We start from the raw sequence: 67781 nt of genomic DNA, 5'->3' as shown, positions 1-67781 counted from the left end.
GAGAGCACAAACTATGTTCTCACCACGTGCCGCTGACCTGCTTGTCCTTTTCTCAGACATTTTCCTTCTTGCTTCCTCTGTGTCCACCCACTCAGCCAGCGTGGGTGTTCACAGCTTTCCTCTCACTCTCCCTGAGTGACAGCATCCTCCCGTGGCTTTTGCTACCACCCACTGGGATGAATTCCAAATTTATATCCCCAACATAAGCCTTTTTCTCAACCTCTAGATCCAAAACAACACACTCATCTCCTGGTCTCTCCACCTGATCGGCTCACGGGCCACCAGACTCTTCATTGTCGCTTCCCTTTCTGCCCTTTGCTAATTTCTTGTTCATCTTTCCTAATTCAGTTGAGGGGCAACTTTTGGAGGCATGTGCTTTCTGGTTTATTTCTGTCTGTGTTGGGTGCTCCTCTCTTGGATTCCCAAAGTCTCTGGAGAGTCCCTGTGTCTCCTCATTATCGTGATAATTTCCAACCATCGAACCCTTATCTGGATGGGAGTTATCTGATGGTAGAGACAGGACCTTATCTCTGAATTCCCAGCAGCTAGAGTGTTTGGCAGACAAAAATGGAAATGACTTATTTTTTTTTTTTGGGTGATTATCTCCTCCTGATAACAGAACCCCCTTTTTTTCAGGAAACCTCCTCCTTTACTCCATGTGGTCCTGAGGAGCTGTGAGTGGGGGGTGCTTCTTCTAGAGAGGTGAACATGTGACCCAGCCCAGGTTAATTACAGTCTCAGCAACAGTGATTAGACCAATGGGTGTTACTGACTGAGCAGGACCAATGAGACCCTCCCTTGGGATTGATATACAGACACAGGAAGGAGGTCTTCTCCATGTTGGGAGTGCTGCCTGAGATAACACAGACATGGGGCTCTGGGTGGCCACCTTCCCTCCATGAGAAGGGGTCTCTGCTGAGCAGAGCCAAGCAGAGATGGAGACGAACCACAGGCGGGCAGGATGGGGCTCTGATCGCTTCCTTCTCTTCTTTAGGCTCTCGCAGTGCCATCCCCAGTCATGTGAACCAACAAATCTCCCTTTTGTTTAAGGTGGTTTGAGTGGGTCTCTACCACTTGAGCCAAAAGAGTTCTGACTAATAAAGAACTTCATAAAAGTTTAATGAAAACTTTAATAAACCAGTGGACCAGTGCCTCTCTCGCCCACGGGCTCTCTCTGAGCATGGCGAGTTGCCTCCTCATCTATGCTCCTTGGCAAGGTCGATACCACCCCTTGCCTGCACTTCTGATGCCAATTCTAAACTCCTCAGCCTGGCGAGTGATCTGACCCCAGCTGCCCGGCCAGTCTCCTGTCTTCCTCTGAGACAGGCTCTGTGCCAGCCAAATGCTCACAGTCCTACACTTGCTCTGCCGCTTTCAACTGCTGCATCTTTGCCTGAGCCTCTGAGCCTCAGCCTGGAATGCTGCCCTCCCCGTGAATCCCAATGCACCCTCCAAGACCAGTCTCAAGTGGCACCTCCTTCAAAGCCTTCCTGCCCCTCCCCCAAGCAGAGTCCAGCCCTCTTTTCTGCAGCAGTCGCCTCCACTGTCCACCTGTCACACTGAACTGCAGCTGTCGTTTACTCACCCATCCTTCCTGTACTAGCCAGAGTTCCTAAAGGGGAGTGAGCTGCTCTTTATCCACCTCCATGCCCCCATCTCCCATCACCCACAGCACATTGTCAAGTAACACGTGGTAAGTGAGTGGAGCTCTTAGGAAGAAGGTTCATTTCCTTCTCTGTTCAGTGATAGAGAGGGAGTTCCTCTGACCGCATACACCTCCAGGTTTCAGAAGAGCGCTGGGTCTTGTGATCTCTCCCTGGGACCCTCTCCATGCCAAAAGGGTAGGGAGTGGGAAGGCAGTGTGAATGCCATCTGACTGGCCTGTGTCTACACTGGCTTCTGGTTCAGGACCATGTTGCCCTGGAGAACTCTGACTCTCCCTGAGTTTTGCAGAACTTTGAGTAGCCTGCCTCCTCCCAGAACCAACAAGGTCAGAGAAGGAAGGTTCTTGGGAATCTCCTGGCACTCCATTCACAGAGCAGGACACGATCTGTGAGGGGTGTCAGGTGAGCTTTGGGGGAGTCAGAGAAGGAGCCTGGGGACATTCTTTACTTTGCAGCACACACATCCACTGGCTATGCCTGTGTCACTGGGTGAGGCTTCCCAAACGATGAGAGACAGCATGGTGGACTTTGGAATTCAGCGTTGCTGTGTGACTTTAGGCAAGTTACTTAACTTCTCTGTGCCGCAATTTCTTCATCTGTAAAAGAAGAAGTAGTACTTACTTCATGAGTAAGCTGTGAGGAGGGATGTATGAGTTGATATTTGTAAAGCATATAGTAAGCGCTATGTAAACACTTGTTTAGACTATATTAGGGTTTCATGTCTTGAAATCCAAACATAGGACCCTAGAACCCTTTTTGTCCTTAATAGAGAGACCGCCCCCCCATCCCCCAAATGGTCTGTGAGTGCATAGGCTAGAGGGTGGAAATGGTCATGAAACTACTCAACATTTGGAGAATGGAAAAGGTCTAGTGAATTTCCTCAAGTATCCACAAGAGGGCACCCAATTTCCTGAAAGAGCCCACTCCATATGGAGAGCCTGACTGGGACTTAACGGCCTGTGAAGGTTCAGCCCAGTGGTGATAAAGGACTCATACAGAATTATCTCCAAACTCAGGCTGTGTGCATCTCAATACTCAGCACCTCTTACTCCTCAGAGACCCAGTTATCCTCCACCTTTAGCGCTGTCCCTGAACCTGCTACCCTGAGGTCTGTATATTTGGGAAAGGGAGTGTCAGGTGCCTGGATTCATGGCTTGTCTCATCCCCACCCCACCCCCCCGGGAAGTCAGATCCCTCCACTAAGTTCACCCACCAGGCCCTCAAAATTGTTCATAGCCTTATGCCATCACAGACCCCTCACCCACCCCACCACCTCCCCCAGCTAACTGAGCCTGGCAGGAGTCTGGGCTGGGTCACGTGAGTCCAGCTCTGCTCCTCGCAGTCCCTGGTCTTCCAGGGATAGCATAAGTGGAGGGATTGTGAGGTGGTGAGACCAGAGACTTTCCTTGGCCTGGCGCTGGCTGAGATGGTGAGGGTTGGGATGGAGAGCTTAGGCCCAGGGTCTGATTCAGCAGAGAAGTCGGGACCCAATGGGACGCCATTGCTCCTGCATCCCTGTGGTAAAGGGTAGAAAAGGTGGGATGTAGGGAAGGGAAGTCCCACAGACTCACCCTCTCCACCTCTCTTCCTCTGCACAGTTCAGGTCCAGGGTCACCTTTCCTGCAGCCAACTCTGAGGGGATGCAGCCTTCGGGTGCCCAGTCAGGGTAAAATCACTTCCAGCCCCTCCCTGCTTCACAACAAAGGAAGCCAGGGGCAGAGGAAATGACACTGGCTTTACAGGAAAACTGGGTTCTATGCCTGACACCGTCATCGACTGCTGTCGCCTTTCTCGGTCTCCGTTTCCTCATCTGTAACGTGGGGATAAGTATGCCATGCAGCTCAGGCGATGGTGTGGCAGACTGGCTCCTGAAGAAGACGTATTTAGATCTTCGAAGGCTGGAAGAAACAGGGATCCTGACAACTGCAGGTGGGAACAAAAACCACTTCCTAAAATTCCCTAACAGCTGAAACAGAGCAAGTGGTGACCTGAGGTCTCTCTCAAAAATGGGGTCCTCACCATCAGTCCGAGAGGGAACACAGCATCCCTGTGTCTGTTAGCCTGATCCCCTCTCCAATTAAGGAGCCTCAGGCTGTGAGGAGCCCCTGACGCACCTGCGTCAGACACTCCAGGCTTAAAGGGGCCAGAAAGTCCTGGAAGGGCAGCGCATCCTAGTCTGATAAAGATGAAGGTTAAGGGAGCAGAAATGGGCACCTGCCCCAGGCATCACCTTCACTTTCACCTTCTTCTTCACCTGTGGCATAGACCCGGGGTGGCCGGGGTGGGAGGAGGCCCCGACGCCTGTGGACACCCAGCTTCTCAGGAGCAATGGTGGCAGGGCTGCGCTGCTCAGCTTGGCCGCTCGGGTGTAGCTGGGGCCATGGCCGCGGGGCGGAGCCCGAGGACGGGAGACGGAGAACGCATGGCCCTGGCAGGGCAGGAGGGAGCGGAGCTCCGAGTCCGCGGTCGCCTCGGCGCTTCCCTGGGGGCTGCGGGGCTCTGGGCGCGCAGGAGACCGCGAGTCCGCGAGGGCGGCCGGAGTCTCCGCGCCCTCCCTCCGCGCACAGGATCGCGGGTCCCCCGGCCCAACGTGCTCAGCGGGCGCTGCGGAACCCGGGACCGCGCCTCCGCCGGCGGCGCTCCCCCTGCAGAGAGGGCAGGCCCCTCGGAGTTACCAAGCGGATGCGGAGGTTGCAGGATGACGAAAAGGCACCTGGGTCCTGTGAATTAAAGGTGTACATTGTATACTGTGGGGGACCAGCAGCTCACACAATTCTCTCACCCTCTTTTGAAAATATAATAAACCATTTCGAGGAAAAGGCACATTTATTGTAATATGACAACTAATCAAATAACATTAGGAAAGAAAGTAGAACCCGGGAAGATGAGTGCCTGTTCCTGCTCCCTCTGTCCCCAGGCCTGCTTTGTGGTCACATGGTAAAAGCCTGGTGATTCCCCATGAGGGTTTGGAGGACAGGCCCTCAGACCCCTAAAGCTGAGGTGCTGGAGGGGAGACCCCAGAGCAGGCTGGTGCAGACGGAAGCCATCATCCCAGTGCCATTACCATCTGAGATTCCAGGAGGACAGGGGCCCTGAGGGCCTGGGGAAAGACTGGACTCTTTGGTGGAGCCTGGAGCAAAGACTTGCAGGCCAAGCAAGCTGAAGGGTCCTGCCCAGACATGGCCACCACTGACCCAGCCGCTCTGTCAGGCTGAACTGCTCTCCTCACACCCTCCCCTAGGAGTCTGAGAGCCCAAAGGCTTCCTCTAACCTCCTCAGGCAGTAAGACACTCTTCTGTCTACATCAACCCTCAGAGCTGAGGAAATTTCCAGGAACTGACCAGCAAACAGAGAAACCACAGGGTTTGGTGAGTGTGGGCAAAGTAAGATCACAGGTCACTTAAGATGACTCAATAGTTCAAGTGAGAGAGCGTGTTAGGAGGGCCCCCTGGGAAGGCTGCACCAGTGAAGGGGACCCCTAGGCTACCCAAGCCTGAACCATCCTCCAGGGTCTGTGGCAAGGACTGGGGATGAGAGCAGACACCCGTGGGTCAGCCAGGGTCACCCAAACCTCTGTGTTTTGGGGCCCTGAATGGTGGGCCCCTTTCAGACTGGCAAATCTGGGCTTCTGCCATGCTTTGGGTATGGCTGAGTGTGTAAGGAATGCCCATCCTCCCCCTCCCCCGTGGCATTCAGGAGAGCAGCCTCCCTCAGACCTTTGGAAAGGTTGAGCGCCTGCCTTGCAAGGTCTCAGCACTTTCAGCCCCTGGGGCCTCCTACTCTGTGTAAGCTCTAACCTGCCCTTCAAGGCAGAACTCCTTTAGGAAGCCTCCACCGAGGATTATTATCCACCACATTCCAGGTGCCCCAGCCTGGCCTGGCTCAGGAGAGAGCTTCAGTAAGACCTGGGTTCAATCCTTGGTTGGGAAGATCCCCTGGAGGAGGAAATGGCAACCCACTCCAGTGTTCTTGCCTGTAGAATCCCATGGATAGAGGAACCTGGCGGGTTACAGGCCATGGGGACACGACTAAGCAACTACGCACAGCACAGCATGATGGTGCTTGTAGAGATGTGAGTTTTTCACTCTGCACACTAACAGTAATAAGTCCCACGACACGGGCTCCCTCCTGCTCTTGTGATCTGAGGGAGGAGTGGACATCCTCCCCAGGACAGGCCCCCACTCAGTCATGGGCAGCTAAATAAGCAGATGACTGCACATCTCAGCTCACTGTTCCTAATTAAGTACTTAGCAGTTCCATCTTATGTACCTGAAGTTAGACTTTAGTCAAGGATTTGAGGGGTGTTCATCATTATCATAACAATTATGTTCCTTTTCCCTAATTTGTTTGATTGTTCTTGCTTTTACAATGAATGAATGTATTTTTTTCTTACAATAATTTATTTTCTTAAAATTTTTTTTAACGATGTTTTGGTTATGTGATCTGCTGTGCCCCTACTATACAAATATATACCTTACATATGTTTACCTTTCAATGCATATGGAAAAATCTTGAACGTTTACTACAAAAATGTGAACTGAGACTCCCTTGGTGGTCCAGTGGCTGACTCCCTGCTCCTAATGTAGGGGGACTGGGTTCCATCCCTGGTCAGGAAAGTGGATCCCCCACATGCTGCAACTAAGACCTCCTGTAGCCAAATAAATAAATACTTTTTTTAAAATGTGAACAATGTCATGTCTGGGGAGTTAGAGTGAGAGCAGATCTTCAATGTCTTCTTTTGTATCCTTTAGGATTGCTTACATATTTTATAAGTACTTCTTTAAGAGTTAAAATAAATTTGAGAAAAAGTATTCATAATATTTCACTCAATCATCCTAAAATAATAAGCCTCTGTTGGCACAGATTCCTGTGTAAGGATGTTGGCTGCAGCATGATTTAGAGAATATTTAGAAACTAACAACCTCATCTTCCATCAATAAAGAACTGGCTAAATAAGTTGTCATCTAGTTTTTCAATAAAATATGATACAACTTCAAAAATCCCACTTTTATAAATTACTTTGTATGGGGAAATGCCCTTGATATATGCCCTTACATTTTAAAAGCAGGATACAAATTTAAATACAATTTATAATTTTCTTAATTTTGTTGTAAATTTTCTCAAATAGATTTGCATCACTTTTATCTGCAAATGATTTAATTAAATGAATGCAAAGAGCGTTTAAGCCTAGAAAAGGTTCATAGACCTTCTAACCCCTCCTTCTAACCATGTGCGCGTTGGTTTGTTCCCCGTCCCCATCACACCTTTTCTCCATGCCTCTAACCCAATCAGCTCTTGACCCTCAGTCCTTTTCACGGGACCTGAGGTGCCTTTTCGTCATCCTGCAGCCTCCGCATCCCCTTGGTCACTAACTCTGAGGGTAGAAGGTCCCAGGACTGCGTCCCCCGGCCTGCCCTCTCTGCAGCGGGGAGCGCCGCAGGCGGGGGCGCGGTCCCCGGTCCCGCAGCGCCTGGCGAGCGTGTTGGGCCAGGGCATCCGCGATCGTTTGGTCTATGCCGAGGGAGAGCGCCGAGACTCCGGCCGCCCCCTGGGACCCAGTGTCTCCCTCGCGTCCGGAGTCCTGCAGCCCCAGGGGAAAAGCAGAAGCGGCCGAGGACTCGACGCGCGAACGCTCCCTCCCGCCCGGCCCGGGCCGGCGCTCGGGCGTCTGCGGTCTTCGGGCTCCGCCCCGCGGACACTGGGCACTGCAGCGCAGCTCTGCCCCGGGTCTCCACACACACGCGAAGCTGCGTGTCCACACGCGCCCGCGGTCACCTCCCACGCCGGACACCCCGTGTCGGTGCCGCAGGTGAAGATGAAGGTGAAAGTGAAGGTGATGCCCGGGGCAGGTGCCCATTTCCGCCCCCTTAACCCTCGTCCTGGCCAGCCTGGGACTCGCTGCCCTCCCCAGATTTTCTGGCACTCTTTAGTTGGGAGTGTCTCTCCTCTGTTTGAGGTGGGCGGGTCAGGAGCTCCTCACAGCCTGAGGCTCCGTAATATTTTGAGGAGATCAGATATATAAAAGATTAGAAATACAGAGGATATTGTATTTTGTCTGTGGAGTGCACTCGACAGGAGCCAGGATTTGGGGCCCCCGCCTGACCACCAAAAGGAATGGGACCTTGAGCCCAACGTGTGGCAGGCAGCACAGCCTAAGACAGCCCAGGCTGATGACTAGTCTGGTGACTCCCAAAGCCCCACTTACCACCGGCTTGACGCCTGAAGTTAATAGTTTATTCAGTACCACCATCCTCTTTGACTCCTCTGTCAGTTCCCAGAGGAGAATGGGAGAAAGAGGGGCCAGATATCCAGGGCTGAGCAATGGGTTATCCCAGGGCTACCTGGTATCCTGACTTTGCCCAAACATGGTTACCTGAATTATGGCAAATCCTTGCAATGACTTTGCATTGGCATGGTAGATTAAGCACACCTCTGCACCCCAGTTCACCCCACATCCCACAAAAGGACAGAAAAGATGGGAGAGGGAAATAGTATGAGCAAACTGGAAATGCTGAAGAGTTTCTTCAACATGGAGATCAATCCAGATCAGTCTTCCATGAGGAAGAAAATCATGACATCCCTGGTGGCTCAGACGGTAAAGAATCTGCCTGCAATGTGAGAGACCCAGGTTGGATCCCTGGGTGGGGAAGATGGAGAAAGAAATGGCAACCCACTCCAATATTCTTGTCTGGAGAATTTCATGGACAGAGGAGTTTGGTGGGCTCCAGTCCATAGGGCACAAAGAAGACGACTGAGTGACTAATACCTTCACGCTTTACATAAGGAATGGCTCTGGAGCTGGAACCAGAGTGATTAAATGCTGCATCTGGAAGAGTGGGCAGCACCGCGTCCCTTTAGTCACTACTGCTGAGCAGCAGGCATGAGTGATGCCGAAACGGTAAAACAAGTGTGGGCCCAGTGACTGGAAAGCAGGATCGAGGCGTCCTCACACCCAGAAGACAAACTCCCAGCTCATCCCTCTGTTATATTAGCACACTGTGTCTAATATCCTGAGAGTTAACTGAGAAAAATGAGGCATGTGAAGAGGTACAATTAGTATCTCCAGAGAGATGGCTGGCAACCTGTCACTTGCTCAGTCTCTAAAGAGCCACACCTCCTGCTGAGCCTGTCCATGGTAGACCCCTCTCACATTGGCTCTGGGCTGGCCAGGAACCTGCTCTAATCAGCGCACTATGACAGAAGTGTGCCAGTTCTGGGTTTAACCTTAAGAAGGTCTGGCATGTTCCCTGTTAGTGTTCTTGGCAGCCCTGAGCCACCATTTAAGAAGTCCAGCTACCTTGCTGGAGAGATCAAGTCAAGAGACTGAACAAAAGTCACTTAAATTGCATACAGCAAGTGAGATCTGGTCATCCGGGCTTAGTGCAGCTGTACGGACCACTGGCCAGACCAATAGAAGAACCACCCATATAGCCCTGTCAAGAGGACAGAATCACGAGCAAATAGTTGTTTCAAGACACTGAAATCTGGAGTAGTTTGTCGTACTGCAGTGAATGACGGAAAATCAAAGGCAAGATATCTCACACACACACACAAACACAGACATTCAGCCAAATATCCTAGAAATTAAATATTTGATTGTCAGGGGGGAAAAAACTTCAAAAAATGGTTGAATAACAGTTGGAAACAGCTGATTAGTTAACTGAAATATTGAACTGGAGAATCTCCCACAATACAGTGCAAAGGAGGATGAAAGTGATGGAAAGAGTAAGTGAGAAGCTTAAGGTATTTGTAGAATTTCCACATCCATCTAATAGAAGTTCTATAAGAAGAAGGTCAAGGGTGGGAGGAACCATAAAGAAATACAATAGCATTTCTTATACATCTTCAATTTGAGAGAGTCCACCAAGTCTAGTGGAGGAAGAATTAAAAGATCAACCCACATACATGTTGTGTTGGCATTTAGAGTCCAGTGATGTTGAGAATATTCTAAAACCAAAAGAGCGGGGAAAGCTAAGCAGATACCCAGCATACTGCAATAGGTGACGGAGAACTGAGCAGGGGTTGACAGAGGTGGGAGGAGAGTTGGCCTCAGATGGGCAACCCAGGGACTTTTTGAAGTGATGAATCTTGCATGTCTCACTGCTGTAGTGATTAATGACTTATACATTTGTTAAAACTCAGACGTATATACCAAAAAGGGTGATTTTTACTATATGTAAATTTTTAATAAGTAATTTTTAAAGACTAAGTAGATAGATCATGAATCAGAATGACTTGCGTCATGAACACAGCACAAAGCTGGAAGATGAGAGAGAAATAGCCTAAAAGTTCTAAGGGAAAAGATTTTAAACTTGAAATACTAAATGCACCCAAAATAACTTTCAAATGAGGAGGCAAAGTAAAGAAGTTCTCGGGTATGCAAACCTTAATAAAGTTTAACACTCATGAAGTGCTCAGTTGCTCAGTCGTGCCCGACTCTTTTGCGACCCCATGGACTGTAGCCCGCCAGGCTCCTCTGTCTGTGGGATTTCCCAGGCAAGAATACTGGAGTGGGTTGCCATTTCCTCCTCCAGGGGATATTCCCGAACCAGGGATCGAACCTGAATCTCCTGCCGCTTCTGCACTGGCAGGCAGATTCTCTACCACTGAGTCACTTGGGAAGCTTACATACTCTCTAAAAGAATGGTTTGAGGATGCACCCAAGAAAAGGCAATGAATCCAAAAAAGAGGAAGATGTGGGGTAAATAAAGGGCAGGGGACAAAGAAATTAGTGTCCTTAAGCCTAATTAATTGTTGATGAACAAAAAGGGAAAGAAATAGCAAGCTGAGAAGCACACCTCAGGCTATCTCACTGTGGGGGTTGGCAGCAGTACTGGTTGGGCTCTTGGAACAGGATGCTTCTGGGGGTCTTGTTTAGCCCAGGTAAGTATTGTGTATCTGTTAAGAAGGATGATGTAGTCCTCCTCGTGTGCAAATGGAAAGATACCCGAAATATACTATTAGGTTCAAAAAGAAACAAAAGTTATAGAAGGATATTTATAGAATGATTGCTGTTTTAAAATACATACACACACACACAATACATACATATATGTAGTTTGCATGTGTAAAAACATCTGGATGATGCAACTGACATAGGACTCAACAATTGCACTCCTGGGCAATTATCCCCGTGGAAAAAAAAACATGTTTACACAAACACAGGGATGTACATGACCGTTCATAGCAGCTTTGTTTATAATACAAATAAATGAATATAAGCCAAATGCTGGAGGAGGGCATGGCAACCCACTCCAGTGTTCTTGCCAGGAAGATCCCATGGACAGAGGAGCCTGTTGGGCTGCAGTCCATAGGGTCGCTTGTGAACTGTGGTATTGGAGAAGACTCCTGAGAGTCCCTTGGACTGCAAGGAGATCAAACTTGTCAGTTCTAAAGGAAATCAGTCCTGAATATTCATTAGAAGGACTGATGCTGAAGCTGAAGCCCCAATACTTTGGCTACCTGATGCCAAGAACTGACTTGTTGGAAAAGACCCTGATGCTGGGAAAGACTGAAGGCAGGAGGAGAAGGGGACAACAGAGGACGAGATGGTTGGATGGCATCACCGACTCAAGGTACATGAATTTGAGCAAGCTCCAGGAGTTGATGATGGACAGGGAAGCCTGGCATGCTGCAGTTCATGGGGTCCCAAAGAGTCAGACATGACTGAGTGACTGAACTGACTGACTGACTAAAGCCAAATATTGGAATCAGCTCAGATGTACTTCAACAGATAAATGGTTAAACAATTGTGATACATACATACCATAGAAAACTACTCAGCAGTAAGAGGAATGAACTATTGCCACCAACAACTTGGATGAATCTCCAGTGAATTAAAAAAAAAAAAAAAAGAGCTCTTCTCAAGTGGTTGTATATTGTATTATTCCAATTATAAAATATTTTAAAATGACAAACATTTGGAAATGGCAGTCAGATTGTTGTTTGCCAGGGGGTTAGGGATGGTGGGGAGAAGGGATGGAGGGAGGGAGATGTGGTTATAAAAGGGTGGCAGGAGAGGATCACTGCAATATTGGGACTCTTCAGCATCTTGACTGTACTGTTGAATACACAATCCTGCACAGGTTGTAAAATGGTACAGAACTAAACACACACACACACACACACACACGATGAGAACAAGTAAAACTAAAGGATTCTGAAAAAATTGCATGGATGGTATCAATATTAACATCTTGGTTGTAATACTATAACAGTACAGTTTTGCAAAATGTTACCAGTGGGGGAGACTGGACCAAATATCAGATCTCTCCATTATTTCTTTTAACTGTAAAATGAACCTATGATTATCTCAACAAAAATTTAAAAAATAAACCTTGAACACGTTTACTACAAAATGATAAGACTGATGACCTTGAAAAGTGGGGATAGGAGGAAGAGTCACTTATACATTTTATTTTGTATGCCTGTAGTGTTTCAATATATTCTACATCAAGAAAGCATCGCTTCTGTAACAAAAAAAAAGCAAATCTTTGTCTAAATCGCTTTAAAGACAGATATATAAACCTAAATATGTTAATTTTATTTGTTGTATTGACAACATATTTGCAGTTTATCTTAGTGTATCGTGTTTGGTAAAAATCTGACTTTATTTTTGACCAAAATGGTTTATAAACTATTGTAGTATTGTTTGTCAAACTCTTCTTTCTTTCCCATTGACTTATGATGCTGCCTTTAGTACAGGCTAAATTCTTACACGTGCTCCTGTCTCCTCTGCTCTGTGTTATTTTTCATAATCCATTTGATGATTAGTAAAAAACACATTTGACCTAATTAATTTAGAAAGTATTTTAATATCTGATGAAAATTACTTAATTTTAACATCTATTTCTCAAAATTTTTTTCTTAAATGGTCTCATGTTTATTCTTTCAGACATCTAGAAAATCAACAGCATTTAGAATCACATTGTCGTGTTGCAAAGAAGAGGCCATTCTTGTTTTATTACAAAATAATTTATGTTCATAATAACAATTCAAACAATGCAAAAGGTATAAAGACCATGATATCATTTCTCTCTCTCCCCACCCTATTCCATCCCTCTGACATAACTACTGTTTAGAGTTTAATGTGTATTCCTACACACCATTCTTTATGCTCATGTGAAAATGAAAGTGTTAGTTCACTCAGTCTAACTCTCAGTCTACTCTCTGGGACCTCATAGATTGTAGCCCACCAGGCTCCTCTGTCCATGGAATTCTCCAGGCAAGAATACCGGAGTGGGTAGCCATTCCCTTCTCCAGGGGATCCTCCAGACCCAAGAATCAAACCCAGGTCTCCTACATTGCAGGCAGATTCTTTACCGTCTGAGCCATTTTATGCTTATATAAACAATTAAATATATATACACATTGATGATTTTTTTCTTTTCATTAAAAAAATGGATCATATTATTTACATTACTCTGAAATTTGCTTATCTTATTCAAGAGTAAATAATAGAAGTGTTTCCTGGTCAACAAACAAATCTTATTCATTGTTTAATTTTATAATCTAGCTTTTCTATCTTTTTATCATACAGTAGTTTAAGGAACTAAATTGTTCTGGAAGATTTGTTACGAAAAGCTTTAGCCTCTCACATTCCCTATTCTTTTTTCCTTGGAGGCAACTCCCTTAACTCTCTTAACTCAAAATAACATATTCATATAGCTACTAATTTGTTTTTCAATTTTGATACATTATCTATTTACCTCCCAGGATGGAAAATAAGGATTTACCTTCCTCACCTCCAACCCTACTCATACATCCTCACTTCTCCACATAATTATATCATAATGTGGCTGAAACCTGATTGACTAGATCAGTCGTCCATGTTCACATCACCGGGACCATGTAAAGCCCTATTTACAGCGGAAACTCACAGAAGTCCTGTGAGTACTTTTCCTTTTCTGAGCAACTTTTTTTGCCCTCCAAAGTCAGTCATTGTTTTTGTTTGCTTAATTTTCTAGAAATATATCACTACTTCAACCCCAAACCTTTTGCCAGTTGTCTGAATTGTTTCTCAGTATTTTCAGTTGTATCGGGTAATTTGATCTTATGGAAGAATCTTTCCTGAGCAGAATATTTCCTTCTGCTCGTCTGGGCTGGCCACTCTCCGAAGTCATTCTTCTGCTTCTCCCTTGGGTTGAGTTCCTGATGCCCATTTTCCCTTTCTTGACTTCCACTCTCATTTTGGTAGAATATATCCTTTAGTAACTTCCTGAGAAGGAGGACATGGCTTGTATTTTCAGAATTTGTACATCTTGAATTCTTGGTTTCAATTCATGTTAAATTGGTAGTTTTTGTGGGTACAAAATTCTAAGAATTAACTTACCCTCAGAGAAGTAATGGTTCATTTTCTTCTGGCTTCCGGTGTTATCTTTGGGGTTTAAAGCTTTTTTGGTTTACATTTCATATGGTAAAAAATTTTTTTCTTTCTCAGGAAACTTGTAGGATCTTTTCCTGGTATTTGGAAATTTTGAGATCATGTGGTTTCATGTGAATCTGTTTTAGATTTTTTAGTCAGTTTATATTTTTTGCTACATGGACTTTTCTCTAGTTTGGTGAGCGGGGGCTATTCTCTAGTTACAGTGGGTGGGCTCTCATTGTGGAGGCTTCTCTTGATGAGGAGAACAGGCTCTAGGGCACTCAGGCCCAGTAGTTCTGACACACAGGCTTAGTTGTTCCGAGACATGTGGGATCTTTCCAGATGAGAGATCGGACATGTGTCTCCTGCACTGGCAGGTGGATTCTTTACTGAGCCACCGGGAAGCCCTGATTTTTTAACCAACTTTATCTTCTTTGAAGAAATCTCTTCTGGGAATTCCCTGATGGTCCAGTGGTTAGGACTCCTCACTTTCACTGCCGTGGGCCTGGGTTCATGGCACCTCTGGGCCCGGGTTCATTTCGACCTCTTCTGGTCGAAATTCACACCTGGGAAAGCTTTGTCACCAGACTTTTCCAAGAGCAAGTGACCCTTTTGTCTGCTTATGTATGAGAATAGGACACAAAGAACTTATTGGAGCAGCTGAGTTAGTGGAGTAGCTGAGCTTCATCTACTGTGGGCTCGTGTAGTGATCTGGCTGGACCTTTTGAATCTTTCCTCATAAGCTCGTCAGATTCTCTAAGAAGGTCCCTTGGACCCCTTGCCTATAAAGTTTAAACCTTGAGGCCAGTGTCTGGGTGCTGAGTAGAAGAAGAGGTCCAGGGACAGGGTCTCAAAATTTATCATATCACTTATCCTCTTGTTTCCTGAATAGTAATTCCATTCTCAGCTACATCTTGGGACCTCACAGGGCAGAAACTATTTATTTTAATCTCTCCACACAATAAAACTCCATTTTTCTTTTGGGAATTGGAAGGGGAAGTTGTTCAGCTGTGTTGAGTATGAAGAAAATCAGAGGATGCAGATGTTTCTTAAACAGGGTTTTAAACAATCTTCCTTTTCCTTTTTTGAATCTCACCTTCTGCCCCACTTCCAAAAGTGTCTGGTACCTTCTATGCCAGAGCCTTTGGGAAATTATATAGAAATCAGATTCCTTACTGGGCTTTTCCCACTGCTAGCTGTATGGTCATTACCACTCACCATTTCTTCCCGTTGCCAAAATTTTGTTGATACTGTCTCCTATCTCAATTGCTATGTTTTTCTTTTAATGTCTATAAATAGCTGTTAAAAATAACCCATGAATGTGATAAGCAGACTGAAGTTTTGCTCCACTAAAGAAATGGAGAGTGGTAAAAATGGTAAAAACTAAAGTAACAATAGGGTTATTTTTCCTTATTTTTAATCACTCTAAAACAGAATTTACTTTAATAGCTCAATATAGATCACAGACCTCAATAGAAAACTGTAAAACTTCTAGAAAATGTAGGAAAAATTATTTTTTAACATTAAGTTAGGCAAAAATCTGCTAAATACTATACCAAAAGCAAAAAAAAAAAAAGAAAGAAAGAAAAAAACTGATAAAATTGGACTTCTCTGGTGACGCAGTAGATAAGAATTTGCCTGGCACTGCAGGGGACGCAGGTTTGATCTCTGGTCCGGGAACACTCCACATGCCATAGAGCAGCTAAGCCTGTGCACTGCACCACAGCTAAGCCAGTGCTCTAGGGCCCACCAGCTGCGACTCCCAGGCCTGCATGCTGCAACCACTGAGAGCACCCAGAGCCCATGCTTCACACAGGAGAAGTCACCGCAATGAGAAGCCCATGCACCGCAATAAAGAGCAGCCCCCACTTCCCTTAACTAGCGAAAGCCTGAGAAAAAAGCAAGGAAGACCCAGTACAGTCAAAAGTCAATATATAAATAAATAAAATAGATAAAATTAAGTACTTATGCTCTTCAAATAATACCATTAAGAGAATAAGAAGACAAGCTACAGACTTAGAGAAAATATCTGCAAGATAAATATCTGATGAAGGACTTGACCCTAAATATATAAAGAGCTCTTAGAATGCAATAATAAAAAAACAGCCCAGTGATAAAGGGGCAAAAGATTCAACGAGATGCTTCAATAAAGGAAATATATTAATGACAAGCACATGAAAGATGCTAAGATCACTACTCTTTAGAGAAATGCAAATTAAAACCACAATGAGATAACACTACACATCTATTAAAATAGCTCAAAAATGGGAAATCCCTGGAGGTCTGGTGGTTAGGACTCAGCACGTTCACTGCTGTGACCCAGGTTCAATCCCTGGTTGGCAAACTGAAATCCTTATGAGCCATGCAGCTAGGCCAAAAATAAATAAAATAGCTAAAAACAAACAAATTAAAAATAAAATTTAAAATTCCTAATAATCCAAGTGGTGTTGAGAATGTGGAGCAAGTAGTGATCTCGTCCATTCTGAGTGGGTATGCAAAATGGTACAGCCACTTGGGGAAACAGTTTGCAGTCTCTAATAAAGTTAAAGATATGACTCAGCAGTTCTACCCCTTCATATCTATCCAAGGGAAGAGAAAACTTAAGTTTACACAAAAATCTGTACAGGGACATTTATAGTGACTTTATTCATAATTGCCAAGAACTGGAAATAATCCAAATATCCTTCACCTGGTGAATGGATAAACTATGATACATCCATACAATGGAAAACTACTCAGCGATAGAAAGAAATGAACTATTGATACACCCAACCACATGAATCTCAGATGCATTATGGTAAGTGGAAGAAGCCAATTCAAAAGGCTATATATATTATACTATCATTCTGTTTATATGACGTGTTGGAACAGGCAAAACTATATGACAGGAAACAGATCTGAGGTTGCCCGGAATAGGGTAGGGGAAGCAGCTGACGACGCAAGGGCACAAGAGAAACTCAGTGTGCGGGTAACAATATGCATTTGTTGAAAATGCATAGAGGAAGTAAAAATGCATAGAAAAAATTTTTTAATGAAACTGTACTTCTAAAAGGGTGAATTTTACTGTATGACTATACTTCAATTATTAATAAATATTGCCCAAATGATTCAATTTGATTTATTTAGTGGTGATTTGGCAGAGAGAAACATCATGCGCACGTGTACAATCTGTTGTCTTTACTGAAAGCCATTTCATACACATATGAAAAGCAGCCTTTCAATTTCTATTTTCCTCGATTAATCCATTTGGGCCCATGTGGGATAGTAAGGTTTTTGCCATCAAAACCAAATCTGTAACAAATACCCACTTCTTATTTGTGCTTTTACTATATGAGATATGACTTTAAAATTAGAATGCCAAAATCAGAGGCACTTCTCTCTCTGAGTGGGTGAAAGCAGACAGGGAAGCTTCTAAACCCGAGTGAGGGCCCTGGAGTCTGCTCCCCGACATAGCAGAGCTCTACATGTCACTGCCCAGCCCACCCGCCTAGGAGGACATCAAGCCTCTTTCCCAGTGACTGCCAGCCCTACGCTACACAGGCTCAGAAGTTTTAGTAACGGTCAAACAATTAGTCCATTGCTGCAACTAAATTGATGTGTATAAAGTTTTAATAACACCTGTAAATTCTTTAGGGCTTCCCTTGTGGCTCAGACGGTAAAGTGTCTGCCTACACTGCGGGAGACCCGGGTTCGAGCCCTGGGTTGAGAAGATCCTCTGGAGAAGGAAATGGCAACCCACTCCAGTACTCTTGCCTGGAAAATCCCATGGACAGAGGAGCCCGGTAGGCTTCAGTCCATGGGGTCACAAAGAGTCGTAAATTCTTTAGTGGTATTATAAAAATGTACATTAATATGACCACAGCAAGGAAAAATGAATGCATAACATGGAAAGAAATGATCTAAAAAAGTAGCATTTATCATTGCCTTCAAAGGCAGGAACATGAGTGATTATTTTCTCCTTTCTGCATTTTTTCTATATATTAAGTGTTAGTCACTCAGCTGTGTTCGACTCTTTGCGAACCCTATGATCTGCAGGTTGCCAGGCTCCTCTGTCTATGGAATTCTCCAGGCAAAATACTGAAATGGGTTGCCATTCCCTTCTCGAGGGGATCTTCCCCATCCAGGGATCGAAGCCAGGTGTCCTGCATTGTAGGCAGATTCTTTACTGTCTGAGCCACCAGGGAAGCCATATATTAAGAGGATCGGGTTAATTTGATGAAGTTTCTTTCCATCTAGAGTAGTCCATCCACCCTGTCCTTACCCTTCTGCTATTAAAATATTATTGTTGAAGAAACCAGGCCAGTTACCTTGTAGAATATCCCATATTCCAGATTTCTCTGTGCTTTTGGAATGGCATTTAACTTTTCCTTTATCCTCTGTTTTCTGTGAACTTAAAGTTAGGTCTAAAGGCTTGATTCGATTCAAGTTCAACTTTTCTCCTGGATAAGAACATTTCAAAGGTGGTACTAAGTCGTTCACATGACATGTCCCCATAAGACACATAAAGCACTTTTCATATGAAAGGCTGATGAGCCGCTTTACAGTGAAGGCTTCAAGCTGTTACCTCCTGAAGCCACAGGTCAATATTGGCACCACAAAGAATGGAACAACCTGACATTATGAGCCTTCTGGGGATATGCGATGTGCAGGACGTAGCACCACCTCGGAAATGTTCTTACCCAAGAGTAAAAGTTGGACCTGAATTGAATCAAGCCTTTAGACCTAACTTTGTGTTCACAGAAAACGCAGAGGATAAGGGAAAAGTTAAATGCCATCCCAAAGGCACAGAGAAATCTGGAATAACTGGCCTGTTTTCTTCAACAACATAGTATTAATAGTAGAAGGGTGAGGACAGGGTGTACTACTCTAGATGGAAAGATAATAAGAGACATCAAGTACAGTGTGTGGACCTTACTGAATCTAGATGCAAACGACCCAACTGTAAAAAAATTTTGGAACCCTTGGAAAATTTGAAAATGGGCTAGATGTTACATGACACCAAAGAAGTATTATTTTTTTAAGGCATGATAATGGCACTGGGGTTTTGAAGAAAACATCCATACATTAAGGGCTTCCCTGGTGGCTCAGTGGTAAAGAATCTGCTTGCCAATGTAGGAGACTCAGGTTTGATCCCTGGATTGGAAAGATCTCCTGGAGAAGAAAATGGCAACCCGCTTCAATATTCTGGTTGGGAAATCCCATGGACAGAGGAATCTGGAGGGCTACAGTCCATGGGGTTGCAAAGAGTCGGATATGACTTAGCGACTAAACAACAATCCATACATTAAAGATACAGACTGAAATTTATAGAATTGAAAAGATGTGACGTCTGGAGTTTAAAACAATAATAGGAAGGATAGATTACACAAGTGTGGGAAAAGTTTGATAATTGCTAGTTCTGAAGGATGAGAATATGGGGGTTCATTGTATGTTCCTTCTATATTGTTTTATAATGCTTTTGTAATAAAAATTAAACATTTATACAATACATGGTTATATTGTAAAGATCACGAATGGTGAGTGGGTATCTTGGGATAACATTTCCAGGGGCAACATCATACATGATACAAACATTGCTTCTCCTCAAGTAGCTCGGATAGAAGTGCTCAAACAGTCCCAGTAGTGAAATTAAGTACAATGATACCAAGGGAGCAGTTTGGATCAAAAAGTTTCATAAAATGAGAATGACAAAGAAATAGTTCTATTCTAGTCTATGATAATTTTATATAATGACACTTCCAATATAAAAGTGTAAAATTAGCAATTGAAATGTTTTTGATAGTAAAAAACAGTGTTAGAAATGAAAAAATAAAAGCTTTCATTTATTTCAGTACCAGGTAAATACATCCCTAGGCTTAATTGTTTTTCAAGATTCTTTTAAGGAATATTCTTAATCTTCATATCTTTTATATTGCATTTTTGGTTCATGTAAAAAAAATGCATGTGGCATATGCCTTGGACTTAAAGTATAATATTAAAATAAATGCCTATGAATCAAACACTCAATTAAGAACCAAAACAATACCAATAAGTTTGCATCTATCTGTGTCCTTCCCTACCCATATGCCTGAGTCTCCCCCAGAGTTTACCATTATCCTGAGTTGTGACTTTACTTTTTTGCTTAAAAACTTTTAATCCAATGTTCATATATTCTTAAACAAAGTATTATGTAGTTGTACTTCTTTTTGAGCTTTCTCTTTTAGAAGTTCCTTGGGATTCTAGTCTATTTTGTCTAAGACATTATGTCTTCAACTTTATTTTCACCAGGGTGAGGGAGGAGTTTGGACCCTTCTTGAGACTGGGAGCCATAAAGCCACTGGAGCTAATTTCATAATTAGCATCAAATCTTTCCAACCTGTTCGGTAGCATGGCTTGTGAGTTGTCAGCACCCTGGACAGATCAGAGTCATCTCAAGTGCTCTGCTGCCTCCCCTTCTCCTGAAAAAAAAAATTTTTTTTTTTCCCTCCTCGTTTCACCCCTCGGGTTTTTGCAACATTATCCTAAATCATCAGTGTTCTGAATGAGGAACCCATTGACTCTTCTGGTTCTGGATTTTGCCCAAGTTGGGAGCCAAAGCATTTGTACTGAGTCTAGGCTTAGAGATAAGATGCTTAAGGCTTCCACCTCTCCTCCACCTGATATTTTTACCATATGTAAAAATACGCAAGAAAGTAGTTTCCTTTTGATGTTGAAAATATGATTTTCTAGTGTCTGAAAACATTTTCCTTCCATGTAATGTTTACATCATATTTCAGGCAAAAACTGACCTCTTCAAAATCCTGTGAAATCACGGTGTGCAAAATTAACCCCCTTCAAAAATATTACTATTTGCTAACCTCACACCCATTAAAATGGCTATCATAAAACTGCAAGTGTTGGGGAGAAGAGGGAAACCTTGAACACTGTTTGTGAGAGTGTAAATTGGTGCAGCCACCGTGGAAACATGCTCACCGACATTTCTTTGTGGTCTTTTTGGTGATAGCCTTTCTGACAGGTGTGAGGTGACATCTCACTGTGGTTTTGATCTGCATTTCCCTGCTGAGTTGTCATGCTGAGCATCTTTTCATGTGTATATTGGTCATCTGTATGTCTTCTTCAGAAAAAAATGTCTATTCACATATTCTGCCAATTTTTTAATCTTTTTCTACCTATTTTAAAATCTGTTTATTTGGTTTTGAAATTGAGCTGTATGAGCTGTTTTATATATTTTGGATATTAACTCCTTATCAGTCATTTCATTTATAAATATTTTCTTCCATTCAGTCATTTGTCTTTCCTTTTGAGGATGGGTTCCTTTGCTATGCAAAAGCTTTTAGGTTTAATTAGGTCCCATTTGTTTATTTTTGATTTGTTTCCTTTGCTTTGGGAGACATATCTTTTTTGTATTTTCTAACTGTCCAAGGATGAACATGCGTTATTTTTAACGGGCGGATAGGGGTAAAAAACCAACCAACCAACAAAAAACCAAGGAAAACCCAACAGTCTAGAAAGGGAACTTGGTCACTACCTCCTCTTCTGACAGGGGTCTCTAAGTTATCCTGCCTTCAGGCATCTCCGCCTGCATGCCTCTTGTCCTCACCCCTTGCGGGCTCTTCCAGCCCACGCAGCTCCTTTTCTGTCCTCCCCTCGGTCAGGACTTCCTTTTCCAGATGGTCATCCAAGGGACACATTTCATACCTATGAGATGGAGAGGATGAGTGGTCCAGGCTGTCGGGGGGACTGTCTAGAACTGGGTCCCCAGGCCCCTTGCCCTCTCTGCAGCCGGAGCGCTGCAGACGGAGGCACGGTGCCGTGTCCCGCAGCGCCCGGTGAACCTGTTGGACCAGGGGACCCGCGATCGTCTGCGCGGAGGAAGAGCGCGGAGACTCCCGCCGTTCTGCGGTCCCCGGGTCTCCCCCGCACCCGGAGCCCCGCAGCCCCGGGGGAAACGCAGAGGCGACTGAGGACTCGGCGCGCCGCTCCCTCCCGCCTGGCTGGCGCCCTAGATCGGGCGTCTGCGGTCCTCGGGCTCCACCCCGCGGCCACGGGGCCAAATGCACCCGGGCTGCACGGCTCTGGCCCCCAGGGCTACTGCGAATCTGGGTGTCCACACAGGCCGGGTCCACCTCCCACCCCGGCCACCCTGTATCGGTGCCACAGGTGAAGATGAAGGTTAAAGTGAAGGTGATGCCTGGGGCAGGTACCCATTTCTGTCCCCTTAACCTTCATCTTCATCAGCCTAGGACGTGTTGCCCTTTCAGGACTTTCTGACCGCTTTAGCTGGAGTGTTTGATGTAGGTGGGTCAGGGGCTCCTCACAGCCTGAGGCTCCTTAATGGGGGAGGGGGTCAGGCTAACAGACAGAGGGGTGCTGTGTTCTGTCTCAGGGACTGATGGTGAGGGGCCCACAAAGTGGGGGGTGTTGCCCTTCGCCCTCCACCAATGCTTGAACCTCACATCTTTGGGGGAAGATGCTTTGTATCCTTCTTTTCTTGGCAAAAGTATTGGGAAACTTAAGGCATCAACTGGTGTCTGCGTGCCCACACTTGACCTCTGCTTCCTTCTCTCTCAGGAGGTCTCGTGCTGCCTTGGAAGGTAGCAGAGCTAGTGGTGACTCCGGTCAAGGTCACCCGAAGCCACCCTTGTCCCGAGTCCCACTGCTTAAAGAACGCTGGGTCCCACAATCTCTTTTGAAAAGGAGATAAACTGGCCCATTATCATTATACCCACCCTGGTGGTGGTTTAGTTGTTAAGTCCTGTCTGACTCTTGAGGCCCCATTGACTGTAGCTTGCCAGGCTCCTCTGTCCATGGGATTTCCCAGGCAAGGATATTGGAGTGGGTTGCCATTTCCTTCTCCAGGGGATCTTCCCAAGCCAGGGGTCAAACCCAGGTTTCCTGCATTGTGGGCAGATGCTTTACCGACTGAGCCACCAGGGAATCTCCGATACCCACTCTACAGAAAGAGAATTGGAGAAGGGCAGAAATGGTAGAGCCAGAGCCAGAACTCAGACCTCCTGGTTCTAAGTCCAGGGTTCTCACCTGCCCTCTATGCCTTGAAGGTGGTGGAAGGGGAGTGTGCGGGTTTCTGATGACCTAGCTTGGAGGAGAGAGGCTGCCCTGGGCCTCTCTTGCTAGTACTGCTGGTAGAGGTGGGGAAGAGTCCCCACCTCCCACTTCTCGAGCTCCTTCCAGGTCCTAGGCCAGAGGACTTCCCACAGCAGCCAAGACTTCTCTGTTAACTGGCACTGGCCTAGCTTCCTGCTCATCCCCAATCTCATCCTTCCCAGGAGGCACAATGACACCCCTTGACACCCCACACCGCCCCCCGACACACACGATGCATACAGCCTTGAGAAGCACAACACAGAGAGTCTTCCCAGGCCCAGGACGGGAGTACAAACGCGGGCCTATATGCGTGTGTACTAAGTCGCTTCAGTCATGTCTGACTCTGTGACCCTATGGGCTGTAGCCCACCAGGGGTCCTCTGTCCATGGGATTCTCCAGGCAAGAATACTGGAGTGTATTGCCATGCCCTCCTCCAGGGGATCTTCCCAACCCAGGGATCGAACCCGCATCTCCTGCATTGGCCGGTGCGTTCTTTACCACTAGCACCACGTGGGAAGCCCCTCATGTATTAAATACTATAAACCAAGCTAACAAATAAAATATGTTCTATTGTCCAAACTTGACAAAATGTAACTTCATTATGACCTGAAAGGTCAGGCTCCAATTTAGAATTTCCAGACTCCTCCAAGTTCGTCACCAGTGAGGGGAGACCTGGCACTAGGCCAGTGGCAGACCCCATTTCTGTCATGGGGTGGAACTGCTCATGCTGGCAGGCAGTTGACCCTGGACACGGTGTGCCTGGGAAAGATCCCTGCGCTGTGGTTTAGAAGCCAGTTGGTCAGGAACTCCGTCCACCTTACAGATCCCTTTCCGCATGGGAGGGGCACTGTCAGAGGAAAGCCAGGACCAGACCTTTCAAAGCTGAGGGCGCTGGCAGGGGCACCTCTTGTCTGGACTGAATGGTGGCCCTCTTCCTAGTCTGCCTTCTACCTGCCTTTCTCTTTGGAAGTTCAAAGTTAGGGGACAAGACTAATTCAGAGTTTCCTGCCCCAGTGAGAGATGGATCTAAGGGCTACAGAAGCAGGAAAGGTGTTAATAGAAACTTAGTGGAAACTTAGGAGCAAATTCTCTTATGAGGGCTCTGCGTGGGTGGGGGGGGTGTCTTAAAACAGCCCCTGGGGCAGTTGTCTGACTGTGAGGCGGCACCAGCAGGCGGGGTTTGGCCACATGCCCCCAGACCTGCAGGGCAGTTTCTGGGTGTGGCTGGGGACACTTGGGTTTCCCAGGAAAGGGGGTTTCCTGGCCCAGTGAGTGTTTTCTGAAAAATAAAGGTGGGGACTTCCCTGGTGGTCCAGTGGCTAAGACTGTGCTCCTAATGCAGGGGTTTGATCCCTGGTCAGGGAACTACATCCCATATGCCACAACTAAGAGTTCGCATGCAATAACTAAGACCCAGCGCAGCCAAATAAATATTAAAAAAGAAAAAACAGTGAAGGTGGACAGGGGTTGTGGGCACTGCTGATAAATAGTGTCTGTGCTGTGAGCTGGGCACCAGCTGCTGAAAATCGTAGGGGTCTGATGCTCTGAGCCAACAGTGGGTGCAGCCAGCTACTCAGGATGTGCCTGAATCGATCGGTCCTTTCAAGACACCCAGGCGCCCTCTAGAGGATGCTTGAAGAATCTCAAGCACCCTGCGTGCATCCTGGGTGCAGCCAGCTACTCAGGATGTGCCTGAATCGGTCCTTTCAAGACACCCAGACGCCCTCTAGAGGATGCTTGAAGAATCTCACTGCCTCCATCCTGGATACAGGGACTCTGAGGCCAGCTCTTTGCATTCTCTCTCCTTCTGGCTCCTGTCCAGATCCTTCCAATTTCTTCTTCCACCTACGGCCTCTGCCATAGTCCAACCCACCCATCACCCTGAGAGGCCTCTCCTATTAGGAACCAGCAAGGCCCAGCATCCTGGCATCATGGGGCATAGTGCCAACAATCTAGATTTATCCATAGGAAAGCATCCTTCCAAATACGTTAGGTCCCAAAAGCATCTTCCAGCAACCTGGATTTTGTACTACATGATGGCATATGTTCATGAGGCATGGATAGTCTCATTAACTCCAAATTTCACCACCAAGATTCTCTCAGCCCCCAGAGGCACCCTGCCCAGAGCCCCATGCCAAGCTGACCCTGTTGTAATGGGGATCTTGAGAGTGCTCAATAACCCCTCTCTACATGGGCTCTGAGGGAGCAGGTGAGGGGAGGATGGCAAGAAGCAGGGTGGATCAGTCCCTGAACTTTTAGGTCAATTGGCCAAGTGAAGAGTCTGAGTGAGGAAGAGGTAAGCAAGACTCAGCTCAGGCCAGCCTGTGAGGATCCCTGTAAAGTCCCTCTGCCCTCCCTGACCACCTAAGGGGCACAGAGTCAGCCCCAGAGGGGAGAGCGCTAAGCCCCATCTCCTCCTCTGCCCATGCTGGAACCGGAGGGCCTCTGAAGGGGAAAGTCAGTTGATCAGCAGGTCCTTTCCAGGAAGGGGGTATCATTAAACTAATGACCAGCCACATGGGGCCCCCTGAACTTTCCCTAAAAAGGATCCCAGGAAATGTGACCCAGGATCTTTAAGATGCTTGTGGAGAACGAGACTAGAATGAGAGCACCGAGGACAGGAGAGCTGTGTACCCTTTTGGGGACAGACTGAAACCAGCGGACTTAGAGTCAGGCACCAGGACCTTCGCATCCTGAGTGGGCGTCGGTCAGACCCTGAGGGCATCCCCACCACCGCCCGACGTGGCGCTCCTTCTCCCAGCCGTGGAGCGGGTGGGAAAGCCCCTCTCATGGCCACGTGGGCCGCATGGTGTCGGGGAGCAAGGAGGGGGTGCCTCCAGCTTGAGGGGATCAGATCCGCACTCTGTTCTCCAGAAGGGAATGTGAAGTGCCCCCTGAGAGCTACAGATCAGCACATAACGACTCCACCCGAACACCTGCACTAGGAGATGATCAAACCCAGCCCTTCGTCCCTAGGCTGACCCCAGTCCCCCTCAGGATGCCTGCCTGGGAAAGCTCAATGCTGCCAGCAGAATTCACTGACCCAACCCTGACCCAGCCCCTGACCTCCCTTTCTTAGAGTATTTACTAAACAGGGCTTGTCATTGTGATTCCTTCCTTTGTCTTTCCTCCTCCAACAAGAGTGTTTTTCACAAAAACCTGAATGCCACTTCTTGAAGTCACTCATCAGGAAAGATAGAGGCCATGTCTCCTGGTCTCTCTCAGAGGACAGAATCCTGAGATAATTGCCACTCATGGGCACCCTGGCCTCATCACACTGACACTCCTAACACTGTAGTTTTCTCTTCTCCGAAGCTGCTTGAGACCCCACTGCCCTTCCCCACTCCTTCATGCTACCCTTAACCGCCCAGGGTCCTCTGCACAGATCAGAATGGGGCTCAGCTCTTTCCCCTCCTGTCGGTAGTCAGTGAGGAAAATCTGTTTTCACCACTTTAAAGTTCGATTATGTTTACCTTTGACACAGGCTCCCGGCCTAACCCTGGTTCAGCACTCCCTCCCCTCTGCGGTTCACTACAAACACACACATACACACACACACACACACACACGCCAAACCCCCCTTTATTCAGAAGATCCAGGGAATGGGGGAGGCGGCAAGTTTTAAGTGTTTCTGGCCTTTTTTTGCCCCTTGCTACCTGGGTATCCCCAACAGCAACTCAGTCGTTACGGTTTTTTTTTTTTTAAGATTAAACCACTGATTTGCAACTTTTAGTAACAAATTTCATCTATATCTATAAAAACCAAGATAATTGATAACTTGATTTCAACTCAAGTTTTGACAGCAGTTAAAGTTTCACATTAAAAAAACTGCAAAATGTCAACTAAAAAAACAAACAAAATGCTGGGGACATGAGTTTGTACTTAAATGCTACCAACTTCAACAAATAGAGAATGGGTGCGAATCAATTCACATCAGTCCTCTGGTCCGAAACACACTTTCCACTGGACATGTCTTATTCACTCTTCTGGGTGGGCGCGTGGGTGGCTTCTTCAGTCGTTCAGTTTTAAAAGATAACTTTAATCTCTCTAGGTGGAGCGATTTGGGGTTGGAGGGTCCACGGCAGGTGAGCTGAAGACCAATGGTTCTTGCCTGCCTCCCTCACCCTCTGCCACCATCCTTGGGCTCTGGTTTTCTTCTGCTGTGCAAGCTCTGATCTTTGCTCATCCGGGGAAACAGGCCCCTGGCTTTACAAACTGGTGTGTCCCACCTTGCCTCTTTCCCAAGCTGAGTCAAAATATGGGCCGTTGAGCCCACATCCTCCCCTCTGCCTGGGACTGCCACATCCTCTGAACAAGGCCCGGGGTCTGGGCTGGGCTGCCCTGAGGCCCACAGGGAGCAGTCCTCCTGTGCCTCCATCCTCAGACTGGATGGAGAGGGCTTGAGAAGGGGGCCTGGCCTGCCTTCCTCAGAGCAGACTCGAGCACCCTCCAGGCCTGTCTTCCTGGTGCCCGGGAGGTGGCCACCACCCTCTGTACCCACAGTCACTTCCTCCCCTTCACACTGTCCACTGAGCGCAGCCTGCAGTCAGAAATCTGGGCTCCCCTCAGCCCGGCCCAAGCGCCCCCATCAGCAGCCGAGTACCAGACCCTGGCTGGGTGGGGAGGGCTTCTGAGAGACATGGGTCCTCCAGCTGGAATGCCACAGCAGGAGCAAAACCAGCCTGAGTACCTTCCCTCCCACCGTTGAGCTGGCACTGGGGAGGAGAGAGGATACTGGTCTCCATGGCAAAAGCCACAGATGACCTGGTTCCTGTGGGCAGAGGAGTTGCACCTAGTCTCTTGTCTCCATTAGAAAAATACCTTTGAAATTTGGTCTGTTTGAAACCCTAGTTCTTAAAACACGTGGGAGTTGAACATAGGCTGGTCGGTCAGGCTGTGTGTGACTCTGGGTAGGAAGGGCGGGGAGGAAGACAGCACATCTTGTTTTAAAAAGATCCTGAATGTGTGCAGGCTTCGGCTTTTTCTGGAATGGATTGAGGTTATTTCTGGTGCATGGTGTCAGGACAAACCTGTTCCTTTTAGCACCTTCTGTAAATAAACTGTGGAAATGTGGACCACACCCCTCCCAGGGGTGGCGGTGGGCGGGGTGGGGGTGGGGCTGGAGGCGCGGGAAGAAGAAAGGGACTAGCCCTGGAGGGGCTGTTTTAGCTCAGGGGACCCCTCTGTTCTTGCTGTTCTCCTGGGAAAGCATGACCTCCTCTTGGGACACCCCTTACACCAGAGCAGAGCCTGTGGGGACAGTGGGGTGGGCTGAGGGGCTAGGAGACCACTAATGAAATCAGGAGCCTGGACATACGTTCTCCTCTAAGACATAAAGGAAGCCAAATGAGGGAACAGAGTCTCTGAACAGAAAGGTGAAGCACTTGGTCAAGGTCAGAACAACTCTGGAGTAACAGGGCTAGGGTTTGGACCTGGGAGGTGGTGGGGGGTGGTGTGGAGAAATGCAGCTTGCCCTGTTCTCCCGTCCCTCCCCTCCCCGCTCCTTTCCTTGAAAAGTCACCAAGGGAGTGAGAGGGTGAGCACAGACCTGACCAAGGATGCTGGGGGTGGGGGACAGGGACCACACAGGTTTCTGCCTGGTTGAAGAGTCTGGGTTTTCCCTGAGAAACTCAGAAGCAATGATATATTTGAAATTTCTCTTTTAAAATATCGGCCGAAAGCCAGCATTAAAATGGAAGTGACTGGAGGCTCTGAAAGTGAAAGAAAGTGAAGTCGTGTCCGACTCTTTGTGACCCTATGGACTATAGCTCCAGGCTCCTCCGTCCATGGAATTCTCCAGGCAAGAATACTGGAGTGGGTTGCCATTTCCTTCTCCAGAGGATCTTCCCAACCGAGGGATTGAACCTGAGTCTCTTGTGCATCCTGCATTAGCAGGCAGGTTTTTTACCAGCTGAGCCTCGAGAAAAGCCTGAGCTTGAGCACACGTGTTTTTAAAGGAATGGTCACAGGCCAGAGTTTGAGACAGTCTTTATTGGAGCTTGGAATGTCATAGCAATTCACCTTTATCAGAGGCAGACTGGTAAGATGAGCAGCAACGGGAGCAGGACGTCCGGCCTACATGAGGAATCCTGCTCGCCCGCAAGCAGTACACAGGCACACAGACACACACACTTCTACACAGACACGCACACGTGCTCGCTCACTCCTGGTGGGTCAGAGGCCAGGTACCCTTCCTGCCCTGCCTGCTCTGGGGGGATCCGCTGAGCTGAGACTGAAGGAAGCCACTTGAGGACCAGGGACGAAGCAGCTGGCGGCTGCAGGCGTTTTGTGGTTTGGGAGAAGGGGATCCGGGAGGATGGGAGAGACTGCCAGGGCCAAGCAAAGGGAGCCCCCCTGGGCCAGGGCATGGAGAGAAGATGCTAGAGATGGGGCATGGGAGGGACAGGGGTGGGAGAAAAGGCCATCCCCTCTCCTTCACTCACTCCAACCACACAGCCTCACAGCAGGGGCCAGAGTCCTGGGCCGAGGAAGCCTGGGGAGCATCAAGGGGTCCCCTGTGTCCTAGGAAGGCACTGAAATGGGGAAGATCTTGAGGGCCTGGAGACTCCCCCAGGAACCCCAGGAGGAAGGGAAGGCGGATGGCAGAGCAAGGAGGGTCTTACATGCCAGTTGTCTGGGGGCAACAAGACTGGGGAATCCTGCTTCCCACCCCAAACAAGGGGTGGGAGATGGGCTGAGATGAAGCCCCTCTGGCCGGCAGAGGGGAGAGGGCCAGAGCCAGGGCTGCCCCTTCGGTCTCCAGGGCAGCAAGTGGGAGAGCCTGGCCCCGTCCATGTGTCCGTGGGGGCAGGAGGGAGGAACCGAGGCCTCCTGCCCCCGGGGCCTGGGCTACCAGAGCACGGCCCCGTCCAGGTTCCCGTAGCCCGGCTCGGCCCGCAGCTGCCAGTACGTGTTGTTAGTCACCCACCACTCCTTCCCGCTGCTGTCCGTCTGCCGCCTGGGAGGAAGGGGCCGGGGAAGGGGAGGGGTGAGCGTCCAGCACTGAGGCCGGTCCCGAGACGTTGCCTCACACCATGGGCCCCACTCAAAGCAGCAAGGGACTAGTGGGGAGGGGGCGGCCCTGAGTTCAGAGAAAGGCGGAGCAGCAAGGGGTGGTGGTCGAGGGGGCACGGGGGCACCTGAAGAAGCGCGCCTGGTGGACAATGTTGTTCTCCTCCATCACTTTGCGCCTGTCTCGCTGAAGCTGCTCGATCCTTCTCTTCTGGGCCTCGGCCGCCTGTATGTTCCCCTCCTCCAGGTACCTGGGCACCCAGACTGCCGTCAGTGGAACCGCCCCACCCTCAGGGGCCCCCAAATCAATCCAAGGCTTCTGTCCCTGCCCAGTTCTGCCCTCAGACAGGTCCCATCTCCCTGAGGCAACACCAAGAAGGAAGGATACAGTCCCTGGGAGAAGCCCGGTGCTTCCAGAGTGGCTCCCACCTGGCACTGACCTCTGGTCTGGCCGGAGCCGCGTGTCCGTGGAAGGCAGGGACCGTTTCAGCTCTGCAGTCAGCTCATTCAGCTCCAAGGCAAACTGAGTGAAGCCGAAGTTTCGCTCATAGTTTGGGGGCATTGAGTCTAGGGGGAAGGCAGGGGGCTGGGGCAGGTGGACTGTGCGCAGCTGCCCTCACCCCTGCCCAGCCCGCCCCGAGCACCCCACTTACTGGGCTTCCAGATGCACTGACCGCCCGGCGGGGGTCCACGGTACAGCCCCTCATGCCACTTTCCAAAGAGTCGGTGGAGGACACGGCCACTCCGGCTGAACACAGCCCCCTGTACCTCGTGGACGTTGGAGCTCCAGTACTTGGCCTGGCGTGGGGGTGGGGCAGGGGGCTTAGGAAGCGGTCCCCTCCCCTCCTAGTGGAGGGGCTGCTGGGGCAGGGAGTGGGGGCAGGGGGCTGCCCACCTTGCAGAAGGTGAGCTTGCAGTGGCAGGAGCTGTCCTGCGTGTTTCGGATGAGCACCTCCCCGTAGTGCTCGATCCAGCGCTGGCCACTGAGGATGTTGTGAATGCAGGACGTCACCTTATTCCACTCAAAGTGGTCCCCAAACCTGAGAGAGAGAGCAGGGTGGGTGAGGGGCAGCTGGCTGGCCCTGGGGAACAAGTGCTACCCTGACCCGGGGAGTGTCTCTCTCATCCGAGCAGGTCACGTGGGTCTGGGGAAGGAACCCCGGCGTCCTGGTTCCAGCTCGTGGCCCTTCCATGAAGGATGACATATTTATTAAGTAGAGCAGCCTTCCCAGAGAGTACTCAACTAACACATCTCCATTTGCTGAGAAAGCTCCTAAATGCCTAAGTCATGGGAGTGAAAACATAGACAGTGTCCCTACTCTTGGATGCCGGGGACCACGGTGGGCTGATCATATACAACAGCCTGTTTACCATCCACTTCTGCTGGCTATTACTTATTACTCTTATTTTATAGACGAGCAGACTCAAGTATTTTTGCTACTGCATAACTGTTAAGTGGCAGAACTAAGACTCCCACCCAGGACTGTTGACCCTGAAGCCCAGGGTCTCCTGCACCCCTTGTACTGGCCTCTGGTTACAGTTCCCCATCTGTAAGATGAGCTAGGTGCGGGTGCTTCAAATACAGTTTGTGACTCGTCCTAAAAGTACTTTAGATTTCTGTGTGTGTGTGTGTGTGTGTGTGTGTGTGTGTGTGTGTGTGTTATAGTACCCTGGCTTCAAGTCTCAGATGCATTCCTTACTGTGAGTCATGGTCAAAAATTGTGAAAGCCTCTTGGTCAGATGGCCTTGATGAGCCCTTCCAGCTCTAAGACTTTCCCCTTTCTTTACTGACAACTGCTGTAAACATGGCTGTAGAGTGTCCAGACACTGCCCCCCCCCCGAGCAGCTTCAGGATACCTCCCCATCCCAGCCCGGAGCATGGCCTGTGGGCTGGGCCCGGCTGCCCAGCACTTAGGAACACTCACCTGGGCAGGCTCACGTTGACTGTCCCAACAGGCACAATCTCCAGGGATTTGCCCCAGAACTTGTTCTTCCACTTCATGTCTGGAGTTGGGTTGGGGAAGGAAAAGCAACAGCAGAGGTAAGACCAGAGGGTGTTCCAGCCCCTCCCCATCTGCCCTTCACTCCCGGCTCCAACTTTCACCTTGCCAGAAGATGAAGTTCTCAGATTCTGCATGGCACGCTGAGATGGGGGGGTGATGGGAGACCTTGAGGAGCAAAGAAGTTATCTGGAGGCTGCTCCTGAGGACCGTGGGGTCCTGCTCCTGACCCCAGGCCCCCAACACCCCTCACTTCCACCCCAGTTCCCCTGTGAACCAGAAGACCAGCTAGTTTCAGGTCTCTTGTCCCTGTCATCCTTGGCCACCACCCAAATTCCACCATCCTATCCTTTCCCACAAGCCCCAACTTTCTCCCTTCTCGCTCACTCCCCTCCAGGGCTCTCCTTGCCTCTCCCCATCCCCTGGCGCCCACCACTGCCTGAGTGTTCCCTACAAAGTGCAATTCTAAGAATGTCGCTCTACTGCTTAAAACCCTCCCATGACTTCCCGTGACCTTCAGGATTTAAAAGCCAACCAATGAACTGTTCCTTATATTCACCCACAGGGCTTCTCAAGGTTTGGTCCTGCCTTGTCTTCCAGCCTGGTCTCTAACTCTTTCCAAAGGTGCTCCATCCATCCCTTTACACTGCCTGGAACAGCCTGGTCTCCCACCTCCTTGCACACTTGGCCACCTCCAATCCACCCTTCAAGACTGAGCTCAAGAATAACCTTCTATGAGCTTCCTTGACCCAGAACACGATGCAGGTATTTCAAGGAGTGGGGACCTCCTTTCCTGACTGCCCATCTGCAGGGTGTTCTCACCCCTGCCCTGGCCCCCTGAAGCCTGGATCCTCCCTGGCCTCATCCACACGGCTCCCCCGCCAGCCCGCTTCTTCCTGGCCTGCACCTGCTCACTGATGAAGCGGAAGCCTCGGTCAGGGCGCTCACACTCATAGGTCTCCCCCAGGACAGGGTTGAAGGGCTTGCAGCCCGCCCGGTGGTATGTGGAGGAGTAGGCAGACACCGCGAAGGCTGCAATGTACACCTAAAGGGGGCGGAGCACCAGGGGATCAACGGAGATGCTACCCCACGGCCACCTCACCCGGGCGAGGATGGGGCTGGGAGACGCATCGTGGGAGGTGGCAGCCGCCGGGGCCGGCGTACCATGCGCTCGCAGGGGTCGGCGGTGCGGCTGGCCCGGTCTAGGAGGCTGCTGTACTCCAGCTCCTCGCAGAGCCGCTGCAGGGTGTTGAGCGGCTCGTTGAGCTGCACTGGCATCGACACCTTGGACAGGTCCTTGCCAATGTTGTTCCGCAGGATGTTCCACAAGCTCACGTCAGTGCCGGGCCCGCTGGCAGCTGGCAGGCATCGGCGGCGGGGCGGCCCCACGGCTGCTCCTGGAACACAAGTCGCCTGTCCCTCTCCGCTGCACACCACTTCGGGGCCCCTCCTAAGCTCCTGCAGCGCCCAGAGGTGTGCTCACTCCCAGGCTTCAGGCTCGACTCACTACAAGGAGCCGGGGCAGGTGGCAGGGGGCTAACTCTTGAGGAGCTCCCGGGGATTTAGGTGGGCACAGGGCTAAGAACCAGAGGACGCTTCCCACTGTTGGAAACGGAAACCCTGCACCCCAGAACCCCTTCCTGAGTCCCATCCTTGGCTTCCACTCCCTTTCATAAACACAGAAACCAAGGTCAGGATGCAGGTTATCCAGCCCGTCGTACAGACAAGCAAACAGGCGCCTGGGAGTAAAATGACACTACAAAGCCAGGCTGCTATAATAAAAGGTGGCAAAGTGGGCTCTTCCGCCTCACGGAGGCCCATGTGAGCCTCCTCAGAAGCCCAGTGTGGAGGCCGGCCCCAAGCTGAGCCAGCCCCACCCTGCAGAGCCACTGCTGGAACCCAGATCATAGCTGAGCCTTCCTCACTTCCAGAGTCACCCTGGAGTCAACGTCCAAAGCCATCAGCCCACCAGTCCTACAAGGGACGACTTCCCAAGGGGCCTGGGCCCGGCATGCTCCTTTTCCGGGCCCACCTCCAGCCCTCCCTCCTGCTCGCCAGGTGGGTACCTTTCTGACAGCGCTCGGCTCCCCGGAGATCCAGCACCTCCTCGGACAGGCTGGTGGTGACTTCACTGGTGCACGATTCCTCCTCCTCCGAGCCCTGGGCCGGGACAGATGACAGGCCGGGCAGACTAGGCCTCCCCGGGCAGCTGGGCAGTACCCAGGGCCTGGCGAGAATCTGCCCAGCTAGCCCTTTGGTGGGAAGGGGAAGAGAACATATTTGGGGGGTCTGAACCCTAAGACACTGCCCCAGGAGGCCTGGTGTCATGGTGTGCCCTGCCACCTTGGGAGGGAGAGGGCCCCCATCTCAGGGACCTGGTGGACATGAAGGGAGGGAAGTAAGGGATTCCTGGGGTCCAGGGTTGGGAAGGCAAGGGTCAAGGGAGTGCAGAGGCTGAAATGGGGTCACAGAAAGATGACTGGGGGTACAGCTGAGGCAGCAGTTTCAGGAGAACCCATGAAGATAGAGCACATCAAACTGGAAGAGGGGTCCTTAGCAGAGATTTCCAAGCAGGGCCACACAAACCCAGCAGGTCTGGCCATGTTCCCAGAGAGAGCGGCTGAGCTGATTAGAAAGGACTTGGGGATCTACTGACTCTAGTCTCCCGGAACCCCAGCCCTCTATTCCCAGGGTCCCTCCCCTCTCACAGGCAACTTCCCCCTTCCCTCACCTCATTCTCAGAAGAGCTGGCAGAGAGGAGAACCTCACAGGCATCAAAGAACTCTGTGTGGGAGTCAGCAAGGGATAGGACGCTGCTCTGGGACAGCTGGGGGGTCAGCTCTCGCCCCTTCATGTACAGAGCTTCTTGCTGTTGGGAGCAAGACTGGTGTCGGCCTGAGGCCCAGCCAGGAGAGTCAGGCCAAGCTCCCCTGGCCTGACAGTTCCCTCGAGAGGAAGTGTGACTGGGGACTTTTACTGTCTGAGTTGTGCAGAGCAGGAGGAGATGTGGAGGGGAGTGAGCATCATGGGGTACGAGGCCTGGGGAAAGATCCCGGCCTGGGAGTAAAGAGACACAGGTTCCACAATAACTGCCTGCACTTCCCGGCACTGGCTCTGAGCCCAGCTCTACGCCCTTGGCATGTGTCAACTCAGTCCCGACACTCACTCTGCAAGGTAGGTGCCATTATAACCCCCACTCTGTACATTAAGAGACTCAGGGTCACGAGGCCGGCATGCAGTACAGCCAAATTCAAACCCATATAGTACAGGAGCCTGGGCCCATCATTAGATCCATTAAGGCTCAGTTTCCTTATCTGTGAACTTGAGGGTAAGAATCGACTTCCTCACGAGGTCCTGACTTAAAAGCGCTCTACACATTATTAAGAAATGATCTGGATACGGCTGCTGCCTGTGTTCTGCAAAAGGGGCTGGAGTTTCAGGTCTGAAAGCGAACCCTGCCTTCACTCCTGCTGAGAAAGGAGGGCCCCACCGTCCACCCAGCTCCCACCTCCTCGGGATTGAGGGAGCTGAAGGAGTCTGCAGTGGTGTCGGAGGAGATGGACAACGAGTGGAGGCGCCTCGGGCCGGCTGAAGTCTCAGAGACCTGCGGGGAGAGAGTGAGGGAGCCAGTACAGGATGGGGATAGGGGAAGCCCCCCACACACACACTGAAGGTCTGTCAGGCAGGGCCTGCCTCAACCAACCCCGTTCCTGGTCCAGCCCTGCGACCACCCCGAGGCCTGCCCAGGCCTGCCATCTTCAGGCCGCTCCTCCCACTGACCACCCCATCCCCAGGCTCACCCCCAGCCTGGATGGCTCCGAACCCGGGTGCAGGTCCCTCAGTCGGTCCCGTTCAGCAGTGAGGGCGGCCAGGACACTGCTGAGCGAGCTGTGCACTGTGGGGGCAGGGCCGGCCATCAGACTCCCTTCCTCTCTCTCCCCCTCCCCCAACCTGCTCCAGCTCACACTCACCCTTCTGGGCCAGGGCCCAGAAGCTGCGCTGCAGGTGGGCATAGTCTGGGGGCGGCAGCCCTCGGGGGCCCGAGGGGTCTCGGGACTCCAGGTAGCGAGACAGGTTAGGAACTGAGCCATGGAGACGACCCACCTGTGGGTGAAGGGGAAGGGTGGAAGGGCCCAGCCTCCTTCAGTGCCTCCCACCCAGCGTCTCAGGGACCACCTCACCCGCCCGATGGTGTCGTCCTTGGCAAAGCTCTGTGTGCACCACATGCGGCTGGTCCGCTTCCCCTTCTTGGGTCTCTCCGTCGTCACCGAGGCCTGGCAAGTTGAGGTGGGTGAGTTTCGGTCTCAGGGTGGAGAAGACCCCCGAAGCCAAGAGAGAGGTGGACGGCCAAGGAGGAGGAAGCAGAAGACCGACAGCCTGGCAGCTGCCTGGGCACAGGGGGAAGGGGTCGCTCCAAAGGGGCAGAGAGACAGCCCGGAGGCAGTCTGGACACAGTGGGGAGGGGCAACTGGGAGACGGTGGCTCTCCAGTAAGTGGCAGCATGTAAGGGGGCCAGGGGACCTGTCTGGGGAGGTGATGGAGATGAATGCGGCAAGAGGGGAGAGAGCCCGGGGCGGGCCCCTGTCTCCGTCTGGACCTCACCTGGTGCGTGGGGATGACAGGGGCCGAGGGAATCCGGTGCAGGGACTCCAGGCTCTGGAGGAGTCTGTGTAGTTCCTGGAGCTTGCCCTGACACTCCGAGAGTTCTGTGGGAAGGATGGATGAGGAAGGCCCTCTCCCAATACTGGCCAGCTCCCCTCCCTCCTCCAAAGACTTCACCAGCAGCCTGGGGAGTCCCAACACTGCCTCCCTCTCCCACTCACGAGCCCACGGCCGCTCCAGGCTACCACTCTCTGGTTTGGCCTCCAGGGAGCACCCGCACCCCCTCTGCACTCTGTCCCCAGACCACACTTCGCCTCCGCTGCCTCCACACAGGCCAGGCGGCCCTCACCCTCGCTCTCCCGACTCCGTCTGCATTTCCCTCTCCCAGGCCAACATCACAGCCCCCAGCTCTAGGAACCTGATGCCAGAACACACCCCTTCCCTGGCACTCCTCCTCAGGCCCCCTCCCTGTGTTGGCACCCAGGATCTTCTTTGTCAGGAGTCCCAGCCCTGTGTCCAGCTCTATGTGCTTAGAGCAAGAGCCCCACCATCTCTGTGAGCCTGAGGCTCTGGGGGTAGGGCCCAGGAGACCTGATCAGCCTAGAGGCAGAGGCTGTCGCCCCCACTAGACGGGAGCTCCCAGAGCAGGAAAAGAGGTCACACTTTCTCCTCCTTGTGACTGCTGATGCCACCGAGACACAAGAGCATGGGCCCTCCCCATGCAGGCCAGGGGTCCCTCACCGTGAGAGCAGCGGTCCAGCCCATCACTGTCCCTCAGCCAGGAAGACACCTTCTCCCGAGGTCCAACCCCTGGCAGAGCCGAGGCACTACCCGATACCGCAGGCTGGGCACCAGTAACCTGTGGGGCGAGTCAAAGGTCAAGAAGGCAGCTCCTCTTTGAATCTCAATCCTCACGTGAGCGGGTCCTGCCCTGGGGCCCATCTTACCTTCCAGTGGGCGGTGCTGGGCAGCAAGCTTCGGGGCACATCCAGGTGCTGGGCTGAGCGGTGGGCACGCAGCTGGGCCACCCAGCTCTGGAACAGGTCCTGGGACTTGATCTGCAGAGGTGATGGAGAACGAGAGGGACGCATGAAGGGAAGGACTGCTTTCTAGGGGCAAGAAGTTGGGGTTCTGGTCCCCAGGCAGGCAGGATCTCTCCCTACAGCACACAGATGGTGCAAAGGCCCCTCTCTGTGCCTGATCACATAAGAACCAACAGGGCCAGTTTGCTGTTGGCTCTTGTACATGGTGGGAACTCCCCTCTGGTCAAACTCAGACGGCCCCTCGGCCCCTGCCCCTCTCTCCTGCGTGACCCAGTGCCTCTGCCAGGGGGCAAGCCACCCCCTGCCTCCCACGGACGTCACCTTGAGGTGGTAGATGTTGTCTTCAGTGTCAAGGTCAATGCGCTGGGCCTTTTTGTTGATGGACATGACCGACAGTCGGACATCAATGGAGCCATGGAGCTTCCCCTTGGTGATCTGGGATGGAGAGACCAAAGAGGGAAAGGGACGTGAGTTGAGGCCACCGGGCCAACTCAAGGCCACCATCCCCTTGAGGTCATGCTAGGTTCGAAGGTCAGGCAGCAGGTTCACCCTCAGGCTCAAGTGACAGTGTCAGCAGGACATGTCAGTCGTCCTCCCCTGCACTGGCCAGCCTGCTACATCACGTCACAACCAGAGCTCTAGGGAGTCACAGGGCGAGGAACACTTCCTACCCTCGGGAGTCTGCAGGCAGGGCTGAGGACGATGAACCTCCTGCAGAGCCCAGGTGTCTAGGCCTTTAGTTTCTCGTTCTTGCCTGAGCACGGTACAAGGACAAGGATGATAAAGCCCCTCGGTCTTGGGCACTAATCTGAGCCTGGCACTGTCCCAAGAGCCCTCACCCAACAAAGACTCTACAAGTGGGTGATCACCCTCTCTCCACCTTAGGGGTGAGGAGTTGAGACCCAGGGAAGTAACCTGCCCAAGACCCCACACCCAGAAAACGGCACACCTGGGATTTGGGCCTTGCTCTAGGGGATTCCAGAAGCCCCCTGCCTGCCCAGGGCCCCCTCCTCTCACACCCACAGCCGAGGCCCCAACTCACATCTTGCCGAGTTGTCGCGTAGTGAAGAATCCCATCCTCGAGCACGAAGTATCTCTGTGAGGATGTCCAGAGGGAACAGGACCGGGGTGGGGGGCACGGAGAGGAAAGGGTGTGGGGAGAGCAACCACACGGAAGTCTCTCCTCACACACAGACAGCCTGCGCTGCCCAGCGGCCCCACATCCCTTCCGGCCCCTGCATCTGGCCCCTCCCTCTGCCCTGCCACCCTACCTTGTGCCAGCCCTTCAGAGGCCACTTCCTCTTCTTGAGCAGGTGGCCTTCCTGCCTCTCGGGCATGATACCCTCTGCCCCCAGCCGGCCCCGAGGCTCCTCCACCACCTCCCACAGCTCGCTGGCCTGCAGTCCAGGATAAAGAACGAGGGGGCGGGGAGCGGTGAGGCCACCACATCTGTCTGTCCCCTGAGGGCCAGCCCCCTGGCCTCCGCCCCCACCCGCTTCCCACCCTCAGACCTGCTGGGCACCGCTGGGCTTTGCAGACTGAGTGCTCTCGGCCAGGGAGGGAGGGTCCCACTCTTGGAAGTCCATGGGGAAGGGAGTGGCCACTCCCTGCTGAGGACGGAGAGCAAAAGGGGAGGGACGTCACCTTGTCCTGAGGGGGCCCTGGAAGCAGAGAGAAATGCTGTTAGCACAGACTTGGCTGTCACCTTCCCCACCTCCACCCCCTCCTGCTCCCTCTGAGTCTTGAGAGCCCCAGCACATCTTCCGCTTACCTGCCAAGCCCATCCCGAGCCCATCCCCACTCTGGGCAGGTCTCCCTGCCCACACCCTCTGGCTGCGGCCACTACCCAGAGAGGCAGAGTGCGCAGCAGGCAGGCCGGTGCCAAGAGAAAACCTCGAAAAGTCCGCCCCGCCCCACCTTAGGCACACACATTCTCTGGCTCTTGGACACACTGGGTGCTTTCTCTGGAGGATTCCCTGGGGGTAATCAGAGGTGAGCCGGGCAGTGAAGGAAGAGCCTCCAAAATAGGGCAGAGGGATTCAGGGACTGGGCAGGCGAGATCTCACCCCAGCCCCTCTTCCTCGGGATCCCGACCCCACCACCACCACCACAGAAGTGCAGGTGCCCCTGCCGTCAACCTTTTACAGAGCACCCCCCAACCCTTGACCCCAGCTCCACACAGAGCTCCCCAGCTGCCTGACCAACTGACCTCCATATCTTCTACTTCATGGGCTCCCATTGTTCTGCCTGGAGAGACTGAGCCCTGAGACAGCTCCCATTTTCCCCTGGGCCCCCCATCAATCATCCTTTTAGGATGCCCACTTCGGACCCTCGGTCCACCGCGCGCCCCGCCCCCCCACAACCTCTTTTCCATCCCAGTCCTTGGGGCTCCTGAGAAACACCATCCACCTGGAGAGAGCTGGGGACAGGCTGATGGAGACGCATGCTGAGGTCCACACTGGTCCCTCAGCCGTGCCCACAGGCGCCCTGGGCACCAGTCTTGGCCATCCTGACTCCACGGGGAGATCAATAACGCATGAGACTCCATGTGTGAGAGATGGGGGAGGGGACTGGAGGGGCAAGGTTAGCCTGAGGCTGGGGAAACAGCTCACATCTTCCGATGGAGCTAGCAAGCACCTGAGGAGCTGAGGTCAGGAGGGACAGGGATGTGGGGGGTGCGGGTGGTGGGAAGGTCAGGGCAGAGGGGTCCATGCTACGCTACGAGAGGCTGATCTGGGGGAAACTCCTGCATCTAGCCATTGGAAGTTACCAAACTCTTCCAGTATTGGGACATCTCTGTACCCTCTTCCTGGCCCCATGGGATCCTGGCCCCTCACTCCTTGTGCGTGGAGGGGCAGACTCTGTTACAGAGGGCGCAGGTCGAGGTGAGCCAGGTGGCTGCCCTCTTTCCAGCTCCATTCCCGCCCTCATCTCCAGAGCAGTGACCCACCAGCTTCAGGTGGGAGGAAGCCCTCTCAGGGAATGTCAGCTGATGCCAGAGCAGCCTCCTTACCCCAGGGTCCATGGACGCCAGTGCTCCTTGGCCCGAGCACCGCTTCACCTGAGTCACGGTCTCCGAGCCACCCGCTCCCTGCTCTCAGAGCTGAGCAGTGGCGGCAGCTGCAGCAGGAACCAGGAAGGAAGGAGACGTCGGAGCCTCCCCTCTAGCCGGATCTCCTCACCTCCCCCTCCTCGGCCCCTCCTCCTGCCGAGCTCCAGGCGGCCGCTCAGCTCTGCCCCCCTGCTCCTGGGAGGACTCAGGGCTGAGCCGACTCCCCAGTGCCCAGGCTTGGGAGTGAGGACAGAGTCCCCTTTGGGCTCAGTTCCAGATAGATCACAGAGTACCGGGGAGTTGCTGGCCTCAAGCCAGCGGTGGTAAAGAATTTACTCATACCAGCATGGCCTTGACCCGTTAGTACCCAAGGCCGTTTCCTTGTTAACCCCCGCTTCTCATTTTACAACTGAAAATAGGTGGCTAGATTTGGAGCCAGCAGAGCTATCAGGTTGACAGGAAGGGAGGGATGCCCCGAGAGGACACAGTCGATGGTGCCAAGGGCACAGTCAGCAGGGCAGTCAAGGTTAAGAGGGCCACAGTGAGGCTGTCACTGGGGTGATGCGCCGCCAGGTCAGGACATACGGAGGCTGGAAGCACCTAGGTGGTAGGACACCCCCACCCACCCCCGGCCTACCTGGATCAGGAGCAGGTCCAGGGCAGTAACAGGCTGGCTGGTGAAGGGCTAGCTCAGCCTCCCTCTCTGAGCACCTTTGCCCTTCTGCTAGAGTAGTGTGCAGCTGCTCAATTCTAATTAAAAACTTGCTCTTGCTGAAAAGTCTGGAATTTATTCAAATGGATGTGAACTGGACTGACAGCTAAGTGCAGTACAGCCCCTTTCTAGAAAGAAGTGGGTTTTGAACCGTGTGGCCTCAGGCACCGCCAGCGGGTGAAGGGTGCAGTCTGAGGTTCTTTGATTTCCAATGTGACGTGGGCCGCTTTCCCATCCAGCTGTCTCCGCCTGGGTCTCGGCTTACCCTTCAGGGTCTTACATCTCTCAGAAGATGCGTACTGTGTGTTCCATTCAGAACCTCGGCACCGTTCCTGCCACCCCAGGAGGGCACTGTTGGCACCTGGCAGGGCTCTGGAGCCAGGGAGAGCACTGGGCAGCACTGGCCAGACTAGCTCTAGCACCCAGGAGCCTCAAGGGCCTTTTAATTCACTTTATGTTGATTGAGCATCCCTGGGCGAAGGGCAGAGCTGGGCACGGTGGGAAGCTGGTCCTGGACCAGGGAAGGAAAAGCTGCCGCAGATCGCCACTGCCACAGCAGCGTCTGCCCAGGACCGAGGAAGCTGAGGCACTGCTCCAAGTCCCAGAAATGAGCCACGGCCACCTCCGTGCATCGCCCGTGTCCACCCGGAACGCGCTCCCATCAAGGACAAGGGCGGGCTCCAAGTTAAACATCCTCCATGAGAAACTTTCAGTTCCCTGAGACCTGGATGAGGACTCCTACTAAGAGCCTTCAGACCCCATCATTGAAACAGAATCCTGGTTTCCTCCCCATCAGCTCTTTTGTTTTGAACCACCTGAGACACGTCAGCTACTTGGTAAAGCGGGCGGCTACCTTCAAAAAGACAAGCGTGTAAGCAGTGTCATTTGAGGGAGCAGGTACAGGCAAGTGGCAGGCTTGGACACGGGATGAGGGAGATGTTCTAGGAAGGGAGGTGAGTCAGAGATGACCTTGGGAATATGTCTACAGGGAGGATAAGCTTATAAACAGCAAAGCACAGTTAAGAAAAATGTATTTCACTTTATCATAAAGCAGTGCTCCCAACTTTCCCATGACACGACACACCCCGAGGGCACAGAATGAACACTCAAAGCACTCTTGGGGCCCTAATGAGAAAGCTCTAGTGTAGAAAACCAGGGGAGCATCCTCACAGCTGAAAAGCACCTGGTTCAGTCCCTGTGCTGCCTCTTACTAACAGCATGGCCTTTCACAGGCCATTTGACTTCTTTTCCCCACAGTCTTCCTGTCTGTGAAATCGGGATAATTATGTGAGAAATCAAGGAACTAGCACATGTAAAGTGGTTAGGAGTGGGCCTGGCACAGCAGGCTCTCAACAGATGCCATTCTCAGCACAATTACCTACTCAGCTGAGCTATTCTGGCACGTAGGAGCCACAAGGGGCTAGGCTGGGAGGCGTGTGCAGCGAGGCACAGTGAAAACAGAAGGCAGGGCTTCTCCGCCTTGGACCTGGAAAACGGACAGAGATGGCTCCTATCAGGTCCCAAGTTAGGAAAACTAGAAACAAAGATAGTGATTACAAGCCTCTGTTGTGAAATGAAATTCCCCTACATCTCTGGGTGGCCATGTACTGGAAGAGATCATTGTCAGTAAACGCCAGGTAACACCACCACTCCCCACCCTAAGTTCCCCATGTCTCCAACAGCCAACAGGGCAGAATGTATTTATGGGCAGGCTGGGTACAGGAGGCTGGCTACGAGTCCTGAACAGGGTTGGGAGGATCCGGCTGCGCGCTGGCTGGCACGACAGGGTCCCCCTCGTGCTGTTGTCTGGCATACTGATCCAGCAGGGCAGTCAGCTGGAGCGGGTGGTGCTGCAGCAGGGAGTGGGTCCGGGCTGTGAGGAGGGTGAGCCCTCCCACCAGCTCCCCCTGTGCCAGGGCCAGGCTAGGGAGCTTGGAGTAGTTGATGAAGCCCTGCCTGCTGAGGATGGTGTCATCAATGCAGCCACCTAGAGGAACACAGGATCAGCGAGGCTCCCACACAGGAGTTTCCTCTTCAAAGACAACGGTTCCACCCTAGGAATCTGCTCTCACCACCCTTTTCTACCTCCCAGCCTTCCCCCAGGTCCAGTCCCTACCTGTGTCCCACCCCACTCCCAGTGTTTCAGATCAGTCCCCTCCTCTCCTTCCTAACTCTTCCTGGAAAACCCTTCCGTGTATTATGTAACCCCCACAACATCAGTGTTTCCTCCTAAACTTCCTTGAAGAACCATGGAGTGCATGTTGATGGAGGCGGGGGCGGGGGCGGAATTTGTATTATCTGTATTATATACACAGATTCCTGCCCCACCAACAGATAACTGTGAAATCAGAATTCTCCAGAAGAAGCACCTCCAGGGTTTCTCAGCGTCAGAGGAATCCTGTCCCTCAGCACCCTTCCCTTGGCCTGTTTAAGCATATTCATCTGTGTGGGTTTCAACACCCACTACCCCCTTATTGGACTTCCCTGGTGGCTCAGTGGTAAAGAATCCACCTACTAATGCAGGAGATCTGAGTTCAACCCCTGGGTCTGGAAGATCCCCCGGAGGAGGAAATGGCAACCCACTCCAGTGTTCTTGCCTGGGAATTCCCATAGACAGAGGAGCCTGGTGGGCTATACTCCTTAAGGTCGCAAAATAGTCAGACACGACTTAGTAACTATAAACAACAAAACACCCCTGACTAGACTCAAGGTGTCTGAACTTCCCCTCCCCAGAGTGACACAGGCAGGCCCCATTGTGAGGAGGGGTCCCCTCCAAGCATGGCCACACTTTTACCCACACGAGCCTTGAAGGTGACACCAGGCTGCTGGAGCACCCACTTCCACTTCAGCCCCACCCCCAACTGGCTGCTCACCCAGCAGCGGCAGGAAAGGCACACTCTTCAAGATTCGCACCATCTCCTTGACCTTGGGTTCTTCACTGACCAGCAGCAAGTTGTGCCCCACGAAAAGGGGCAGCAAGTTTTGGTATTTGGAATCCTCCAGGAAGGGCTTTAGGATCTGGACCGGCAGGAGAGAAGGGCTTACTGGGGTTGAGTAGGAGGAAGAGTCACCCACCTTGGTCACAGGCCACACCAGGCTGTGGGCTCAAGCTAATGAAGGTCTCCTCAAGCCCTAACACAGTTCAGGGCCCGGACTAGAGAGCTGCCATGGAAGGGAGCTGGGAATGCCACTTCTTGGGAGAGATGCTGCGGTCTGACATGGGGGTGGAGCGGGTGGGGAACAAGGCGGGGAATGAGGGTCCACTCCCTACCTGGTTGGGGAAGACCTTCATCAGGATCTTGTGCTTCCGCAGCTGGTGCCGCATGAGAAGCTTGTCCTCCGCGCTCATAGCCACGTTCTGGCAGACAGCTATCATTCGGTTGTCTCGGAAAACTGCGGCTATCTCCCGACGGAGGAGCCGGATGAGGCCTGTCTCCTGAGGTCAAGAAGGGAGGACCAAGGGGACATAAGCTGCCCCTTCTAGTACTCCTTACTCCCTCAGGGATGGGTGCCAGAGCTCCCAGTGATGCCCAAGTGAAGATTAGGGCACAGGAAGGAGAACCGGGCCCCTGACTCTCAGAAACATGTTCTCTCACTCCACCCTTTCATTTCCATCTGATAACTACAGGCTTCAGAGCAGCATTTTTATTATTTTAAAATTTTATACTATCATCTTTTTATGGCGCCATGCGGCTTGTGGGATCTTAGTGCCCCGACCAAGGACTGAACTCAAGCCTTTGGCAGTTAAAGAGCAGAGTTCTAACCACTGGACTGCCAGGAAATGCCCTGGAACAGCATTCTTCCCCTCAAACATTAAACTTTTTATGTTGTATTGGACTGCAGCTGATTAACACTGTTGAGGTAGTTTCAGATGAAAAGCCAAGAGACTCACCCGTACATATATATGTGGCCACTCTTCCCCAAACCCCTCTTCCATCCAGGCTGGCACATAACATTGAACAGAGTTCCATGTGCCTAGAGCAGTGTTTTTAACACCTGAGAACACTCAGTCCCTTTGAAATGGACAACAGTCTGACCCAGCTCATGTTATTTTGATAATAATATTGTCAAAATTACTTAATTAGCCCTCTGAGACTGTACTCATGTTGAATTCTTTTATCAATTTAAATACAAGATTACTCTTTTACAGTGTTGATTCAAAATTGAGGTATTTTCACAGAACAAGACTTCATTTTCTCAAGACAGTGTTTCTCAAAGTTGAGAACTTGGGGAGTTGAAAACCACCATCAAGTTAACAATACTCCACTGATCTTTCTGCCCTCTTTCAAGGACCAAAAACTTTGTATTGTTCCTCTAAGAAAACCTGGGAGCTTCAAGATCAGTGGGATGTTCTCTCTTCCCCTCACCTATGTGGAGAGTTTCAAGCACACATTTTTGGAGACAAGAGTGAAGGAAACCCACACCTGTCCAATCCACGGAGTCCAAGAGGCCAACAGAGAATCAAGGGCAGATTTCATTTTAAAGGATCTGAACTCTGGGATCAAAGTGGGGAAGTAACAATGTAGATGACAATGTCGTGGAGTGCTACTTCATTATGGCCACAGAGACAAGATCACTTTAATCCACCATCCCACCACCAGGCGACATGCCCAGCCTCCTCACCTCCTGCGGGGGGCTGGGAGGGGGCGGCAGGCATCTTGGGTTGACAACAGGTTTGGGGGCAATATACTCAGTCACAGCCATCAGCTTCTGCCGCTCAAAGTGCATCACACGACGGTGGCGAGTAACAGCCTTGGAGCCATAGCGGATAAACTGGTGGGTGGGCAGCCGGCCTGGGAGAAAAAAAGGGCCACGTGGTGAGATGTAGCCTCTTGGAAGCCTTAGTCTATCCCAGAGACAAAGAACCTTAGTCTGCTCCAGAGACAAAGAATCCACCCTCTATGCATGGAGCTCACAAAGCTAGCCTTGGCATTGAGTGGAACAAGGAACTGTCTGCTGGAAAGCCTGAATCCGCAAACCTTTTCTTCTCTTTAATGGGTGACCTTAGCTCAGGTGCTTCATCCTGGAGGAACCCACTTCTCCAGCTCTTCTTTATGCACAGAGATGAGGAAAAACAGGAGCAAAGGAGAAAGCATTTCGAACACATTTTTAAAAGGAAAGAGTTGAACAAATTTTTCTTAAGTGACCAAACAAAAATGTTATGTTTGAGAGCCATCTCTGCCACTGTATCATGGAAGCAGCCAGTCACCATGTAAACAAACAGATGCAGCCTGTTTCTAATACAACTAACTATGGAGAAAAGACCAGCCCTGCCACAATTTGCCAACTTTAAGCCAGTGGCTCTCAAAGTATGCACTACCACCAACTCCCAACCCAACATCAGCATCACCCAGAACTTGTAAGAAATACAACTTCTCAGGCCCTGTCCTGGATCTCCTGAGTCAGTAGCTCTGAAGAGGAGCCCAGGGAACAGTGTGTTAACAAGCCCTCCAGGTGATACTGATGAGGAGTCAGTAGTTCTGAAGAGGAGCCCAGCGAACAGTGTGTTAACAAGCCCTCCAGGTGATACTGATGAGGGCTGAAGTTTGAGAATCACTGCTCTAAGCACTACTCCTTCCCCCAGGATTTGAAGCAGGAGGGAGAAGTTATACTGTTCTCACATCTCCCCCCAAACAAGTTTTTCTCCTCTCTACTTTCCTTTTTTACAGGCATTGCTGCAGAGCACCCCTCAGAAGACAAGGGAGACACTCGAGATACCAAGGCCAAAGAAACCCCTTCATTCTCAACAAAAGGACTCAGGTTACAGCTTCCCATTTTCAGCCCTCCCCAAGCCTAGGATGGGATCTCAGGGAAAGTTGCAGTCAGAAGGTGGCTCTAATAATCAGAGAGCATGGAGATTTTGCTGAAGTGAGAGGTTTTCTTGCTAGTGGCCACAAATCCTAACTGTTGAGAGCACAAGCTCTGTATCAGATGGAACCAAATTTTTGCAGTTTTAGTGAGATAGAATTGACACACATGGAGCCAATTTCCAATCTTTCTTCTGCCACTTACTGGCTGTGACCTTGACCATTCAAGGAGTTTCTTCACCTGTAAAGAGGGGAAGAGAATGCCTTCTTCATAGGATGCTTTATGGTTTAAATGAAATACATGTACTTATCACTGCGCCTGGTCTATATAAGGTACTCAAAATCATTCATTAAACAAATATCTACAGCATGCTTACTAATGTCAAGCACCATGCCACCTGCTGGCTATGCTGAATGAATACGGTTCTGCCTTGATGGAGTTTAAAGTCTAATAGAGAAGACAAACAAATGCAAAAGTACAGTGTGTGAAGAGGCGAAGGGGTCAATAAACAGGGTGACAGATAGACTTAACAGGGGAGACCTTTGCAGAGGGTGGCTACGGAAGGCCTGAGATCTTAATTTCTGGAGGCAGAAAAAACTGGGTAATGGGTTTAAACCCTAAACAAGGCAGGGGGACTAGGGGATAGAGAATAAGTACTGTGGTTGTCCCCGAGGCTTCTGCTGTGTTGCTGTTATTACTAGAATCTGGAATCACAGGAAATTAGATCAGGCCAGAGATCTTCATAGGATGCTTTAAGGTTTAAGCGAAGTAATACATGTAAAGTACTTATCACTGTGCCTGGTCTATATAAGGTACTCAAAAATCACTCATTAAACTAACATCTAGTCATCGAGAGCTGTCTGGGATCAGAACTTTGGGGAAATGACCAGCAGCAGAGGAGGGAGACGAATAGAGAGCATCGGCCAGAACGCGCCGCGAAGACGTGGGCCGCTCCTTACCCGCCTGGGGTAGGAGACCCCCTCGCAACATCCCAGCCACGGCCGCAGCCATCGCCACCGGAAGAAGGACCGGGAGACGACCGCGACGGAAAGAGCTAAGGATTGTGGGTAGTCCCAGGACCGGAAGCGGAGGGAGGAGCCGCCAGCTGGAGCAGCAATCCTCATGCGCCGAACCCGGCACCTGAGAGCCCGCCCTCCCCGGTGCGTCATCAGGCGTCCGGTCTCCTAGCAACGACACCTCGAGCCGCTCTTTCCATCCGTCCGCACCGTTATCTACCTACAATCCCCCTGTAGGCGGCCTGGAAAGCCCCTATACACTCCTCAAACTCCAGATCCTCCACCTCGATTTACTTTCGTCTTCTGCCCCACCCCAACATTTAGCTCTGAACCAACCCCATTCCTTTATCCCCCAGTTCTCTGAGCTTCTCTCTCCTCATACCATCCTGGGTTCTTCCATTCCCAGGGGCTGTCCAAGCTGCTCTACTTCTCTTCGTTCCAATCGCTCCGCAAGCCAGCAACTTTTAGATCATGCCTGGAGGTGAGTAGGGAGGTGGGATGGGTAGAACAGTTGGTTAACAGTAGAGTCAGGCCCCCAAGAACAAGGAAATGTAACAACTGGACTCATCTTTTCACAGCTAAACTTGCCCAGAGTCCAGAGGAAATCAGTGGCGTGTGCATTACTGAAGCCCTCATCACTAGGCGGAACTTGGCCTTCCCTGAAGATGAGGATCTGTCAGAGAAGATGTAAGTGCACCGGAGAGGAAAGGGGTGCTGGAACGTTGAAACACAGAGAATGACCAGTCCCCTGAGCTCTACTGATTGGTCAACTTACTTTTGTCCCTCTCTTTACTTACTCTACACATTCAGTCAGTGGCAATGTCCAACTGATTCTTCCTCCTTAAAAATCATTCTCTTTTTCACCATGCCCACTCAGTTGCTTTAAATAAGGGTCTAAAGTCATCACTTCTCAACAAACTCCTAATTAGTCTGTCTGCCTCCAGTCCAGGCACCCCATACTGTTGCCAAAATGATCCTTTTAAATAACAAATCTGATCAGACACTCCCTGACAGGACCTTCCTTAACTTCCTAGCACCTCCAGAATAAAATCCAAACACTTTAGCCTGGTGCCTTTTCAACCTTATTTTTTGCCACTCTCCATAAGTGTGATTCCTCTAAGACCCCATGTTCCCACAGCTTAGCACTTACTACTCAGAGTGGTGCTGGGGTGGGTGGGCAGCATCTGCATCACCTAGGAGCTTGTTAGAAATGAAGAATCTCAGGCCCACTTACTGAATCAAAATATGCAGTTTAACAAGACTCCCTAAGGGGTTCATGGGCACATTGCAGTTGAAGAAAGGCTGGAATCACACATACTATTCCTTCTGCTTGAAATGCCTTCTCATCCCCCCTCTCCTTCCAGTCTAACTCCTACTAATGTGTCATCTCCCCCAGGAACCATTCCCTGAATCCCTCTGGATTCAATGTATAGTCTACTCCCTTAGTCCTCTGCACGTGCTTCTGTCATCCACTTGTCATAGATGTTTGGCCAGCTTCCCTAGTAGTGATGGGCAGGGACTCTCTCATTTGTCTCTAATGGGCATTCAGTAAATGTTGCAGGATTAATGAATGGATGGGTGGAACAAGTGATTTTCCTTCCATGGACCACTCAGAAGGGATGTAAGGAAGCATCTGCTCTCTGCCCCAGCCCCTGCCTCCCCAACCCAAGCTGGCTGGAGGAAGTCTGCCCCCACATCTGCAGGAACCATAGCTGCCATCACCCAGTTTCCCAGTCCAAGGATTCTCACTCCCCTCTCACCCTTATCCCTCCCAGTGCTACTGATAGATACTGAGGTCTCCAAGTCAACCCAGGTTCCCAATCTAGACCCCACCTCATGAGTCAAGCAGGTGTCCCTGACATCTGATCAGAGTCACTGAGCCATCCATCCCTCCTTAAAACACCCTCCCCTCCATCTTCCTGCTAAGAGACCACAGAAGTGGCACTCTGTCACAGCACCCGTTTGCCCAGGTTCCACACGCTTGCTGAACTGCAGACTGTTCGCCTGGACCGGGAGGGAATTACCACTATCAGGAACTTAGAGGGCCTCCAGAATCTTCACAGCCTCTATCTGCAAGGGGTAATGTCCTGCCTCCTGCCCTTCCTTCTCCCTGGGGAGGGGACTCCAGCCCCTGTGAGTCATGTTTGTTTAATCTGAAAGACGCCAACCAGGTCATCTTGTCCATTTACTGGTGTTGAGGCAGGCAGACCTTCATTGAAACGGTTTCCAGATGAATCAGGAATTCTGTTGAATTGAAAGACCAATGCACCCAAAAGAGATCCTGACCTTGCTCTTAAATCACTGTTTTTCAGACACTTTGCTTGTTCTAGAAGTCCTAGATGGTGTCTGTCCTAAATCTCTCATGTTATACAGCTCAAGTCCATTTCCTGTTTTGAAGGACAGGAAGAGAGAAGCATAAGATTCCTCTGCATCCTTCAGAAGCTCAAAGGCTTTTTGGTGGGGGTGGGAGTGGGGGCGGTTAATCTCTGGGCTCCCCCAGGTTGAATATGCCCAGATCCCTCCCAGTTTCCCCCACGGACACTGGCCAGGTCACAGTAGCACAGGTTTGCTCTCCCCTTTGCGTGTGCAGTCCACGACCAAGGCCTTTCCGTTTCCTGGCCCCCCTTGGTTTCCTTTCTCTGATGTCCAGGTTGTGGGGTGATCAGGGTACTTAAATCAAGTTTAGCCAGCCCCAAGTTTATGTCCTCAGCCATCGACTTGGAGAAAGCAAATCATCCCAAGGCACTCATGACTTGTTCAAGGAGTGGGGTGATCATTCCCAAAGGGCCAGGTCTCCAGCCTCAAGAGTAGACATGGTCTTAGGGCTTTGTCCCTTTAAAGGGACCCCACTCAACTGACCTTAGCTTGGTTTCCCCACCTTGGTCTCTTCCTGCAGAACAAGATTCAGAGAATTGAGAACCTGGCCTGCGTCCCCTCCTTACGGTACATGGTGCCAGGGCTCCGGCAGGGTTGGGGGAGGGGAGAAGAGCTAGAATGAAGGGGAGGAAACCTGGTAATACTCCAGAAAACTGGCTCAGATGTCCCCAAGCCCAGCTGCTGGTCAGCCAAGGACCCCACAAGCCTAGCTCTGCTTCCCTGACCCCAGGAGGGCCTGTGTCCCCACTCGTCCAGCTGCTGAGCCAGGGGGGCCCGGGTACCTGGGGCTCCCATCCCTTCCTCCAGCTGTTCTGTGATTCAGTTGTCTTTCCCCCTCCCTTCCCCTACAGCTTCCTGTCTTTGGCAGGAAACCAAATTAGGCAAGTGGAAAACCTCCGTGACCTCCCCCACCTCCAGTTTCTGGACCTTTCTGAGAACCTGATAGAAACGCTGAAGCTGGGTAGGAACGCCCTTGCCCTGGCTCATGGAATAGGTCCTGGGATGCCCTCCCTCCTCTCTGCCCTCCTCCCTGTGCTTACGTCAGCAGCACATCCTCCAGGGGGCTTGGAGGGCTGTGCAAAGGGGCAGTGGCTTTGGACTGGAAGGTGGGGGTGCGAACCTCATCCCCCGCTCTTTGCTGTGTGCAGATGAATTCCCCGAGAGCCTTCTCATCCTCAACCTGACTGGAAACAGCTGCACCAACCAGGATGGCTACAGGTGAGGAGGAACTAAAGGTTCCCGTGTTGACCTGACCACAGGCCCATCTTCTAGCTCAAGAACACCACCTCTCCCGGTGTGGTTGCTGCGGCTTGTGTCTGCACATCCTCCCAGCTCCACACCCAGGGTGCCCTCCTGGGTAACCTCTGCTGTTTCCGCCCCACAGGAAGCTGTTGACAGAAGCCCTGCCACTGCTCCTAGACCTGGACGGGCAGCCTGTGGCAGAGCGCTGGACCTCGGACGAGGAGGATACAGCCTTGAGTGATGAGGATGAGGAGTTCCCAGAGCTCAGAGGCCCATTCTGCTCAGAACGAGGTGACCCTGCTTTCCAAAGTGTGCAGCTGCCCTGTGGGGTCCGGGAGAAGCTAAGACACGGGGTGTCTGGGGAGGTGGTCCCAGGGCCAGAATAGTCCTTCCCAACCTGCCTTGTCTCCTCCCTTCTAGGGATGGTAGGGGAGAGTTTGCTTCTGCCAAGCCCGGGGCTCTATCCACCACCCACCATCCCACCCCTCACAGGCTTCCTCAAGGAGCTGGAGCAGGGAATGAGCAGGCACCGGGAGCTCAGGCAGCAGACAGCCCTGCTGGAGCACCAGCTGAGGGTGGAGACTCAGCCCACCCTCACAGACCTGCCCCCGCTGCCGGGGGCGCCCATGGCTGGGGACAGCAGCCCTTCCGTCACCCCCACACAAGAGAAAGAGACAACCCCGGAGCCCGCTTCCTTGCCAGAGGCCTCCTCTACCACCAAGAGACTGTGCCCTCTGGCTCCCAGGGGCCAGCAAAGCACTATGCAGGCAAGGAAGGGGGCCAGAGCGGCCACAGCCCCCAAGGCCTCTCTGGCTGGGGCCCCCAGCACAACCAAAACTGTGACCAAAAAAATCAAGAAGTGAAATGCAGCCTACTGCTATCAGCGAAGCCCCAGGCACACGGAGGAACAAGGAGTGGGCCTCCCCTCGGCCTGAGAGCCCTGGCCTGTGGCAGGAGCCTGTCCCCAATAAAGCATCTCTAGGCCCTGCGTGTGTCTTCTGCATCACTTGGGGCATCTCAGGGGAAGCTGTCAGTAAAAAGCACCCAGAAACAATAGCAGGAATACAGAGCCTGATTCTAAAGAACAGGATCTTTCAGGAACTGCCCAAGGGACTGGTGCCCCACCTCAGGGCCCCCACCTGGCTTCTGAGCTGGCAGGAGGTGGGCACTGCCTGGTGGAGATGCCATCTCACAGTAGACACATCACATACCACCGGCCCCCCACCAGGGACTGCCCTTCCAAGGTTCAAGCCAAGAACCAAAAACGTGTGGTTGTAATTCTCCCCATGAGCAGCCACCTGCTGTACCAGCCATGCCCCTCCATGTTCCCACACCCACATGTTGGGGGCCCCTTCTCTTTCCAGGTTCCTCCACCACCTAAGTCAGAAGAATGTGCTGCCCAGCAAGGCTCCCAGAGGCCCTGCAGCCACTGCAGGGCTGCCCTTTGTCCTCTCTTGGCCCTCCCACCCCCACTGGAGCTGGACACTGAACAAGAAAATAAAACACATTTATTAGAGCAAAGGCCAACCTGGCCACTCAGAACAAGGCTGGGGTGGGGGATGAGGTGAGGGGATTTCTCTAGCCTCTACCCCAGGGGTCCTGTGCCCACTGCAGCCCCCTGCACCCCAGGCCAAGTCAGGAGGGGTCAGGCTCAGGAATATGCCTGGGTCTCCTTCTCCACAAAGGCCTGGAAGAGGCCGCCCAGCTCCTGGGCGGGTGGAGCACACTCCCTGGTCAGCAGCCGCCGCACAGCCACCAGGCCTTCCTGCTCCAGGTCCCGCTGCTTCTGCCGAAGCTGCTGCCCCCGAGCCTGCCCGGGAAAGGGGGCGATGAATCCCCGGGACAGGCTTCCCTCTGGATTACGGAGTAGGGGCAGATGGCTGCCATCTCACATAAGCAGGAGAAAGGATATACACCCAACATTTTCCAGGGTTGACTTTGAAGGGAGAGATTCCTCTCCTTAGCTCTAGAGTCTCCTTTGCTCCCAGTTCCCCTCATATTTCCAGAGTCCCAGTTGGGGTGGGGGAAGTGCGTCATCCCCCAGGGTAGCCCCTCTTCCCCGGGGTTACCTGCTCACTCTCCATCAGTCCCAGGGCCACCTGGTGTCCACGGTAGAGGGGGTGCCGGCGATCCACCTGAGTCTGGAATCGAGGCAGGGTCCGAACAGGGTCCTGTGCTCCAAAAGTGGGAGACAGCACCTGGGGGGGTTGGGCTGCCCCCACCCCAAAGATGAAAGGTTTGAACACAGACCTAGTGGGACAAGGATGGAAGGATAAGGGCTCTGGTACCCTTCCGTCTCCCCTGCCTGGGGCGTTCCCCCCCCAGCTTCCCCACCCTCTCACCGGGATGGGTCTGGTGTGGCAGTGAGGAAGTGCACGCAGGGCTGGGTGGTGTCCCGGGGCAGCACAGACACCATGCTGGCCGTGGTGCGGAAGCCCCCAGAGTCCATACAGATGCCGCTCTCCTTGTCCCTGAGGATGCCCATCATCACCTCTGCTGTGATACCCCCTGCCAAGGAGGACACAGTGAGGGCCCCGAGGGCAGAAGGGGGCCCTCCGGCCTCAGAGTAAGCCCCCGAGGCTGTGGGAGGGAAGAGAGCTGGGCCCCACGCTGTCTACTCACTGACCTTGTTGTTGCTGCAGCAGCTCCTGCCCGGCCCGGAAGCGGGCCTTGGCAGCCTCCATGCGCACAGGCTGCTGGCTCAGGGAGAAGACCTGGGCAAAGTCAAAGGTGCCCTGCCCGTCCCACCAGCCCTGGACCTGGGCGTGGGGCCGGAGCTCAGGGTGTTCTGCCGAGATGTCCGAGCCGATGCTCAGCTGGTTGGAGATGTTGTGGACCCCCTCTACAGAGGAGATGAGGGGTCGCTCATATATTGTTGAGCCCCTGTCCTGTGCCAGGCACTCAGCTAGGTGCTGAGAACACAGTGGTGAAGAGAACAAGACAACCCTCGTGGAGGGGACAGTTAAACCGATCACACGAATAAACGAGAGCCGGCAACTGCAGGGAGCATCATCATGAAGGGACCCCGGCTTGTGTATAAGGGAGAAGCCTGGCCACCAGGAAGTCCAGGAAGGCTCCCCAGAGGAAGATGCAGGCTGAAGCACAAAAGGACTCAAGCAAGTGAAGGGGGAGGTGAGGTACTGGAGAGGGCTCATCTCCCGTGTCCCTGGACGTCCCCACCATCCGAGACATTTGCACCTGGATCGGGCCTTCCTTGCCCCCACCACCATTCCCACCCCAAAAGGAGAACGCTTCTGGGAGGCAGGCCCCAGCGCCAGGCCCCTCACCCTGGATCCTCCGTGCAGCCCACAGCCTCCCCGCCGTCTCCAGCACCCAGGCCTCAGTCCGGTCGGCCAGCAGGAAAGTGTTGTGGTAGCAGAATGGCGTGGGGTCCTCCCGGCAGCTGCCCCCCTGCCCGTAGCGCTCCAGCAAGCCTGTGATCACGTGCAAGGCCTCCCGGGCAGAGCTGCCCCGTTCCAAAGCCAGCCTGGCACAAAGAGTCCAGGGGACAGAAGGGCGATGGGGTATCAGTGCTGATGGCAGAGCTTCAGTGGACAGAAGAGTCCCAGAGAGGTTTGGTGATGAGCCCAAGTCACAGAGAAAATCGCCACCATCTACAGGCTTGTGGTTTTCAAGCTGTGCTCTGAGGGGTTCATGAAATGGACTGAAGCACATTCCTGGAGGAAGACATGCCCTGTGCCCTCCAATCTCTATCAGAGCAGCTGCTCCAGCTGCCGGCTCTCGTTTATTTGTGTGATCGGTTTATCTGTTATCATTAACTGGTTTTACAAACCAAAATTCTTCATGAGATTTCACTCGAAAAAAATTTCCTTCTATTGAAAAAAAAGTTAAACCATTGCCCTATTTCTGGGCCAGGAGACACCCAGAGCTGGCTACATTTGGGAGCTCCTCACCAGACTGTGGAGATGGGGCCAGGAGAGGGGAGGGGAGGGGGCAGCCTACCTGGGGAGGACGACAAAGTGGGCAGAAAAAGGGGAGGTGCTTGGGGGCAGGGAGGGTGGCCTGGGTCAGTATTCAGCCCCAGATTTCTGGTGTATCAAGGGGGGATGAAGGAGGGCAGGTCCGCACCTGAGTAAGTCCATTCCCAGCAGGGCTTCCCCTTCCCCGACTGGCTCCTTGGTCCACACTGCCTCATTGCCAATGCAGACACCATGCTCGTTGGCACCCATCTCAGCCCCCCACAGCCAAGAAGGGCGGCTCAGGATCACAGCATGGGTCTTGGACACCTGTTCCACCTCAATGTAGGTGCACTGGAGATGAGGGAGGAGAAAAGGGAGGTCCACTTAGAAAGGGGGAAGGTACCTCTAAAGTGGTGGCGCTGAACCCATCACCCAACACAACCCTTTGAGGAAGGTCTTATTATCCCTATTATACAGATGAGAAAACTGAGGTCAACAGCGGCTAAATAACAGGTTAGGTCCCAGTCAGTAGACTCAAAGCTCATGTTCTTTTCACCACATCTGGTAGCTTCTCAGGTCGGGGGAACAGAGGAGGAAGGTTTTAGAAGAATACCTATTACTGCCACACCTCCCAGCACTCTGGAAGGCCTAACCCACCTGGAGGCGGCTCCCAGGGGCGTGCGTGCCTGCCGGTACAAACACCACCTCCTGCACCTCATCCCGGGGCCGGTCAGAGTTCTTGGCAAAGATCACGGCTGGGAGAGCCGAGGCCGGGGGCACCGAGACAAAGCAGTCGCAGGAACATGGGGTGTCAGGGCTCCACGATGCCATCTGGGGAGAGATGGGGATGTGTCCCTCTCAAGCCACCTCTCCACCATCCTGACCGGGGAGCGGTCCTAGGGAGCACCCCTCCCAACACGTGCAGACACTACAGGAAGACACTGCGACGGGTTTGCCACGCACAGCACCGCACGCGTGCTCGTTGCTCGGCGTGAGCGAAGGAAACGCCCACTCTCTCCACGGGCTCCAGGTTTGGGAATCGGCAGACGGGCGCAGACCGCACGCTCCGAGGGCCCTGCTCTACTCGGGAACGTGACACCTCAGGGCAGTCGCAGGAGCGGCTCCCTCGCTACCCAACCTCTCTCCAAGAGTCCCAAGCCCCTCTTCTGTCGGCCCGTTTCTCGCTCCCCCAACACTTTATGCTCCTCACCCTCTCTCCGTGCAAATCCCCAGCTTAGTCCGGAGTCCTACAGCCTCCGCTTCAGGTAAGGTCTGTCCCAGGGGCGGAGGCTCCTGGAAGTGACCTGGAAGACTTTGGCCTCGGGGGCGGAGTCGAAATCGAGCGCCTGCAGTTCTTCCGTTTTCCAGCAGAGTGCGCGCCAGCACCACTTCTTGGAGCGAAGCGGCCTTCGGAGTCCTGCTTGCTGCCTGCCCTACCCGGGTGCAGCTTTTAGGCCCGATAAAGGCTGCGACGAATCCGCTAGTTTCTCCAGTGGGGTCACTGTCGGGACAGGGAGCCGGAGGTGGAAAGGAGCCCACGTGAAAAGGGAAGAAAGGAAAACTTGGCTGATTCGTTAGAGAATGTGGACAGCTAGGGCATCTGGAGATTAAGGAAGAACCTCAGCTACTTGTCACCTAATTTGAATTCCAAAGGCACAATTCCTGGCTGGTGCACCCTCCTGCGCATCCCCGTCATACCCTGTTCCCCGGCTCCTCCCCATCTCCCACCTCCCCCTCCCCAACCCCTCAGAAATAAGATCAAAAAGAAAGAAAGATCGACAGGAATGGTCACAGGCCAGGAGGCCTGGGAATAATTGAAGTGAATTCCTTAAAAAATTTTTAAGGCATATATACCTGGTGGCTCAAATGGTAAAGAATCTGCCAATAATGCGGGAGACCCGGGTTCAGTCCCTGGGTGGGGAAGATCCCCTGCAGAAGGGAATATTCTTGCCTGGAGAATTCTGCTCCCTGTCCTGACAGTGACCAATGTTCTTGCCTGGAGAATTCCGTGGACAGAGAAGCCTGGGGGGCTGCAGTCCACGAAGCCACAACGAGTCAGACACAGCTGAGCAACTAACTCATATACACAAAATCCATTCTGAGTCCCCAAAGGCCAATTCTGCCCCACAGTGCTCAAACTCATTGGAAGTTAGCTTTGAAAGAAAATTTGGAAATTTCTAGTCCAAAGATTTGTAACTGAAACAGCAAAGGAGAAATCTTGGCCAAGGGGGCATATATCCATATGGAGGTGGACTCTGATCTCAAATATTCTGCTTGACAGGTCATTTTCCTGTATAAATCATCTCCATAACCAGCATTTAAGTGAATGGATCTCACTCCCATTTGCTTTATGGAGCCCTCTGGAATGTGGAGAGAGGAGACACTGCAGGTTATATACTTGGCCCACGTCTACCCTGCCAACCAATCAGGGCTGCTGCTCAGAGATCTGGCCACAGCATCCCAGCCTGTTGTCATTCCTGGGATGGGACTGAAGGTGGTGGGCAGCTGTGGGAGTGACGGCTGGGGAAAACCTACAAGATAAGGCTGCTGGGACATCTGAAATCTGAGACATTTTCTTTTTAAAAAGATTATTTATTTATATTTTGTTGTTCTGGATCTTCGTTTCTGTGCGTGGGCTTTCTCTAGTTGCCGCGAGAGGGGGCTGCTCTCTAGTTGGGGTGCCTGGTCTTCTCATTGTGGTGGTTCCTCTTATGCGTGGTGCAGCTCTAGAGTTCAGGTGGGCTCAGTAGTTGTGGCGCACCCACTTAGTTGCCCGGAGGCATGTGGAGTCTTCCCGGACCAGGGATCGAACTGTGTCCCCTGAATTGGCAGGTGGATTCTTAACCACTGCAAAGTCCTGAGACATCTTCTGATTGCCTCCAGATAAACACAGTTGGTTCCCAAGAGGGTGCTATTTCCAGGGAAATGGGTGTCACTTTCAGAAAAGGGACTGCCACTTGAACAGAAGGTTGACCTAGAAGCTGGGCTGGAGGGAGAAGAGCATTACCTGGAACTGTGCAGACCAGCATCTCATCCTGCTCCTTTTTCCTGCTATAACATAGCGCCGCAGGCCTCTTCGGGCAGGTCACTTCAACTGCAACGGCCTCAGCGTCTCCAGTAACGAATGAAGGCGTTGGACTAGATCAGTGGTTCTGAATCATGGATGGGGTGAGGAGGGATTATATTTCAACCACACAGCTCCCATTGCATAGGACAATACTTTAATACTCTGCTTCTCAGAGTGTCCGAGGATTGCCAGCATCAGCATTATCTGGGAGCTTGTTAAAAATGCAGAATCTCTGGCCCCACCTCAAACCTACTGAATGGGAATCTGCATGTTAACAGGACCCCCAGGTGTAAAGTTTGCGAAGCGCTGCTCTACTGCACCCCCAAGGGACATAATTTGGTGGGATGTTGGGGCGTGAATCGGGGTATCTGGAAAAACTCCATGAATGGTTCTAATATGCCCTCTTCCAGGTGGGAACAACTGGACTACTTGGTTCCTGAGATTCTTTTCAAACCCACACTGCTCAGATGCTGAGCAGTCAGACTCGCTAGGATTAATGGGAAGTGAATTGCTTCTGGTGTGATGTACGGGGCGGGGGGCCGGGGGGTGGGGCGGTGCGGGGGGCGGTTCTTGAGGTTGCCAGTGGACGTCATTCCAGAAGCAAACATCAAGGCTATGTGGTGATCAACATTGAATAGCCGCCTCGCTGGGCTGGAAAGCCAGTTCACGTCGTGCACTTCCCCAGGTGCCCGCTGGGGGGCAGGAACAGGCAGGAGGAGAGGCCTGGGGCCGTACAGCACAGCCTCCAGCTGCAGTTCCCAGGCTGCCGGTTCCCCTGTCACTTTCCCGTTCCTGACTCCACTCACCCACCCTAGAGGGCTTCAACTCCCACTTCCCAGGAGAGAAGAGAGTGGCTCAGAGACGTTGCCCAGAGGGGTAAGACCCATGTTCTTATTTCCCAAACTTGCTCTCAGCCCCTCTAGGACTGTCCTGCCTGGGACAACAGAACTGAGGGGTCAGAGGTGGCCCCGGGCCCCATTGCGGGGGGAGAGGGCAGCCAGGCAGCATTGCTGCCAGGGCCAGCGACTAATCATCAGAGCCCCACCAAAGGCCCCCGCTAAGAATGCAGGTCAGCGGGAGGAGCTGCAAGCGGAGGAGGGGTGGCCCCAGCCCTGCCCAGACAGGCCCAGCCGGCCCCACAGCTGCCCTCCTGTCCCCTGGGGGCAGCGAAGGGTGACAGGAGGGGAGGATTCGCCAGTTTCCTGGGGTCTGAGTCCCCAGAACCGGGAAGACAAAAAGAAGAGTTGCAGGGAGTGGAGTGGGCCTGAGGTCACAGGAATGGGCCTCCACCCAGGCGTCTAAGTCCAGCAGCATATGAAAATAAACATTTGACCCCCTCACCAGTCTGCTCTCCACTGTAATCCCTAAATCATGCTGATGCCATTTAAGAAATTCTGGAACATCGGACTCTCCCAAACAAGTGATGGAATTGGCCAACCTGGGTACCAGACTTGGCTCTGAGAAAGTCGGTTAGGGTTAGAGTGAGGAGAATAGGAGTCCCACTAGGGTAGATAATTTTGGTCATCATGTAGGATGGGAAGATGGAAGACTATAGTAACCTACTCTGCACCCTTGGAGCTAAAAACTGATCCCTATCAACCTTCCTACGTTTGGGACTCTGGAGTCATGAGGCTTTTACTCTGACATGTGTCAGGCACCGACTGTGCACCAGGCACGGAGCAGCCTGGAAAAGTATGCATTTGCACATATCTGGGGGTGCCCCATGGACCCAGTGAAGTACTTCTGTGCACACCGCGATTGTGTAACTGTGGCGGGTCTCTAGCTGGGAGCTGCAGTACGAACCTTTCCTTCATACTTTCCAGCTGGGCGGGAGCCCATCAGATAGCTGGGCTGCCTTTCATCACCTTGTCCCTGATAGGGATCATCCTGGGTGAAGAAATCGCTGTCAGTCACCCCCACCTCACTCACAACCAAAAGGCCTGATTGACAGGCACACCCCCACAGGGGCGGGGAGAGGGGGCCAAGAGGCTGGCCATCTCTGGGAAGGCAGGGAACCAGCATTCTTGGTGGGGGAGGCTAAAGAAGGGGCTTGCATGTGGAAGAGGAAGGAAATATCTAGAATCTTTCCATCTCCACAGGTGACGACCAGGGAAGGACAGTCGGCCCAGCTATCAACCCCGAGGGAACCCCACCCTCCTCCTGCACCAACAACCTCCGGGCAGGGCAGTATCCGACCCTTCAATCAGCTCAGCTCTGCCCCCAAACAAAGGAAGGGGAGGCTGCCCAGGGCCGCAGGATCAAAGAGAAGTGTCCACCCACCCTGCAGCCAGCCTGGTCCTCACTGCTGAGGGACCCTGAGTCAAAAAGGAAGCCAGAGCTAGAGGACAAATGAAGCAGTGATGTGGTTGATGACTTTATTATGGCATAAAAAACACAGGCCGCTTCCTCCTCCTCCTCCCCCCACCCCCCTAAAGTGGGTTCACAGCAGTTAAAGAAAAAAAAAATCCTACATTTCTCCTCTAGGGGGCTGCCTAGAAGAGGGCAGACAGCCAAGCAACCTCGGTCTATAAAAGAGGGGAGCAGAAGAAAATCTATCCAAAGCCCTCACCTGCACACCTTAGAGCTCGGGGCCTCCATGGGGGAAACATCCACACCCCCCTCCCCAACACCCACTAGGGAGTTCCCCTGAGAATGGTCACTGGGAAAGACTATCCTGGTGGCACAGGGAGAGGGTGGCTGCTTTCGATGGGTGGAGGAAAACGACATCTCACGCCCACGGAACCCTCTCTCCCTCCCTCTTGCCCACCGGGCCAGGCAACCTGCAGGCACTGCCCATTCTCTTCTGCCCCCAACTCTCTCCACAAGGAAAGGGACCTCTGGTCAGATAAGCAGGAGGTAGGGACAGAGGGAGCATAAAGAAAGGACGTGACTTCTTAACCTACCCCATGGGTCCTTCAGGGAGAGTCACCCTACCCCTCATAAGAAGGGCTCTCTTCTACACAAACATATCCCCTCCCCCACCCCCACCCCCCAGATTCCAGCCCCACTTCCCAAAAAGCACCCAGTCCTTGGACTGGGCTCCAGCATCCCCAAGGAAAAGATGCTATGGGCCTTAGGCCAGAGGACCTTGGCTGGGTTGAACAAGACGGGGTCTCCCTGGCTGGAGACCCCAGGCTCAGTAGAGAAACATACATACACACAGAAATACACACATACATAGGTACACACAACATGCACACACATGTCCTAATATTAAATAAAATACCCTTTGCTTATAACTTAAAAAATCAATACACAACTAACCCTTGCATAGGGCTCTGGGTGGAGAAAGAAGGGCAGGGAAAAAGGAGGTCAGGGGAAACCTTAAGACCGCTATCTGGAGCCTGGGAAAGCCCACTAGCTCCAGGGTCCTATGGCCCACCAGACCCTTCCCCCATCAGCTTCCTTCCAAGTGCCTGGCTCAGCCTCTGCTGGCTTCCCCCGGCCCCACGTTCCCCACTCCAGGATCACCATCAGGATGATTTTTAGCATCTAAAGAAGGGAACAGGGATGTTTCCTGGACATCACCTCAGAAGGCAGACCCTTTGCAACGAGAGAACCTCTTCATTTGGAAGGGGAGCCTCCTAACACACTCTACAGGAGGAGCAAGGCTGGTAGGCAGCGGGAAAGGGGAGGGTCGAGCTAAAGAAAGAGTGGGGCTTAGCTTCTCCGCTAAGAAGCAGGGAAGAGAAGATGGCCTGGCAGGGACAGACTTCTCCACTCAGAGCCAAACAGTTGGAGGTGGACATTCCTACCTAACTCCACGCAGCCAAGATAACCCTCTTCCTTCTATCCCTAAAGGGAAGGCAAATGCCAAGGGACCTAGGGTGAGGAACTACATCAATTCTGGAGCAGGGTCTCCTGGCTGCCTTGAAGGCCTACCTGGGGTAACAGATCAGAGTGGGCTACTGAACTTTATTTTTATAAAGATCAAAAGTTAAGGACTGAATCAGAGTTAGAGAGGGAAAGGCTTAGTTCCACTCCCTGACCAAATTCCTTTCTCCCATTTTTTAAGAGATTTCCTTGCTCAACCCCCACATCTAGCTCTCTCCTCCACCCCACCGGTCTTGCTGGAAGCTGTCGCAGGATTCTGGCCCTCTTCCCCTCTTCCTTCATGGCTCCATCAGACTGGGTCTGGAAGGCTTAATAAGGAGGCACATCAAAGGCGTTACTTCTGTGGCGACAACCCTCCCAGCCAGATAGAATCTCCTCCCTTAGGGGGACCCCCAGCCTCTGATACCCCATCTCAGCTCTTCCTCCGGAAACCCTGGGGTAAAAGCAATCTAAAGGGGATGAAAGGGACCCGGGGCGCAGGGCGGCTCTGGAGGCCCTTTTATGTCCCGGTTCCCAGGCGCTAAGGACGTGTCCAGACAGCTACCCCCAGTGCCCGGGGCGGCCCCACTCCCCTCTGCTCCCGGGACACGTCTCCTCCAACCTGTGCCCTCCGCCCTCCAGCCGCCACAGGGATATCCCTCCCCAACCCCCAGCCCAGGGGCGTGAGTGAAATAGAGAGAGGGGAGAGCTGACCGGCATGCGCAGCTCCTCCCTGCCCAGTCAAAACAGTCAAACGCGTCTGTCCCGTCCAGCTCCAGAGACTACGTACGAAACCCCTAGCGCCCCGGTTCCCTGACCCCCACACCACTTTTCCTCCCTCTCAATAAATAACCACTTTCTCCTCTTACTCAAGCTGCCCCCCCACCAGGGCATCGGGCCCGAGGGCTCTCTTCTGATGGCCCCAGGGAAGACCAGCGGGGAGGCAGGACGGAGGAGCTCAGTTGGAGGGAGCCGCGCTGCCCTCAGCCTCGCGCTTGCCTTTGCTCCCGGGGGGCTCCACCCCGCCAGCCTTGCCCTCGCCCGCCGCTGCCCCGGCTGCCTCCTCTTTGGTGCCCTCGTGGGTTTTCATGTGTTTGGCCAGGTGGTCGCTGCGCATGAAGACCCGGCTGCAGACGGCGCAGGGGAACTTCTTGGTGCCGGTGTGGGTCTGGAGATGGCGCTGCAGCTCATCAGAACGCGTGAAGCGCTTGCCGCAGAAGAGCCAGTTGCACACGAAGGGACGGTCGCCGCTATGCCAGCGCAGATGCGCCTTCAGGTGTGACGTCTTGGCGTAAGCTTTCCCACAGCCTGGGATGTGGCAATTGTGCAAATGCTTCTTCTTGCCCCCATCGGGCCCGCATGGAGCCCCCAGTCGCTCCGCCTCTAAGCAGTTGGGACAGCGGCAAACGGTCTGGCCTGAGCTGCGGGGCACCGACCTCCGGGAGCCTTTGGGCCGGGCCGCCCCGTCCAGACTGGTATCCAGGCCCTGGGACTCTGGGGCTGCCGCTTCCAGCGCCTTCGCCCCGTCGGGAGGCCCAAGGAGGTGCTGCCCTCCGGCGGCTGGAAGGAGGTGGTGCGGATGTGGGTGGGGCGGTGGGGCGCAGAGCTGGTGGTCTCCAACATAGCCCCCCAAGCCAGCCTGTAGCGCCCCGGGGTGGCCCGGTGAGGTCAGCGCGCTCTGAGCGTGGGGGAGGTCCATCCAGCTGGTACCCGGATGAAGGTCCCACCACGAGCCATCCTCGGTGCCTGGATGTGTCGGCCGGAACCAGGATTCGTAATGGTGTGACATGTCCGGCTGCAGGAGCTTGGAAAAGGGTCCCGGGACCAAGGGGCTGTCGTTTTCCAGGTCCTCGCAGGTTACCCGAGAGGAGGCCCCTGGCAGCTCATAGCCCTGTGAGAAGTCCACCTCGGGGCCCAGCGGGAGGCTCTGCAGCTCTCCAGGCTGCAGCGGGGAGGGGTAGTCCCCGGCCTCCGGGCTCGTGTGGCCCTGGTATGTTTGGAGAGGCTGCAGGTCGAGGCGCGGCGGGGAGGCGGCAGGCGCGTCCGTGTGCTGGCTGCCCAGAGAGCCGCAGACGGCGGTTAGCATTGCCGGGATCCGGGGTGGGATGGGGGACAGGGATAGTCAAGGGCACCTCAGGTGGGACCTAAAGGAGGCAAAGAAGAGACAAAGTGAGGTAAGTAACTGGCTCATTTTCCTTCTCAGCCCAGATCCCCTCCTGGGCCAAGTGCTTCTTTCCCACCCCCAGGTGAAAAGTGGGGAAAGAACCTCTGGTTGTAGACTAAAGACCAGTTAAGAGTGCTAGGAACGGTTGAGGGTGCGAGGCCCTCCACCGCGGGCAGACGCTGATAGAAGTTCACCTTCTCCTAGGTGATCCTTCCTAGAGGACCCAGCTCATCCAGGGAGTTGGGCTGGTCCCAGGTGAGCAGGTCAGATTTACCTAGATTACAGTTCTAGAATCATCCTAGCTGCCCAGCTGGGTGTGAGGGGCAGTGGCATTGCTCCCATATCCCTCCCCCAAAATTCCCCCCGCAGATCTGCTGCCAGCCACAATGGAGAATCTAGGCTCATCTCCAGTTTAAGTCCCCACCTTAACTCAGGACTCAGCTGGGTAGAGGGAGGTGTTCTAACCCAAAACTTAAGGTGACCTGACTTCCCAAAGCCCCAAGCAGGTTCCGAGGTTTTAGAAAAAGAGCGCTCTTTCCATCCCTGAGGCATGTTCAGTGAAGAAGAGCATTTCTCTGCCCTACACTACTCCCCCCAGCTCCCTGCCTGGCTGGATTGCCTCAGCTCCATCAAACCCATTCCCATACCTGGCCCCCATTCCCTTTGTCTCTACCGGGGACTTCACCTTCCCGGGGTACAGCTACAGTGCCAGTTTCCAGAGAACGTCTCTCCACCAGAGAAAGCTAAGCCTCCTGTCTGGCCTGACCTACACCAGCGCCCAGTCAGTTTTCTGGCTGCTACCTCTGCCCTCGTCCAATCTAGGGGAGACCCAGATATGAAGCTTGGAGGGGTCTGCTTCCCTGGAGAAGGGGTCAGGCAGAGACGAGCTTACCAGCAAGCTCAGGAAGATAAAATTGCCACCCCTGTAAGGGATTCAGGGACAGAGTAGGGGAAGCAACAGGAAAAGCCAGAATAGCACAGAAATTAAGAGGAAGAATTACCCAGAGATATTATACAGGGAGTGCATTCTAGACTTGGATAGTTTTTAGGAGCTCTCCACATGATTCTAACATGCAACCAAGTGTTGAGAACCACTGCTCCTGGTCAATCCTCTTATTTTATTTTTCAATCCTCATTTTAAAGAAGAGGAAACAGCCATAATTGGAAAAGTCACTTGAAAAAAGACATTCAATCTATTCATTCAATCAACTAGTATGTATCTCTGTGAACCAGGTCTCTCCATTCCTGGTCTATTTCTCCTTCCTTAAACCATTGGGAAACCAAAGACCACTCCCCTCCAGAAAGAGTGGGCCCCTTTCTGGAACACATACTTGTCACTTGAAGGTCCCCCTCATCTCACCACCTCTCAGTAAGATCTGGGAGCCCTGCCCTGATGCCTGGAGTGTGTGAGTTCGGGTGCCTGGACCTTCGCTGATGGTGGCGGGAGGAGACAGTGGTTTAGGGCAGGGATTTTCCCCTCCCAAATCAGTATTTGGATGACCTTACTATCTTCTGTTTCTGGGGGACCAGGGAGGTCGCTTAGGTTGTCTGGGAGAGGGAGGGAGAAGGGAACTAGGGCGCCTACTCAAGCTCCTGCTGCCTCACCACAAGAAAGGAACTGGGTGAAACGGCAGGAACAGAGCCTCAGGCCCAGGCGGGGCAGCCCAGAAGGGGCTGGGTGGGAGCAGTGAGGTCTGGGACCCTAATAGCTTTTGGCGCCTGGGAACTGCCCCAGGGTTGGAGTGGGGGTTGGGGGACAAGCTAACGATCCAGGCTCCAGAGTGGCCTCTCCAGCCACAGGGCCAGGGAGCCCAATCCTAGGATGCACTAGCCTGCTATCGAGATCTCGGTAAGGGAGACAGCCGGGCGCGTACCCGGGCTTGCGGCTCCCCAGGCGGGAAGGAGGGTAGAGACACCCTTCTTCCCTCTTCCGCCGGCTGCCTCTCCCATCACCGGAGCTCAGGTGGTTAGGACTTCCGTACATTCGGTCCACAAGTTTCCAGTCCTCCAGCTGTCCCAGTCGCTCCAGTTTCCCCAGTCTCCAGCCTCTCCCTTCCGCCCCGTTTTCACTCCGCCGGGACTCTAAACTCCTCAGATTCTTTAGGACCACCTCCCCTGAGACCGGAGGAAGCTGCAGCGCGTTCCGGGCACGTCTTTCCGAGGAGATCCCTGGTGAGCGCGCCCCTTGCCGCCCCGACCCAGGAGGGCTCCTACCTCGAGTGTGCGCTCGGGCTCCGGCCACGGCAGGCTGTCGCGCTCCCGAAGGGCGCTCTTGACCCCCGCGCGCCAACAGGCTCTCCAGAGGCGAGCGGCAGGAGCCGAGGGCTAGCGAGAGCAGCGAGCAGACCCGGCGGCGGGCGGCGGAGGAGGGGCGGAAAGAGGCGGCGGGAGGGCGGAGGGCGGGCGGGAGCCGGCGAGCGAGCGAGCGAGGCCAGCTCCGCCCGTGACTCACCGCGCTCTCTGCCTTCATCCTCTGCCCTGCGCTCCTTTTTCCCCGAATTCACGGCCCCGCCCACCTCACCTGCGGCCGCCTTTAACCCTTGCGGGCTCGGCCGGAGCGGGCCTGGCCCGGGGTAGAGGGCGGGCGGGCGGGGGTAGGGGGGCTGATCTCTAACTAGGTCGCACTCCGCCCCCTCCCTTGCTCCTCCTTGGCCCCTCCACTGCTGGGGCGAGGGGCCTGGGCGGAGTGTCTCCCAGGTTCTGGGGCCCGCCCCATCGAGCGGAGTACTGCCCTCGAGCTGGCTCAGTTCGGCGGGCACGCAGGACTCAGACCCTGCGGGAATGGAGGAGGAGGTGGGTCCTAAGGGTGATACCGAGTCACCCTAGGGCGCCGTTTGCCTCGA

The 67781-nt window shown here is 52.5% G+C and overlaps 5 protein-coding genes and 1 long non-coding RNA gene across 15 annotated transcripts in view; 1 reads left to right on the top strand and 5 right to left on the bottom strand.

The window, feature by feature from the left end:
* LOC139177567 (uncharacterized) overlaps positions 1-4717 on the bottom strand; it is a 5216-nt gene extending 499 nt beyond the window's left edge. The window contains exons 1-2 of the long non-coding RNA XR_011562053.1: positions 3236-4717; positions 1-2260 (exon numbers count right to left, since the gene is read on the bottom strand). The exon at positions 1-2260 is cut by the window's left edge and continues 499 nt beyond it. This is a non-coding gene — a long non-coding RNA (uncharacterized lncRNA). The remainder of the gene's footprint in view (positions 2261-3235) is intronic.
* Positions 4718-29083: 24366 nt separating this feature from the next.
* OSBPL7 (oxysterol binding protein like 7) lies at positions 29084-40980 on the bottom strand. Of its 2 annotated transcripts, none has more exons than XM_019981561.2 (23): positions 40782-40968; positions 39280-39429; positions 39040-39165; positions 38811-38864; positions 38090-38203; positions 37673-37783; positions 37467-37584; positions 36726-36829; positions 36305-36397; positions 36095-36227; positions 35924-36018; positions 35632-35727; positions 34855-34992; positions 34190-34283; positions 33288-33520; positions 33031-33168; positions 32228-32291; positions 32049-32127; positions 31019-31163; positions 30777-30921; positions 30564-30690; positions 30252-30374; positions 29084-30070 (listed from the first exon to the last, which is right to left on the bottom strand). In XM_019981561.2, exons 2-23 carry the CDS (start codon positions 39352-39354, stop codon positions 29962-29964), a joined length of 2514 nt encoding a protein of 837 aa, XP_019837120.2. In that variant the 5' UTR covers positions 39355-39429; positions 40782-40968; the 3' UTR covers positions 29084-29961. The 2 variants fall into 2 exon arrangements, 1 of the variants encoding a protein (XP_019837120.2); XR_011562052.1 differs by having other exon boundaries at positions 29985-30070; positions 30564-30646; positions 40782-40980.
* A 1566-nt stretch (positions 40981-42546) lies between these two features.
* Positions 42547-48434, bottom strand: MRPL10 (mitochondrial ribosomal protein L10). 3 transcript variants are annotated; one of them, XM_019981559.2, is made up of 5 exons: positions 48300-48434; positions 46156-46325; positions 44804-44968; positions 44406-44550; positions 42547-43519 (listed from the first exon to the last, which is right to left on the bottom strand). In XM_019981559.2, the coding sequence occupies exons 1-5, from the start codon at positions 48349-48351 to the stop codon at positions 43263-43265; spliced, it is 789 nt and encodes a 262-aa protein (XP_019837118.1). In that variant the 5' UTR covers positions 48352-48434; the 3' UTR covers positions 42547-43262. The 3 variants fall into 3 exon arrangements, with proteins under 3 accessions (XP_019837118.1, XP_070629452.1, XP_019837119.1); XM_070773351.1 differs by lacking the exon at positions 48300-48434 and adding an exon at positions 47545-47578; XM_019981560.2 differs by lacking the exon at positions 48300-48434 and adding an exon at positions 46512-46587.
* Positions 48412-52962, top strand: LRRC46 (leucine rich repeat containing 46). 7 transcript variants are annotated; one of them, XM_019981553.2, is made up of 9 exons: positions 48412-48500; positions 48763-48837; positions 48935-49043; positions 50312-50435; positions 51253-51299; positions 51584-51693; positions 51881-51950; positions 52117-52265; positions 52395-52962. In XM_019981553.2, the coding sequence occupies exons 2-9, from the start codon at positions 48828-48830 to the stop codon at positions 52835-52837; spliced, it is 1062 nt and encodes a 353-aa protein (XP_019837112.2). In that variant the 5' UTR covers positions 48412-48500; positions 48763-48827; the 3' UTR covers positions 52838-52962. The 7 variants fall into 7 exon arrangements, with proteins under 7 accessions (XP_019837112.2, XP_019837111.2, XP_019837117.1 ...); XM_019981552.2 differs by having other exon boundaries at positions 48448-48589; XM_019981551.2 differs by lacking the exon at positions 48412-48500 and having other exon boundaries at positions 48511-48837.
* Positions 52963-53465: 503 nt separating this feature from the next.
* Positions 53466-57241, bottom strand: SCRN2 (secernin 2). The gene is made up of 8 exons (XM_019981550.2): positions 57105-57241; positions 56552-56725; positions 56064-56245; positions 55262-55461; positions 54601-54816; positions 54317-54482; positions 54044-54224; positions 53466-53784 (listed from the first exon to the last, which is right to left on the bottom strand). Exons 2-8 carry the CDS (start codon positions 56723-56725, stop codon positions 53626-53628), a joined length of 1278 nt encoding a protein of 425 aa, XP_019837109.2. The 5' UTR covers positions 57105-57241; the 3' UTR covers positions 53466-53625.
* Positions 57242-61971: 4730 nt separating this feature from the next.
* On the bottom strand, positions 61972-67303 carry SP6 (Sp6 transcription factor). Its single transcript, XM_019980667.2, has 2 exons — positions 67153-67303; positions 61972-64918 (listed from the first exon to the last, which is right to left on the bottom strand). Exon 2 carries the CDS (start codon positions 64858-64860, stop codon positions 63733-63735), a length of 1128 nt encoding a protein of 375 aa, XP_019836226.2. The 5' UTR covers positions 64861-64918; positions 67153-67303; the 3' UTR covers positions 61972-63732.
* Positions 67304-67781: the final 478 nt, after the last annotated feature.

This window comes from Bos indicus, chromosome 19, assembly GCF_029378745.1.
Source record: "Bos indicus isolate NIAB-ARS_2022 breed Sahiwal x Tharparkar chromosome 19, NIAB-ARS_B.indTharparkar_mat_pri_1.0, whole genome shotgun sequence".
Lineage (NCBI taxonomy): Eukaryota > Metazoa > Chordata > Mammalia > Artiodactyla > Bovidae > Bos > Bos indicus.
The sequence above is the reverse complement of the archived record's forward strand: the minus strand, read 5'-3'. Positions and strand labels throughout refer to the sequence as shown.

Coding starts and splice junctions, on each gene's coding strand:
- OSBPL7 (XM_019981561.2), bottom strand. CDS start 39,354: ATGGACTTCCAAGAGTGGGACCCTCCCTCCCTGGCCGAGAGCACTCAG. Junction 32,292..33,030: donor TCCGCTTCATCAGTGAGCAG/GTGCAGGCCAGG, acceptor TTGCTCCTCAAG/GTCTCCCATCACCCCCCCAT. Junction 32,128..32,227: donor GAACTTCATCTTCTGGCAAG/GTGAAAGTTGGA, acceptor ACCCAACTCCAG/ACATGAAGTGGAAGAACAAG.
- MRPL10 (XM_019981559.2), bottom strand. CDS start 48,351: ATGGCTGCGGCCGTGGCTGGGATGTTGCGAGGGGGTCTCCTACCCCAG. Junction 46,326..48,299: donor GGGTCTCCTACCCCAGGCGG/GTAAGGAGCGGC, acceptor TTTTTCTCCCAG/GCCGGCTGCCCACCCACCAG. Junction 43,520..44,405: donor GCCTTTCCTGCCGCTGCTGG/GTGAGCAGCCAG, acceptor GTGTTCCTCTAG/GTGGCTGCATTGATGACACC.
- LRRC46 (XM_019981553.2), top strand. Junction 49,044..50,311: donor GAGGATCTGTCAGAGAAGAT/GTAAGTGCACCG, acceptor ACTCTGTCACAG/CACCCGTTTGCCCAGGTTCC. Junction 52,266..52,394: donor CCCATTCTGCTCAGAACGAG/GTGACCCTGCTT, acceptor CCTCCCTTCTAG/GGATGGTAGGGGAGAGTTTG.
- SCRN2 (XM_019981550.2), bottom strand. CDS start 56,725: ATGGCATCGTGGAGCCCTGACACCCCATGTTCCTGCGACTGCTTTGTC. Junction 54,225..54,316: donor GCCACACCAGACCCATCCCG/GTGAGAGGGTGG, acceptor TTGTCCCACTAG/GTCTGTGTTCAAACCTTTCA. Junction 53,785..54,043: donor GACTGATGGAGAGTGAGCAG/GTAACCCCGGGG, acceptor TTTCCCGGGCAG/GCTCGGGGGCAGCAGCTTCG.
- SP6 (XM_019980667.2), bottom strand. CDS start 64,860: ATGCTAACCGCCGTCTGCGGCTCTCTGGGCAGCCAGCACACGGACGCG.